Source organism: Lathamus discolor, chromosome Z (genome assembly GCF_037157495.1).
Source record: "Lathamus discolor isolate bLatDis1 chromosome Z, bLatDis1.hap1, whole genome shotgun sequence".
Taxonomy (NCBI): Eukaryota; Metazoa; Chordata; class Aves; order Psittaciformes; family Psittacidae; genus Lathamus; species Lathamus discolor.
This window is the reverse complement of record NC_088909.1, coordinates 50,506,454-50,575,405: the sequence shown is the minus strand read 5'-3', so window position 1 is coordinate 50,575,405 and position 68,952 is coordinate 50,506,454. Positions and strand designations below refer to the sequence as shown.

At 44.6% G+C, this 68,952-nt stretch overlaps 2 protein-coding genes and 1 long non-coding RNA gene across 5 annotated transcripts; 2 read left to right on the top strand and 1 right to left on the bottom strand.

Moving 5' to 3' along the window:
• Positions 1-46,772: 46,772 nt before the first annotated feature.
• On the top strand, positions 46,773-49,314 carry LOC136005308 (cyclin-dependent kinase 4 inhibitor B-like). Its single transcript, XM_065662675.1, has 2 exons — positions 46,773-47,232; positions 48,737-49,314. The coding sequence occupies exons 1-2, from the start codon at positions 47,104-47,106 to the stop codon at positions 48,998-49,000; spliced, it is 393 nt and encodes a 130-aa protein (XP_065518747.1). The 5' UTR covers positions 46,773-47,103; the 3' UTR covers positions 49,001-49,314.
• LOC136005306 (cyclin-dependent kinase 4 inhibitor B-like) lies at positions 47,145-63,199 on the top strand. Of its 3 annotated transcripts, none has more exons than XM_065662673.1 (3): positions 47,145-47,232; positions 51,394-51,511; positions 61,770-63,199. In XM_065662673.1, exons 2-3 carry the CDS (start codon positions 51,410-51,412, stop codon positions 62,076-62,078), a joined length of 411 nt encoding a protein of 136 aa, XP_065518745.1. In that variant the 5' UTR covers positions 47,145-47,232; positions 51,394-51,409; the 3' UTR covers positions 62,079-63,199. The 3 variants fall into 3 exon arrangements, with proteins under 3 accessions (XP_065518745.1, XP_065518746.1, XP_065518744.1); XM_065662674.1 differs by lacking the exon at positions 47,145-47,232 and adding an exon at positions 50,211-50,291; XM_065662672.1 differs by lacking the exons at positions 47,145-47,232; positions 51,394-51,511 and adding an exon at positions 59,234-59,600.
• LOC136005309 (uncharacterized) lies at positions 47,420-51,338 on the bottom strand. Its single transcript, XR_010608747.1, has 4 exons — positions 51,184-51,338; positions 50,161-50,261; positions 49,551-49,641; positions 47,420-48,679 (listed from the first exon to the last, which is right to left on the bottom strand). It is a non-coding gene; the product is annotated as an uncharacterized LOC136005309 (long non-coding RNA).
• Positions 63,200-68,952: the final 5,753 nt, after the last annotated feature.

Sequence of the window (68,952 nt, the reverse complement as noted above, 5' to 3'; positions counted from 1 at the left end):
TTATGTTGCAAATACAGTGATGGCATCTAAGACATGAGAAATATCTGTAAAGCAAACTCCATTGACAAATACGACTGTTCCTTCCACACATAGTAACTGTTCGCATGTACAAATACAGAAGTTAGTGTGCTGGCAGCTGTTTGCGTCATTTATTTCTACTGCTCTAAGACGTGAATATGGCCCTGTCAAGGACAAGGAAGGTGGAAGTGTATTTTTCTGCATGTATGCTTCCTGGTTGGTAGATGAAGTTGCATTTACTCGGCTTAGGTCCTATAAACAATGTGCAACTTTGTAAAAATTCTGAGAATTGTCTGCCGTAGCCACACACATAACCACAATGTCAAATACACCCTAGGCCCCTAGCTATTATCTCCTTTTCCTTGAATTGTGACAACTAATATAGACAAGCAGGTTAACAGAACTAAAGCTGTTTAGTCACCAGTGGAAAATATCCTTTTGTCCACATAAAACAATCACCATTTCTTTGGGATATTTAAACAATTTTACATACGTAATACTTCAACAGGAGCCACAAGTTTTGGGGAAAAGCAAACCACTACCTTTCAAAATGCAGGCCTTGATTTTTAAAGAAATGTTTTGAAAAATAGAAGAAACTTTAAAATGTCCTTACTTAGTTACAAAATCACCCAGTTAGGAGCACCAGAGCTAAGGGTTATTTTCCGCTTACACATCTCCTTCCCCGAGACTTTTAGATCAAAGCAGCTCTGATAAAGTAGTAACATATAAAAGTCCCTCATGAAAGTCCTGATTTGGGATGAGGACCATGAGGCCAAGTTAGCTGCAAATGCAACAACACAGATAAAGTACAGCTTCCGAAGCTGGGGACTGATTCAGCTGTGCCACTGGTAATCCAGCACTGCTCCCATGGAAGCAGTGCAATTTGCAACCAACCATGCTGTTGCTGGGGATTGAAGGAAGGATCTTGGGGAAGAACAACTTTGTTAAATATTTGGCCATGTTGCCTGCATCTGGTTTTCATCAGAGCCTTGCAACTGCAGCTGTAAGAAAAAGATGAGTCAGACATCATAGAATCACAGAATCATAAAATGGTTTGGGTTGGAAGAGACCTTAAAGCTCATCCAGTTCCAACCCCCTGCCATGGGCAGGGACACCTTCCACTAGAGCAGCTTGCTCAAAGCCCCATCCAACCTGGTCTTGAACATGGGCAGCAGCATTCAATGGGGCAGCCACAGTTTCTCTGGGCACCCTGTGACAGTGTCTCAATACCCTCACAGAGAGGCACTTCTTCCTTATATCTAATCTAAATCTCTCCTCTGTCAGCTTAAAGCCATTCCCCTTGTCGGGTCACTACATGCCCTTGTATGAAGTCCATCTTCAAATTTCTTGCAGGCCTCTTTAGGTACCAGAAGACTGCTCCAGCCCTCTGATCATCTTCATGGCCCTCCTCTGGATGTGCTTCAACACAATCCATGTTCTTCTTGTGTTGCGGGCCCCAGAGCTGGAGGCAGACTAGGGTGTCATGAGAGCAGAGCAGGGGAGCAGAATCACCCCCTTTGACCTGCTGGTCACACTATTTTTGATGCAGCCTAGCATACGGTTGGCTTTCTGGGCTGCAAGCACACACCAGCAGCTCATACTGAGCATTTTGTCAGCCAACAACCTCAAGCTCTTCTCCTCAAGCCTGCTCTCAATCCAGTCCCCTGGTGCTATGTGATAGGACAGTCTAGTTGTGGAAAGAGGAACCAGTTTTTGGAAAGCTGAATTACTTCACCTGAAAGAGTGAGTGCAAGCTATATTTCAGAGCAATCCCAGGCTGAACACAAAAGGGCAAAAATAAATCTTGTGAGTCGTTGGTTGTGTCTTCTAGGTAAATGGAAATAAAGAGGCAGAGCAGAGAGATGCTTAGAGTAGGTGACAGGCAGCAACGGTGAGAAGCATGACTTCTCTCCTTTCAGAGAAAGTATGGAAGAAAGTACATTGAGAAAAGTCAAGACACCTGTTGAAGACACAGTCCACAAAAAAGTCAAAGTCTTACCTAACTAGATAATGTCTGGTTTTAGTTATTTTTTAATTATGGTAGTTGTACTTCTTCCACTATTTTGCACTCTATTGTTGTGCTTCATGGTGTAATAAACCTATGAAATCTGAAACTTCTCAAAATTGCTTTCTGGTCTACCTTACTCAAGAAGTCTTCCCAACAGTTTGCTATGACTTTCCTCTGGGAATGCTTGACTTCTGGATTTGTATCCTAGTTTGTGATACAGGAAGTATTTTTGCATTGTTTTTTCTAGATGTCATATATTTAAGTCACTCCCTCCTGGACAACAAAACACTTTACTGCATGACTTGTTCTTTACAAAAAATAAAAGATACTTTTTTCTGTCTAGAGATGTACAATAAGCAAAGTTTCTCAGAACTAATTTTGTGTTGATATAGAAAGTTCGTATATCTTTCTTTTTTTGCTTTCATATCAGCACTCCCTCTTATTCTGATACATGGCTAATGGTCCTAAATACTAACACAATGAAAATGTCATGGTTTACTATCATACTTTAACTTAAGTGAAAATTTTTCACTGTATTTAACAACATAAAATTGTAACAACGTATGTACAACAGTACAATAGTAATAATGGCCTTCCAATATTTTTATATACATGTATAACTTAGAAAACTTGCCAAAATGGGATGGTAACATTTGTATTTTTAAAAGCACATAAAGAACATACAAATTTGCTTACAGAAACCTAGGTAGCTAATTATTTAGTTTTAAAATGCAGCCACCTTTTCTTTCAAATTATTTTAATGAAATCTTAGAAACATCCAGAATGGAATTCATCTAAGTCACTGTTTGAAGCAGGTCCAGTTAGACGAGGCTGCGCCGAGATTTGTCAAGTCAAATTATAATTTCTCCAAGGACAGAGATTCCACATCTTCTCTGGGCCCTTTTCCAATGCCTGACCACTGTTCTAGTTTTACTTGTTATCTAATGGGAATTTCCCATGCTTCAGATCATGCTCATTGCAGCTCATCCTGTTGCTATTTACCACTGGAAATAGCTTGGCTTCATTTTCCCTGCTACCTCCCACCATGCAGTTGCAGAGAGCAGGGAAATCCTCTTTTTCCCTCTTCTTCCATAAGCTGAACCAGCCCAGCATCCCCCAACTGCCCTACACTCCAACCTAGAACATCACAGACAACGTTCTCTGAACCAGTCCTGCCATGTAGCACACTGGTTACTCCCCTCAGTTCGGTATTGTTGCCACCTTTTCAAGACTGCCATTCCTGCCATCATCTGGGCTGTCAATAGACACATTAAACAGTACTGCGATGCTTCCTCCTTGCCTGTGTCCCAGATTTTCGTTTGGTTGTTGCAGGTGTACTGATGAAAAGAAAGCCTGCCCGCTGCTGACAGAGGGCATGAGCTTCCAGTCGTTCGCATCACAAGTGTCTTCAAATGCTCTTTGTCCACCCATGGCCTCTAACTTTCACTTTACTCTGCACTGTGTAGCTTGGATTTTTGCCTCTACAAGATGTCCAAAAAGACCCTGTGGAGATCCTGTACCTCCTTCCCGATGCTGCACAGTCTGTTCATCTCCCACTACCACTCTTGAAAAGACTTCTTCAAACACTGAATCTGCAGTTGAGATTCAAATGAGATGTATCTTCCTCATCACCTTCACCAATGTGAAACTGAATCAGTGGACTTTAGAAAACAACAAATATCTTTTGGTAGTTTGACATTACCATGAAATGATACCTGGTCCAGGTCTGAGCATTTTAACACCTCCATTTGTCTTCAGGTGCCTGTGTATGGCACCCAATCTTGTAGGTGCCTTCTGAAGAGAGAGGCATATCCCTGAATTCACAGCGAGTTTCACAATAGGCATTTAAAATAAGGACTAATATTCACACCACAAATATTTCTACAGCAGGTCTGCCCTGAAGTTCATATGAAGACACCAACATTTTGTTCTCCACACAATGTTAGAGGGTTTTGCTCAGTGCAAATAGTCTTAAGAGTAGCTTCTCATCTTAGACAAAAAGCAATGACTCAGGAAACAGCTCATTGTAGGTGTAAACCCAATGACTTCTCAATGTCATTTTGAAATGCAAACATCTCCTTGCTGCAGGTGTAGTTGTAACTCACTATTTAGATATTAATGATCAGGCCATGTTTAGCTGATTCTAGGAAGGAGCTCAAACTAAAGGGCTGTTCCTACACTGCCTGGCAGAGGTACCAGCAGCATTATCCACTGTGGCTTGACAGATGGAGGTCCACTGTTAAGACACTCGAATGCAAGAGTACTCCTAAACATTATGCTTATATGCAGAAATGAACATCGTCCAGCTTGTAACTCAGGGGAAGGTGAAAGGTTCAAACTAGTCAATAAAAGCTTATTCAGTGCAATGAAGCAAAAGTTCACAGTTCAAACTCCTTCCTGATGCTCACTATCTCCTCAGCCTGCAATCAGCTGACAAACAAAGAGAAAGTAATTGTAATTCCGTTTATTGAACCAAGAAATGTTTTATCAGATAATAACCCAGATAGGAATTTTAATTCCAGCGCATATCTTTATAACAGGTATACTGACTGACTGCAATAAATTGTAAATATGTATCTGAGGAAAGGTCTTTAGAGTGATTACTGTAAGGAAGACTATACTCCTGTATAGAACCTGTAAACCTGACAGTCCAGCTGTATTTCCCCACAATTCAAATAGGGTATTTTTAAAGAATAATTCCTCTCCCTTCAGTTTCACTCGGAGTGAAACAGAGAAGGACTCTGCTGTCACTGAGTGCCAGTTTCCAGAGACATTGTTCATTGAGAATTTCTAGCTCCAGGCCCAGTCTCTGGCCATCCCAGTCCAAACTTCCCCATGCCTCAAGTGAAGGCTGTAACCACTGGATGATCACCTGCAGTATCTCCTGCCAAAGCACACAGAAAAACTAAGGGACCTATAGCTGTGAAAACAGAAACATCTGGCAAGAATGTCTCTTTCTCGTTTTGATGAGAAATTTCCAAACATTCCCACCAAAATCTTCCCTTTCAAAAGATTAACATTTCATCTTCTGCCCCATAGCAAATAACCAAGATAAATGTCTAATTTTAACATTACCCACCCACCTCTAGCCATTATATGAGCTGCTTTGTACAGCTATTTCACTGCCTGTGGTTCTCTGTGCCTGTAAAGAGCTTTATTTCTCCTCTTTGAACAAAAAGCAGCAGGCAAAGATGGCATCTTTAACCAGATCTGTGACGAACAAGGCAAAGACACTGGAGTCCTGGGACACTGCTGTTCACATACACTGGGAGAAGAGCTCAGGGAGGGGTGACCCGAAATGATCACTTGCTTATACAGAGAACATCATTCTTAGCTTTGTAGAAGCTGATCCCTTCATATGCTATTTCCAGGACACTGAGTGAACATGTTCAAATGGCAATTCGGGGTATGGTTGCTTCTGCAGCCATTGGGTCACTGCTTGGAAGAATTGTATAGCACTGCAGATAATTTTCATGGGGCTTTTTTCATATGCAATAATATTAAGAGGCAAGGGTGATAAATTGTGTGGTTTCTGTGGGCTGCATTACAAAATCCAGGAGTTAATAGGCTTGAGGAAGTGATCTGAAAATGCCATATCAGCAACCTGTTAGACTTTCTTTTTCACTCCCCACCCATAGTCACCTGCTTTTTCAAACAGGCAGACAGTGGTACAGGCTAGTTCAAGTTTCATACAGGTATGTCATTAAGAGCAACAAGAAAATCCTTCCTTGATTAGTTAACTGCAATTCTCAGGATTAAGTCTATTAATTGCCAGAACAGGTATAATGACTCATCCACTATATTAAGTAAGAGCCAACAACATGGTACAGTACTGAATTTCTCCCAGCCCTGACACAAGAAAATTTGTCACAAGTTAATCACCTGCAGACTTTAACTAAGGTGTTCACCTCTGGTGTTCCTATCACCAAGATTCTTATTTAGCTGCCTTCAGAGATTACCAAAATTTCCCAAAGCTGTACATTACCAGCACCAATTGACAGGAGTTTTTTGTCCTGGTCTCCTGCCTTGACCACTCAAAAATACTGGTTTTGTGGTACAAATCAGGCTGAAATTTAACTGGCATTCCAGTGGCTCATGATAACATTGCAACAGTATTGCCCTGGGCACCTTGCATTTGGGGGAACACTACTGTTCTTCCCATCCCCAACTGAGAGTCAGTGTTTAATTAGGGAGATTCTTTGTTCCATAAACAGTGGAGCAATAAGTTTCCCTACACACTACTTCCAGACCACAGAAAGAGGCATGTGATTTACATTCAGCCAGAATAGGCAGACTGGACGACAACTACTTATGATCCTATATTAAGAAAATTACAGGATATGAACTGTTTTCTGTGGTTTTGGTGGGTTGGGTTTTTTTTTATTTTTCCCCAGTACATTTCTAGTTTAAAATTCCAATGACTCCTGAAAAGCACCAAGTGTACAGTTATCTTTTTTTTTTTTTGGCCAGTCTCAAATATTTTAAGCCTGATAAAGCTATAAATTCTCAAGTTTTTTTATTGTTGTTTTGTTTTTCTAAACACTCTGGTCCTTTCAGATCATCTTTAATGCACCCACATATTGTACTTATTACCACCTACTTTCATATGCTATCTTCCCTTAATAGAATAAAGTAGGATTTTGCCAGTAGTAGCAAACTCCATTTACTTTTCCCATCATCTTTGCCAAATGGCCATTAAAGTCTACCTGGTAAATGGCCAATGAATGCTGGTGGTCTATAACCACGATTTCCCAAACAATACAGAAAGAAATCTGTGATCTGCCAGCAAACAAAGCATTTGTTCACTGGGATGAAATAATAGGCATTCTTCAAATCATGAATACAAACTTTTTGAAGAGAAAGAAAAGATTTCCTCTATTCTGTGCAGTGGGACCACATATGCATCCCAAAATCTGGTAGTATTTTTAGATCTACTGAGCATTGCTAGCTGTATTTTAGTCTCTGTAATGAAATGAATATGTTGTATGCAGGAGATAGGCTCCTATGGCTAATGAGTTATCACTCTACACATCCCAAACTTGATGTTACTGCAAGCAGCACAACCCAGCAGCACTGCTGCTTTGTAGCCAAGTGGTCAGGTGTATCACCCTGTAATTGTAAGCTGTGGCTCTATCCCATATATCCTGCTTACACAAGAGGTGACCTTCCTCTCTCTTCTCTGATAACACAAAGTTAACCAGGAAGCTCCAAATGGCACTAATGGTATCGTTTGCTTTCACTGACTTGAAATTTGCTTTCAGACCTAGCCTATATAATTTTTTTTTCCCTTTGTTGCCTTCTTTGTGAAAAATGTCTCAAATACCACCACTAAATGTAAAAAAAAAAAAAAAAATAACCCACAGGCTTCTGCAACATGAGTTACTGATGACCACATCTCTCACCTTTCAGGTGGGATTTAGAGACCTGGGCAAGAATTTGCACATGCACTTCCCTGTTTCATTCAGGTCCATCAGCCTTGCAGGGAGAACTCCCAGAGGCTTTCAAAGAGGAATAAGATCTTTACTGGGAGCTTCCTGACAAATCTGTCTCCAGCTTCTAATTTCTGGTTGGGTTTTTTTTAATGTAGCAGCTCCATAAACTCCAGCGGGTGTAAACTGAGCCCAGCTTTCATTACAGTTCACCTTAAGACCCATTAGGGAAAGAAACTCCATATCTGGCATGCCAGCATAAAGCACAGGGGCACATTTCCAGAGATTTCAACATTTGTGCTTTCTTCCAGATACCCATCTAGCTGGCTGTAGCACACCTGCATGTGTTCTTGCCCTGGAGCAATAACCGCCTTTGAGGAGCTGCAGGGATGCACCTCTGCCAAAAGCCCATTAAGACTTATCTGCAGAATGACTGAGTGAAGACTCTCAGACCTTGTGGCACTGGAAAGTGCAGGCCTGTGTGAAACCATGAGAGATCTGGGTGAGCAAGAAGGGTCTGTGTAGACTGCAAGAGGAGACGGTTGTTACAAAACAGCTATCAAGAGGTTAACAGCACAACCCAGAAATGCTTTGGGATAATGCCATGCGCCAAACCTCCTTTCCTTCCTGTTCTTTCAGCAGGAGTCGTCCCTGCACATTATTAGGATGCAGCTGAAATAAAAATAGCTTGTTCCCTGCAATTCTCTAGACAGGCTTCAGATGGGCAGGGTTTTTGGTGCAGGAAGGGGGATGGAGCAGAAAGGGAGGAGAAGGATTAAAGCCCTTTGTAAGTCTTGTCACCTCAGGCAAAGACTGCTGCTTTGGTATCTGTGCTAATGTCTGGGTGCTCTCTGCTCTAGAACCTGAATGCTTCACCAGCTTCCACAAGAGTCTAAATTTCTCTTGCTTGCACACCAGTTCCCTGTCGCATTCCAGAGCTGTGGAATGCTTAGTGATAATCCTTTTTTCACTGGTGATAGAGAAACACCACCATTAGACATAAAGCTATGATCCTGTTCAAATCACACAGCACAGTACAGTTCTTTGGAATTTTTCTCTCCTTCAGGAATTAAAAATCAGGAAGTAAGGCTACCAGAACTGTTTAGGGTTCCTCTGCACTCAGAGGCAGTCAGTTTCAGGAGGCAGCTGATCCCTGTCTTGTATGCTCACTTTAGGGTGATTCTTATTTTTCCCTAAGAACATATTAATAAGCTCCCCAGTAACTGGCGCTTCCCATGTGTAAGTCCCATCCAACTGAAAACAGGTATTTGAGACCTTCCTAAGAACTTGACACACACAACTCATAAAGTTATAGTCACAATAAAATGGTGGTGCCAACTCTTACTAATAAAAGCATATCTGAAATGCCACAGAGCCTAAGTCTCACTAGAAGTCAGTGAGATTTGTTAACAAGGGTTAGGGCTGTATGTTGCTTTTGCAAATATTACAGCAGTTGCAGATCGACCCTTAGTCCTGATGTCTTCACTTCAGAATATATTCTGGCAAAAAAAACCCTCAAGAACAATCCTCTCTTGAAAATCTTCCTTGTATAAGAGATATTTGAGAAATTTCATTGATTAATGCAATAAAAACTTAAACAGTGATTTGGTGACAACCTGCCAGTACAAACCTACATCTGGGGGACATTTCCAATACCATATGCTTCTTTCAATCAAGCATCAAATTTATCAAAAGACATGATGTCATTCGATATCTGGAAGCTAAAACTGAACAGAATCAGGCCTATAATAAAAATGTATATTTTTTTTAAAGGAAGATGATTGACCACTAGGGTGGTGATTGATTCGCTGCCAGTGAAAGCATTTTGTAGGCAATGAAAGCACTAAGACTGATCTTTCCACAGGCATACTGAAGCACAGCTGTGAGGTTGATACAGAAATTGCTATGCGAGCTTGATAGTCCATGCTGTTTGGAAATGGTAGCAGTCACCCACTTTTCTCCTCAGATGTATGACAGTCTCTTTGCCTCTGTCTTTAAGGCTTTATTCAAGAGTTGTTTGTGCTTCCCAAAAGATGGAAAGGAAGATAAAAGAACATAGGGAAGGCATTATAGAATATTTGAGATAGTGATAGGAAACCAATGAATGAGTAATTCTCAAATGGTGGTTGGAACTAGATGATCTTTAAGGTCTTTTCAAACCTAACTATTCTATGATTCTATGATAAAAATATTTGAGGGAGAAAACAACAGGGTGCTTGACGCAAACCAGAAGAGATGGTCTACCTGTTTGACGTGACAATGGCTAGAAAAGTTACATATTTGCAACCATTATGACACTGCAATATCTTTTTTTTTCCCCTACTTATAAAATCCATAGTCAATAAGAGATCAGACCTTAAAAAATAGATCTTTTTTGGCATCTCAAGAACTATGCCAGCCAGCAGTAAAATAGAAGCTAGAAACCATTCTAGACTTCAAACCACAGGGAAGATACAAAAAAATACTTTTTATCCCCTTTATCCCCTTTCTCTGAATTTCCGGGTTTTCCTACCAGCTAAGGAATGGAGAACTGTATTTGGACTGTCCAAAAAAGGAGCATGCCTGGTGCATTGTTCCCACCATCACGCTTCGTACTGGGGCAGGGCTCTGGTGCTTCAGGTGTAAACAAGACCATGCAGGGTCAGGAGCCAAAAAAAAAAGACACTCCTGCGCCAATCCAGTAAAAGTACAGCTAGTAAAGCTTCACCAGGAGACACACACCTACCTATGTAGCCTAGAAAACCTGCAAGTGTCGAACAGCGTTACAGTGAAGGAAAACAGGTGGAGATTTATCCACGGGCTTTTTGCAGTGTTCCCAAAATTCCCTGGTAAAAGCAGGGGCTTAGTTATAACGAGTCTGCTGGCAGAAACAGCACGTTTTCCTCCATGCAAGCGATTGGATGATCAGGCTCGTATGATTGCTTTTGTGTGCTGACTCACCAGAGGGCAGCAGCTTTCCAGATGTGATGTCAGCCTGTAAAAACGCAAGTCCCTCTTGCTCTCGCCGCTGCTCTCCAGGTCAGACTATCCCTCTTCTTACTGTACCCTGATGTTAGTAATCCCATTTTGCATGCTTGGCTGGCAAGCTAAACATAGCAATGATTTAGAATAACAGCAAGTTAAGTCAGGTATCTGATACATGGTTAATTCACAGTTCAATGTCGGTGTGTCTGCAGTATCACAACAATCTCACGCAATTAGTCTGCAATGAGTAGCACACCTAGGATGATCCGTTGTCTCATAGAGACAGGTTTTTCTGTCACTTGCCATGGCAAATTGAAAAAGAACCTTTACTTTAGAGGGTAGATGTGCTGGCAGCAAGACACCTCTTCTTCACTGCGGTTTTCTACTTTTAACTGAAGGATGGAGAAAATTACATTTATCTTCTATTAAGACAAACGAATACTCTGTCTTCCATGAACATCCCCTGGCAGGGAGAAAGGCAGATATCTGTGTATGGTGATGAATGTGTCTGCAGCTACCCTTTGTTATTAGCTCCTCTACCTTTCCTATCCCCTCATTTCCCATGCCAAAATCACGGTAATATTTCCCTCCTGGTGGTGGAGGTGGGGAGAGTTTCTGGGAGGCACAAGAAGCAGTGGCATTTCTGTTCTCACTGCCTGGCTTCTGGGTGGCCTGGTGTAAAACCAGTGCCTCAAATCTTACCGCACAGGCTTGGTTAATGTCGTTCATTACTAAACTGAAGATAAACTAACTGCAGAGAGCGAAGGACCAAGTCCATTTCTCTTTCAGCTGAATGAGAACAGTGCCACTGTTCACAGCAGGGCCTGCACTTTGCCACCAGCAGTGTGGAGAAAATGCCTCTGACGTTCATTCCAAAGGGAGCCCACTGGGAGAGCACATTGGATGTACACCCCCTGAGCAGCCACCAAGGTTCTGCACAAGTACAAGGTGCAGTCATAGCATAGTTAGAGAAAAACAAAACCCACTGTCGGTTGTCTCAAGTATCTCTGCCTAGTCGAGTGCTCCTGGGGAGGTGAGAGGGATTGGAACAAACATTACAGGAATGCAAAGTCTTATCAAAAATTCCCTAAAGAGAGACTGTAAGAATTTGTCAAGTACTAGGGAAGCGTGCCATACATGTGCAAGACTGCAGGCTGAAGCACAGTAGGTTCATAGCAACATGTTCAAAAAGATAAACCCTTTTCACACACCCTATGCACTTCAGACCAAACTTCTCAAAGATCCTTAAGTGTTTGGTTTTATGTGGAAACAATAACACAGAACAGAAATTAAGATTTCTCAATAACAGAGGGGACTTCCTCCTTGCATCAGCAGATACCACTTAGAGATTAATTACTTAGATCTTAAACATGTATTTTGGGTGCTACTTGAACTGAAGTAGTCGACCTAGATGAAATCACAAGTCTAGTATGCTAGTCACTGTACACATACACGCTGCCAAGAAAAGACAGGCCCTGCCCTAAGCCATTCACTGTCTAAATAGCCTGGGGAAAGGATGGGAAAAAAGAGACATGGAGAGGTGAAAGGGCTTAGCCAGGGTCCTACAGCAGCAGAACAGAAAGGGTGGCACAGAAGACATGGAATTTAAAGACCAGGAGGGCCCAAGACTGCTGGTTGATATTCAAGGATCACCTGCTACAAGCTCAGGAATGTTAGATCCCAGCTAGAAGGAAATAGGGCAAGAAGGCCAGGAGGCCTCCATGGATGGGTAAGGAACTGCTGAGAAAACTTTGAGGGGAAAAAAGGAGCTTATAAAAGGCGGAAGCAGGACAGGCAGCCTGGGAAGAATAAAGGGACACTGTCTGGGTAGCTAGGGACCAGGTCAGGAAAGCTAAGGCCCGGTTAGATTTGAGTCTGGCCAGGGATGTGAAAGGTAATAGGAGGCGCTTCTAGAAGTATGTCACTAACAGAAGACAAACTAGGGATAAAGTGGGCCTCTTCGGAAGCTATCAGGAGCACTGGCTACCCTGGATTTGGAGAAGGCTGAGGTTCTGAATGACTTCTTTGCCTCAGTCTTCACCAGCAAATGCTCTGACTGCACCACCCAAGTCTTGGAAGGCAGACACAGGGCCTGTGAGAATGAAGACCTTGGGCCCACTGTAGGAGAGGATCTGATTTGAGACCATCTTAAGAACCTGAACATGCACAAGTCCATGGGACCTGATGAAATCCATCAGTGGGTCCTGAAGGAGCTGGCAAATGAAGTTGCTAAGCCACTGGCCATCATATTTGGAAAATCATGGCAGTCAGGTGAAGTTCCCGATGACTGGAAAAAAGGAAATATAACCCCCATTTTCAAGAAAGGGAAAATGGAAGATGCGGGGAGTTACAGACCAGTCAGTCTCAACTCTGTGCCTGGTAAAATCTTGGAGCACATTCTCCTGGAAGGCATGCTAAGGCACATGAAAAACAAGGAGGTGGTTGGTGACAGCCAGCATGGCTTCACTAAGGGGAAATCCTGCCTGACCAATTTGGTGGCCTTCTGTGATGGGGCTACAGAACTGATGGACAGGGGTAGAGCAGCTGATGTCATCTACCTGGACTTGTGCAAAGCATTTGACACTGCCCCACACAACATCCTTGTCTCTAAATTGGAGAGATATCAATTTGATAAGTGGAGCACTCAGTGAATAAAGAACTGGCTGGATGGCCGCATGCAAAGAGTTGTGGTCAATGGCTCAGTGTCCAACTGGAGACTGGTGATGAGTGATGTCTCTCAGGGATCAGTGTTGGGACCGGTCTTGTTCAACATCTTTCTCGGTGACATGGACAGTGGGACTGAGTGCATCCTCAGCAAGTTTGCTGATGACACCAAGCTGTGTGGTTCGATTGGTACGCTGGAGGGAAGGGATGCCATCCAGAGGGAGCTTGACATGCTTGTAAGGTGGGCTGATGCCAACCTTATGAAGGTCAACCACGACAAGTGCAAGGTCCTACACCTGAGTCGGAGCAATCCCAGGCACAGCTACAGATTGGGCAGAGAAGAGATTCGGAGCAGCCCTGCGGAGAAGGACATGGGGGTGTTGGCTGATAAGAAACTGAACATGAGCTGGCTTCAGTGTGCTCTCGCAGCCCGGAAAGCCAACCGTATCCTGGGCTGCATCAAAAGGAGCGTGACCAGCAGGTCGAAGGAGGTGATCCTGCCCCTCTACTCTGCTCTTGTGAGACCTCACCTGGAGTATTGTGTGCAGTTCTGGTGTCCTCAACATAAAAAGGACATGGAACTGTTGGAACAAGTCCAGAGGAGGGCCACGAGGATGATCAGGGGACTGGAGCACCTCCCGTATGAAGACAGGCTGAGAAAGTTGGGGCTGTTCAGCCTGGAGAAGAGAAGGCTGCGTGGAGACCTCATAGCAGCCTTCCAGTATCTGAAGGGGGCCTATAAGGATGCTGGGGAGGGACTCTTCATTAGGGACTGTAGTGGTAGGAAAGCAGTAACAGGTTAAAACTTAAACAGGGAAAGTTCAGGTTAGATATAAGGAAGAAGTTCTTTACTGTAACATCGATGAGGCACTGGAAGAGGTTTCCAGAGAAGTGGTAAATGCCCCATCCCTGGCAGTGTTCGAGACCAGGCTGGAACGAGTCTTGAGCGATCTGGTTTAGTGTGAGGTGTCCCTGCCCATGGCAGGGGGGTTGGAACTCGATGGTCTTAAGGTCCTTTCCAACCCAAACCATTCTGTGATTCTGTGACTTAACAAGAGCAAGGGTAAGCAGTCAGGAAGCAGCCACATGAATTATTTGTACAAGCTGCAAATGAATTAGTAGTGCAGGAGAAAAGACACTCTTTCAGATCTTACAGCAATCAAAAGGCACCCTGCAGCATGAGCCAGGCTGCACCCAGAAAAGTGATAATGTAACATGTAGGAGGACATGGGTTTAAAGAAGAGCAGCTGGGAGCTGCTGACACCCATTTGAAGGAGAGTGGAAGTTCCCCAGCTCATGCTTTGGAATGAGCTCCCCCTCCATGGTGGCATAACAGCACTGCAGGTGCTCACCTTGGAGAGTACAAAACAGCCTCACTGTTGCATGGGCTCATTCCACAGATGTGGGCATTGTTTTCTGGTATAGCTGCTGGGTGGCTTCAGAGGAAGGCACTGCCTGCTGAGCAAGTGTGGCTTTCTAAGAAACAGGAAGAGTTCTCAGATACCCACCCTCTCATAACCACAGTTCCTTTAATGGATGATAATTTTATCACCGATGACTAAAATTGAGCATTTGCAAGCCTGCAACTGTGTTTTTGTTACCAAGACTTAAAACCTCAGTCCCTCGAGTCACCAGGAGTTCAGGCACAGTGGTTACACCCCAGGTTTCCTCTGAGACAGCGCTCCTTCTCCCAGGACACCTCCAGAAGCCCCCATCCTCATCCGCACTTTCCTTCGCTTCCCATCACCACAGCACCCCAACTCCCTCTGAGCTGGGGACAGCTCATGCTCCACAGTGGATGTGTTGGCTCTTCATCCCCCTTGTCTCAGGCTAGTTAGAGCACTGCTCTTTCTGCTTTTCACTTTGCTGCAGTATAGGAGGTGAAGTGTGTAAGCAGCCATAGAGGCTACCAAAGAGGACCTACTTTGCCATTTTTTTTCTGTCATTTGCGTGACCCCTCTTTGATAAAGTTTGTACAGCATTGTCCTCTGCCGCTCAGTAAAAAAATAGTCTCCACAACCAAGTCAGTAGAAGAAAAATTATTTAACAACAACAACAACATAATCTAAGGTTCAAGGAGCCCTTTCCCAGAAGTAACTCTCATTATACAGGCTTAGGTTTCTACACATTATACTGATTTTCAGAGACTTGATAGCTTCCTAAGGGAAAAAATGTAATTTAGATCATGCAGTGTACGAATAGCTGGTAGGTGATGATAGCAAGCAAAATATAATAGCAAATGTTTACTTTCTAATAGATAAGCAAGAGTCTTGTGTCTTCCTGGAGCCTGACTGGAATTCAGATATTGTTTGACTTTTTCTCTCCCACAACACACATTTGATCTTCTAATACTTTTGAAACCTTGAGCAAATAGAATGCTGCAAGTTAAACATTACATGAGTCAAATGTACCCATTACCATGACTTCAAAACAACTGCTCAGAGGAATCTGTAAGCAAATATTTTAAAGAGAAATTAAGAGTGACCAGTATTTATTGCAGCTCACTTTCCTAATAATTCACCTGCCAGCTCTATGAAGATCTCTGAATAGAACACCAACCCTAGCCATTCCTACAGCTTCTTTTTGTTGGGGGGTAGTTGGTTTTTTTCCCCATCGGAGAAGCCCAGAGCGTTTGACATCTGTTCATTATTTACCCAGTGCAATGCACTTGGCAAGCGCAGCCAGTTCTGGTCATTTCATCACAAGAGTAAACCAAGGCACAGCAAGGCAGAACCTCAGTGCCAGTGTTAATGGCTTACATGGCACTATGACAATTTATACCAGGTAATGATATATCCAAGGATGTTAAATTGGTTGCCAGGGCTATGAAACAAGTCAGGGTGCAGCTGATAGCAGAGGGAGACTGTTCTGGTCACCTTGCTGACAGCAGAGCACCTGCACATTGAACCACTGCCAGCCCCTGTGAAAATACTGTAAGAAGGGAAGGGTTTTTAGGAGTCTTGAGAGTACTTATTTTCATTACTTAAAAGTTGAAAAATAACACATTAGTCCACTTAAATACATATATCTGAGACGCATTTAATAAAAATATCTCAAAAATTCTAATACGAAAGTGCAATATTTATTTTCAATATTATAGTTATTCATCCCCTCTAAACTGAATTTCCTCTGAGCAAACACAGCACAATGGCGTTTAAATTCAAGTATTTCAAAACCAGTGATAGAACTACCAGTTATCTCAGTGGAGTCAAGATTTCACCCAAAATAATACGTGAGCTCGTGCAGGTAACATCTGAGGGCAAGCATCCTGAAAATGACACCTTTCCTTTCTTTCAAGGGTTTGGGATGAGAGGCAGGTACTTTTTTAAGCTGAACATAGCCTACAACATGCCATCTTTGATCTCTATAGCTTTCTTGGTGTCACATTAAAGCAGTCCAACAATCATCCTTGTTAAAGAAAGAATGGCTTGCATAAGGCAAAAGTTGGTCTAAGCATGCTATTAGAAACAACAGTGTTGATGATACAAATAGCCTGAAGTAATACCTACACTTTTTATTAAGAAAAATTACTGGATTATTTTATTTCACACAGACTGATATTGCTGTACCATCTCTAACCTTTATGCTTGGGAGTATATTTTCTATTTTAAACATTATTCTTCCTCCTTTGCTGTCCTCAAAGCTATCTCTTAAGACAGTGCAACATTAGTTTTCCAGCAACAAATTGGTTTGGTGACCAAAAATTGTATTTTGATTTCCATATCAAATGCAGGGCAATTATATTTACTTCAGTAATTTTCTGAGGGCTTTAATAAGGCAAAGCAGCTTCGTTTATTCACAGGTTTTTTGAGTGCTTGTTATTGTTGTGCCTAAGTGCCAGAAGAAAGAGGAAGTGACAAATAGTAATTATCAGGATTTTATTTTTTAGTTGCGTAACTCTGCAGCAGACTAATAAGGAGTTCTACCAATAGAAGTGCTTTAAGAGAATAGTCCATGTACCATGTGAAATGGAAAGGTGCTTTAATGTCCTTTACTGCTGCTAACTCCAGAAACTGTAGGGTTTAATTGCCCTTTTTTTGTTGGTTTTTTTTTTTTTTGAGCAAACATGTATTTTCAATAACATTGATTCAGATCCCACAAGCTTTGAGACTATGTGGACCACCAAAACCATTAACAGATTCTTTGTTTATTTTAACAGACAAACGAATGCAAGCTCCACCCTGGCCTTGGAGCCAGGAGAGAGTGGGTGTAAATCAGTTCATTTGCTTGCTTTCTGAAAAGGAGGTTTCTGAGTAGCATGAACTTTACATTCGTCTTAGAATACCCATACCACTTCAGCTCGTGCATTGAGACATAATCATGTAGCATATAACATTGTAGTGTTTCATCATGTTTTGCTTGGCTCCCATCTCACCCAAGCCACCCATCAAAAACTGTACAGAGAAGACCGTTAGAAAGGTAAAGTTATTTTAACAAAAAGCTGGGTCCCCAGCACAGGCAGGTTCTGTGGCTGGTAACAGAACAGATACCTCTACTGAAAATCCTTTCCTGAACAGGTTTGCCTTAAATAGACACAAATACAGGAAAGTTAACTGACTTCAGCTCAACAACCCTAACCAATATTACAACAAAATAATTTTTTAGCATCCAACAGAAGAACAGCTATGATTTAATGGTTATTTATTTTTAAAAAATTAAGGACTCCAGTACTGTAAGGGTTACTCCATCACCAGTATAAACCGAACATAGACTTTTTTGCATACATCTTGCCTTCTGGGTTTTACAGGCCCCTGGTTTGGGACCCTCAGTGCCTACAGAGCTACTCTCTTCCCACAGGCCTTTACTTTTTGGCGTTAAAAGTGAATATCTGTAATGTTTGCACTCTAATAAAAACCAGATGTGGCAAAAGATGTGGCAAGAATGAAAGCAGAGCCTTAATCTCACAAGCAAACTTTGGCCCCAAAAGGCTTCAGCTAAAGCTAGCTTTCTTCATCTGTCCCCTTCTGCCTGGATTTCTCCTTGTCTAGGCAAAGGTCTCCATGGACACCAACATTTCCAGGCCATCTTTCGCTGTTGGTGTATAGGATGTGTGTCTATGTCACCAACAAAGATATTGAACAGGATTGGTCCCAATAAAGACCACTGAGGGACACTACTTTTTGCCTGTCTCCAGCTGGAAATTGAGCTGTTGACCACAACTCTGTTGCAGACACTGAATGGGTGCAGCCATCGAGCCAATTCCTTACTCACCAAGTGGTCCATCCATCAAATTGATGTCTCTCCAGTTTAGAGACAATGATGTTCTGCGGAACAGTGTAGAACGCTTTGCACAAGTCCAGGTAGATGATGTCAACTGCGATGACATCAGCTGCTCTACCCCTGTCCATCAGTTCTGTAGCCCCATCATAGAAGGCCACCAAATTGGTCAGGCAGGATTTCCCCTCAGTGAAACCATGCTGGCTGTCACCAAGCACCTTGTTTTTCATGTGCCTTAGCATGCCTTCCAGGAGAATCTGCTCCAAGATTTTGCCAGGCACAGAGGTGAGACTGCCTGGTCTGTAACTCCCCGCATCTTCCATTTTCCCTTTCTTGAAAATGGGGGTTATATTTCCTTTTTTCCAGTCATCGGGAACTTCACCTGACTGCCATGATTTTCCAAATACGATGGCCAGTGGCTTAGCAACTTCATTTTCCAGCTCCTTCAGGACCCACTGATGGATTTCATCAGGTCCCATGGACTTGTGCATGTTCAGGTTCTTAAGATGGTCTCAAATCAGATCCTCTCCTACAGTGGGCCCAAGGTCTTCATTCTCACAGGCCCTGTGTCTGCCTTCCAAGACTTGGGTGGTGCAGTCAGAGCATTTGCTGGTGAAGACTGAGGCAAAGAAGTCATTCAGAACCTCAGCCTTCTCCAAATCCAGGGTAGCCAGTGCTCCTGATAGCTTCTGAAGAGGCCCACTTTATCCCTAGTTTGTCTTCTGTTAGTGACATACTTCTAGAAGCACCTCCTATTACCTTTCACATCCCTGGCCAGACTCAAATCTAACCGGGCCTTAGCTTTCCTGACCTGGTCCCTAGCTACCCAGACAGTGTCCCTTTATTCTTCCCAGGCTGCCTGTCCTGCTTCCGCCTTTTATAAGCTCCTTTTTTCCCTCAAAGTTTTCTCAGCAGTTCCTTACCCATCCATGGAGGCCTCCTGGCCTTCTTGCCCTATTTCCTTCTAGCTGGGATCTAACATTCCTGAGCTTGTAGCAGGTGATCCTTGAATATGAACCAGCAGTCTTAGGCCCCCTGACCTCCAGGGCTATATCCCATAGAACCTTACTGAGCAGGTTCTTGAAGAGGCCAAAGTCTGCTCTCTTGAAGTCCCGGGCAGTGAGCTTGCTACACGCTCTTCTCACTGTCCTGAGGATCTCAAACTCGGCCATCTCATGATCACTGCAGCCAAGGCTGCCTTGGAGCATCACATTCACCACCAGACCCTTCCTGTGCTAAGTATGAGGTCAAGTATTGCACCTCTCCTTGTTGGCTCTTCTATCATTTACACATTTCCTCTTGAAACAGAGTTCCATGAAACTAAGGTTCTTTGTCTCATCTGACCTTTGTGATACTGTAGGACCAGTATGCACTTATTTTTTTCATTATGTCCATTTTATAAAAGGGTAAAACAAACCACAGAGGTTAAATAACTCATCTACAAAGTCTTTGGACACAGATAGAAGCTCTTGGTGACTTGCATGTCCAACCACCAGATCTAAGAAAAAAGACCAGTGCCTCACAGCAAAGAGAGCCAGATACCAGACCATTTCAGAAGGAGGAGGAAGTTCTCCAACAAATGTGATGCCAGTGATTCCTTTTCATCCTTATAATTGAAGAGGAAGCTCTGCCACTAAGCCATACCCTTACTGGTTCGTATAAACCTCTCCAAGAACCAGTTTTACATAGCTGAATTTTGAGTCTTTTAGGCTAATGGGCTATATTCCTTCCAATCCCTTGTCATGAGAGGAACATTTTGTAATAAGCTGGGAGAGATGCTGCTGCTGGCTACCAGCTGGGAAAGAGCTGAGAGTTCTTGTAATCCCGGATATGTCACATGCATCTACCTGTGTCCTCAGACAGTCAGATGTCTTCCAGTTTTTCATGCTAACGACTAGAAATAATACCTTCAGTCTGTCAGTGCTCCATGGCTCATCTCATTCACTGAGCTCCATGACACATATTCAAGATTGCAGGCACTTCACATAGTGCTCCTTTTCCACCACAACATCAAAAATGAACAGGTCAGCCTTCAGTCAAACTTACCATTTCATACCTCCATCTTCCTGCTTTGAAGGAAGATTGCTAGCCTGTGAGTATCCCATTCTGTGATTATTTTGGAAATTAATTTGGTTAGGCTGGATCATAGCTGAAGGCTTCCTGAGAAAACCCAACAGGTTTTGCATATAAAAAATCTACTTTATGAGGCTCAGGACCATTCTATTCCATTTCCTTCATCTATGATCAAATTTGCTTCCAGTAGATAGTTTTGTTTTTCAGATTTAACCAGTACGAAGAATTTAAGCCAGCCAGATGGAAATACCTTCACAAAATTACTGAGAAATGTCATGTAGTAATACTGTGAATGAGTTCCAGGAATTACTGAAAGTCACTTGGTGTTTATTGCTTAGTAATATAGCGCTTGAGGTTTCCTGTCACTAGTTCAGTTGGGCCAAAGCTTGAAAAGCTACAATACAGCTTTGTATGTTTTGCAAATGCCTGCTTCTACCAGATCACTTTACAAAAAGAACTGACCTAGTATTCAAGCTCTCAGGGCTTTGTGACCAAACTGCTTGCAAAAAATCACCATGAGAGCACAGGCAAAAAAAACCCCACAGAATTAAAGTGCAGTAAGCATCATGCTCCCATGGTTTCAGGCAAGTAATTCTGTCACCCTTACCAAATAACTCAAGCACAGCATTTCATGTCTATTTCAACTTGCAGCTGCTGGTCCACATTAGATAGGCAGCCCCTCACTACCGCTAGAAGGGGTACTTCTAAGACCATCATTCTGAGACCACAGTGTGGCTTTCATTACTGCAGGGAACTGTTTTCCTCAGGAGGAACACACAGACACTCTCATTCCTGACTGAAGCACAGCAGAACATCTCGAGGTTCCCTGACTACACGACTGAGGATCACAGACCCACACAACCTATCAGGGACCTTGGGAGGACTCCAGTCCAACCTCCCAGAGCAGTCTTGGCCATGGGTTCGGACTAGGCACTGAGGGCTTCTATTATGATAGAAACATAGAATCATAGAATCATAGTACCATAGAATCATAGAACCATAGAATGGCTTGTGTTGGAAGGGGCTGTCAATGCTCCGAGGATGGAGATAGCACAACCTCCCTGGGCAGGTGCTGTGCTGTCTTTTCCTATCATTAGGCTGAGCATCTCCTGTTTCAGTCTATGACCATTGCCTCTCACCCTCCTGCTGTTTGCTGCTTTAGGAACAGTTGTCTGTTCTCAGTAACCTCCTCATAAATATTTTTGGACAGGAGAGCACGGGAAGAATGAGGCTGCTCCATGGTGGGCACAAACAAGGTACCCCCAGCAGAGACAGTGCTGCCACCACAGCAGTGTCAGGTTGGTAACAGTGACCAACTGCAGCCCTAAACAACGTGAGGTAACAAGTCCATCCTGGGATTCACCAAGGGAGCCCAGCCACAAACAGCAGGAGACAGGGCTGGGTGTCTTAACAGTGCAGCTCAGGACAGAATGGCCTGATGGGCCAATAGATTGGACTAGAGACTAGTTGGAAGGTCCGTTCCAGCTCCACAGCTCTCTGATGTACCATTTCAGTCTTCATGTTTGCATTCTGGTAAAGGAGTACTAAAAAGTAAAGTGTTTTACCCATACACTGGATGATTGCAGTCTGGTGGTCAGAGAAGGAACTCCAGACTCTGAATCCCATTTTGCAACAGTAGGTGCACAGTGAGCAGAATCGAAGGAATGGACTGTGTTTAATTAATTCCCTCATGAGGTTTCTAATACAGGTCAGACCTAAATTCCGTGACACAGAATCTCTTACTATGTTCCTCAGCCTTTTTCAGAAGCTGCTTTCAGTGTGTTCAGTGTAAACAGGAAAATTACTGTCATTACTGCATGCTGTGTCTATCTTTTTTTCTATGTCCCCTGATAAGCCTCAAACTCATGAATTTTCCAAGTTTAGCAGAAGCTGCAACATTTGCCAAATGAAGATAATCTTGCCAAGGACATAAACATATCCAGGCAAAAAAAATACCTGTAAAACCCGAGTCTGATCAAAACCAAGAGATGAAGACAACTGCAAAGGCTATGCGAAGCCTTTTTTGAGAACTGAAGCAGGGTGTACTGACCAAAAGGAGGAAACGTGGAGAACTTTCAAATATGTTTAGAGCAAAACAGTGGGCAGAACACATGTGTTGCTCTGGATGTATTTTAACTGCCTCAAGGGACACACCTTACACAGACAAAGCCACCCCATCCTGCCTCCCTCAGGAGTGAAAAGGCAGGCTTATCTGGTGACAGAAATAGCCCTATGTCTCAAGCTCAGACAGAGCTGGTGCTTCTGGTAAACTATTTCTGCTAGTCTCTGCATGTTTCCTTACAGTGACACTAGTTAGCTCATGTGCTCTTCCTTGGAGACTATCCAGATTTTAAGGGATTCATCTTTTGCCCCATAAAAAATCATGTCTGTACACCGGCACATCACTCTGATGTGGTTTTGCACCTATTTACACAAGTAATATCAACAGTGACATGGAGCTGTGAGGCAGTACCCTACAGTCTTTCGAGGATGTGTTCCAGTTCAGGTCTGCCAGAACAGCAAGCTCACCAGCACCCTCTCTGCAAGGACAGAATAAATAAGATAAAACAATAACTAGTGCAAAGAATATACTACCACTCCAGCGTAAATTTGGGTGTGCTGAGGATTTCCAAATAGAGGAGTAGTAGCCCAGAGCTCAGCAAATTTGGCTTCTGGAGACAGGTTGTGGGGACAGCCTTCTATTTTGCAACCCCAAGAAACAGACAGCAGGCAGGAGTTTAAAGGGCTTTGCTAAACTGGCAGAGATCTGGGGCTGAATAGCATGCTTGCTTTCAGACTGTATTTGATCATCAGAAAGAGCAGCCTCTCTGTCCCCACTATCTGTGCTCTCACCGTGGTTTCAAGCCTCTATTTCTCACATCCTCCCTTTCTACTCATAACTGCCCAGTTACTCCAAACGACGTGCGTGGTTACACAGCTCCTCAAATAGAAGTTGCAAAATCACAGTGTCTCCCTAAACTGATCGCCTGACTGGGAAGCTGGGCACATGCAACCATTCAATTACAAATACATCACCAGGACTGACAGATAGAAGGCAAGTGGTTATGGCGATAAGCAGTGATATCCTTACAGTTGTCTGCCAAGAGCAGCATGGACATTGTACTCAGTATGTTCTGCTTTGGAAAAGTATCCACATAAAAAGCTTGCTGAGGAAGGAGTAACAGCACTGCAGATTTGTTCCAGGTTGATGATGTTATGTGAGGGGCACAGGTCAGAAAGAGAAAGGAATGGCTGAAGTGTAAAAAAAAATGGTCATCTGTTTGCTGTCTGTGCAATGGGCATAGGTTATCTGAGATCTGGATGAGTAAAATAGACAATTCTCCAATTTAATACTTTAAAGAGCAAATCACTTCAAATAAATGCACCTCTGCAACTCCCCTTTGCATGCTTTGCTCTGCAGGAAGAGGGGTGGTAAATATATACATCTGCTATGAAATTTTAAATGCATTCATTTAACTGGCAGAAATCATGATTTTGCAAAGTTCACTAGAAGCAATGTATTATTCTTAAGTCTTGGAAATGACGGAGAAAGACAAACTGATCCAGTGACAGACATACCCAGAAAGCGAAAATATGAGAAATGTTTAATCTGTTTTTCTTACAGAACAAAGAAGACAAATAAAAAGACTAACTTAGTTAGTCTAACTAACTAACAGAGCGGTCCTCTCATTAGGCAGCACAGACCATTGCTGCAGGCTTACAGAATCCACGAGTTCTTGTTTCTGTTGCTGTTAAACTCTGCTGATCTACTCAAGTCATTTAGGCCAACATATTTTAGGGAAGCCACTGACTAGGGAATACTTCTGGGTTTAGAATTATGGTCATTAGTAAGTGCATAATATTTCCTCCTTTCTGACAGTCTGTTGTCAGCAAAGCTTTTGATTCTCATGTTTCCAAAACAGGGGACACAAAAAACAAGTTAGCTGAAATGAACCTTTGGATGCCATTGCGAAGTAAGTTGTGTGCTTCATATTCTTCAAGTTCCCTGAAGACTCAGAAGCATAATATTCAATGAGAGGGAGTAAGATAATTTTCTTGTGGTAGGCACACTTTATCACACATAATCAGGAATATTTCAAGAATTCCCTCTGACAGTCATACAACAGCTATTGCTGTGGCACTGGAGAAGGGAGGAAGTTTTATCTTATATCGAAGCCAGTGCTAAGCTTGCACAGAACACATGCAAACTGTACATATTTATACAAGAAAACAAAACTACAGGTTAAATAAAGATGTCAGACAATATTTATTATTGAAATACTAATTTCACAGCAGTGTTAAGGGAAGAGAAAAACAGAGAAACCAAGCAATGTTTTCCAGTTCTTCAACTTTTTTCTGGAGAAGCACAAATACGACACAGTATTGGAAGCAGAAATAGCACACGTCTGGTCAGGACAGCCTGAAGATTCTCCACATCTTGGACAGAGCAGAGGGCATTCAGCAGAAGATACTAACAAAAGACAAATACCTGACATCCTTCTGGTAGGGGGCTGTTTCAAAATTAAGTCAAAATCAGGTGAAGGAAGGGAGAGTTGAACCATGATCCTTCACACTTCTGGTGAGAATTTGGATGAAGGGGGAAAAGAGACAGAGTTAAGGAAGTATAACCCACCCCTGCTTCTTTGTCTAACTCCAGGAAAGTTAAGTAGTTACACAGTTGATGTCATCTACCTGGACTTGTGCAAAGCATTTGACACTGTCCCCCACGACATCCTTCTCTCTAAATTGGAGAGATATCAATTTGATGGATGGACCACTTGGTGGATAAAGAACTGGCTGGATGGCCGCATACAAAGAGTTGTGGTCAATGGCTCAATGTCTGGCTGGAGACCGGTAACGAGTGATGTCCCTCAGGGATCAGTGTTGGGACCGGTCTTGTTTAACATCTTCGTCGCTGACATGGACAGTGGGATTGAGTGCACCCTCAGCAAGTTTGCCGATGACACCAAGCTGTGTGGTCCGGTTGATACGCTGGAGGGAAGGGATGCCATCCAGAGGGACCTTGACATGCTTGTGAGGTGGGCTGATGCCAACCTTATGAAGTTCAACCATGCCAAGTGCAAGGTCCTACACCTGGGTCGGAGCAATCCCAGGCACAGCTACAGATTGGGCAAAGAAGAGATTCAGAGCAGCCCTGCGGAGAAGAACATGGGGGTCCTGGTCGATGAGAAAATGAACATGAGCCAGCAGTGTGCACTCGCAGCCCAGAAAGCCAACCGTATCCTGGGCTACATCAAAAGAGCGTGACCAGCAGGTCGAAGGAGGTGATCCTGCCCCTCTACTCTGCTCTTGTGAGACCTCACCTGGAGTATTGTGTGCAGTTCTGGTGTCCTCAACATAAAAAGGACATGGAACTGCTGGAACAAGTCCAGAGGAGGGCCACGAGGATGATCAGGGGACTGGAGCACCTCCCGTATGAAGACAGGCTGAGGAAGTTGGGGCTGTTCAGCCTGGAGAAGAGAAGGCTGTGTGGGGACCTAATAGCAGCCTTCCAGTACCTGAAGGGGGCCTGTAGGGATGCTGGGGAGGGTCTCTTCGTCAGGGACTGTAGTGACAGGACAAGGGGTAACGGGGTAAAACTTAAACAGGGGAAGTTTAAATTGGATATAAGGAGGAAATTATTTCCTGTTAGGGTGGTGAGGCACTGGAATCGGTTGCCCAGGGAGGTTGTGAGTGCTCCATCACTGGTGGTGTTCAAGGCCAGGTTGGATGAAGCCTTGTGTTGGATGGTTTAGTGAGGGGTGTCCCTGTCCATGGCAGGGGGGTTGGAACTAGATGATCTTGAGGTCCTTTCCAACCCTAACTATTCTGTGATTCTATGATTCTATGAAAAATCTGTGCCCATGAACCCTGAATAGTCGCACTTTTCTAGCTGGTTGGCACCTTTTAGGGTCTTCTATTTCATGAAGCCTCTTCCTCTCCCAAGAGTTTCCTAAGGGTGCCTTACCAGCTTGCTGGCTTTTGCGAATTGCCTCTGTCTGGCACCTAGCTCCACAAAGCTTTCACCAGGGAGTTATGTGTCTTTGAGATCCAGCAATGACTGAGAACAATTTTAGCAGTACTGGTCTAGCAATGATCGGTGATGATTAGGCTTACTTTGTGAAACAACTTTGATTTTGCTTTCATAATCATAGGAAGGCAAACACTCCAGCGACAGCATGTCTGACTCAGTGGAGGAGACCTGAAATGATGCAGTCTCCCAGCCTCAGTTGCTCTTTCTTTCTGTGGTGGGACCTCAGGCTCAACAGACCTTTGAGATGGACTTGCTGAGATTTTTCCCTCCTAATGAGCTCCCCAGAGAAATGAAAAAAAAAAAAGCTTTCAAACTCACAAAGAGAGTTTTATTTTAGAATTGGGAAAAGAAAATAAAGTATTAAGGTCAGCAGAAATATAAAGATATTTATAACTAATTGTTTCTTGGTATCATTATCTCTGGTTTTGTGCCTGACTTCAGCCACTCTCAGGGCTACCCACACTCCCTGGTCCCCTAGAGGTTTCTCTACCCGTCACCATAAGACCACCCTTTTGGACTTGTTAAATATGTTCTGCCCTCTTCAGCATCAATGCTGCAAGGTTCCTGCTAATTTCATCTGGGTTCTAAATAGGTATCAGAGCATCTCTCAGTGTCTGGGACCCTATCTCCTTAAGCACATTCAGTTACTTTTGAAGAAAGTGATACTCTTCTTTCCAGAGGTGTCCATCTGAAACAGTTTTTATAAATAAGCTTAATACAGGAGCCGAAAGCAAAAATTAATAAATGAATACTGTTCACAAGCCCATTAGATTTACAAGATGGAACAACAGAAAATTGCCTACATCACTCTGAAAGCAAGTCTTTGATTAATGCTGGGTTTTGCAATTCAGATATATTTTTGTCTAAATGGTTTGACCAATGGTTGAAACGATGCATCAGTTTCTTTAATTTTCATATCGGTCTTGTGTCATCCTCTTATTTTTTTCAAGTGCAAATCTTAGTCATTTTGACCCTGAGGCAAATTATGACTATATCAGCTAGCGTGAAACCCAGACTGAAGTTAGATAACATTGCAAAAAACCCTAAGAGGAAAGACTTCTGTCTTGAATGCATGTAAAATGCAACTATTGTCACCATCTTTCACTTTAAAATGTAAACAAAAATTTTTTGCACTTGAGCCTATTCCTCTGTAACTTGTAGAACTGTTTCAAGTCCTGCATCTACCACTCCAACTCACTGCTTCATCGCATTTTTAAATGAGTGTAAAATATGAGTGTAAGTAAGTGAACCAAATATGAAACCCTAATCCATCTCAGATTTGTATGGTTATTCCTCAACATATAGCTCAGCATTTTTGGATCTCAGCTGTATCTGCTAGCCATATGAGCAGGGGAAGCTCAGCACATGCTATGCTAGTTATTTCAGGTATGAAGACAGATGTGAGTGAAGCTGGGCTCCAAGGTAAGAAGGAGAAGCGGAGGTGTGATAGAGTGAAGTTCTCTGGAGTTAAAAATGGTGACCGGTGTATTTTTGCATCAGTATAAAAGAAAAAGCGGTGTTTGTTCTTCACATTGGTACATCCTAATCAATGATAGCTTCTGCTGAGATGTATTATGTTTCTGCATCTCTACAGTAGCACCATCTGTAAGGCACCCCTCTCACTTTCTTTCGTGGTTGCTGCAGGATATGAGTGAAGCACTGACAACGTATTTTGACTTTCCAGGTTTATCCTGCATACCGGGGCATGGCTCATCTGCCACAACACCTTCTCTGACAAGAGAAGAACAGAATAAAAACTCTCCCCATGCTGAATCCCTGGGTAGCAAGAGCTTTTAATACCTCAACTTTAAAGTCCTCTCAAGACTCTTGGAAAAGCTCTAAAAAAAACAGGATTGAGAATACACCGTATCAATGGACTCAGTCCTTTTGAACTCCACTGGTTACAGGGAAAAAGCACTCAACTCCACTTCTGAAAACATAAACACATCTCAGGGTCTTCTCATACCTCCTACCAGTCACACTGGTTTGGGAGACATGAAGTAAAACATAGAAGTTCTCCTCTTTCTCCCTTTCTCTCTTATTTGATGGCCCAAATAGAGGGAGATCCTGGAATACATGCCCCTGGATTTGGGTCACCCTAGTACCTGAAAGGATGATGCAGAAGGACTAAGCAGCCCTAAAACATCTTGCTTAGCATGACACCACTGCCAAGCCAAGCTAGTGTACCTAGGAGACTGCAGTAAAATTACCATCTAATATCCCACTGAATGCTGCTGTTTGCTGGAAAGGTGGTTATGTATCCATCCCTGAGCATTCATTACGTATGAGTATCTGATCTCATCAGGCGAGTTTGCCATAAGCTTTTCCAAATCTTCTGACAGAAACACATGAAGTCCTGTAACATAACAGACTATTTCTTAACTTGTAGTAAAAATTTTATAAGAAATTTCATAAGGAATGATGACCCAGCATGGTGACCAGCTGTGGTATGCAACAAACCAGAGTACTAATAAATCGGTGAACTGCAGGAACCTGGTCAGAAACTTCCAATGTTTTGGTTACTTCTCCGGTGGTATTTAAAGACTGCAATAGACCAGAAAACTAGGGAAGGCTGTGATTTCCTCCTGGCCAATGGAAGTCTACAGAAACAATGTCTTGAGATAGGACTCCTTTGTCTCTGACCAGATGTCTTTCAACACAGAGGAAGAAAGAGCAAAGATACTTATAAATTCCTTGTTTATCCTTCCAGTAACTCCTCTGAAATCAGAATAAGAACATGCAACAGAATAAACTCAGATTGAGAAAATTGTTCAAGGCCACACAATAAAGAATAACCAAAATAGAACTCGATCCTATCCCTTTAGCTATCCTTTCTATCTTCTTACCTGACACATACATACAGTTAAACTGACAGTTTATTTCATAGGAAATGCTGACCAAAATATCTCTATTACTTGAAGACAGTGAGAATCTAGTATCTGCCTGCACCATAATCCAGCAAATACTGTTGCAAAATGAAAACAGGAAGTCTACAGACTCTGTACTTTTTTGATGGATTCTTAAGCTTTTAATAGGCTGAAAAAGTCTCTCATTCTCTTTCAGTCCCTCTGTTTCTGCTGCATCAGAAACCCGTATTAACATTTCTTGTAAATTTAAGCATTTATTCTTTGGAATTCCTGTTAATATCCATTTCAAGTTTAACTTTATTGATTTTATGTTCTTTTCTGTTGTCCTAACCTGCATTAAATTTTCTTTTCTGGAGGAGAAATTTTTAGGCTCTAGGGGTATATGAGAAGCTGCCGTATGCTGAGCCTCATGCTGTTTATATCCCTACAATGGGACATCAGTGTCTTCTTTGCATCAAACGCCTTGTTGTTTCAGCTTACAAGTCATAAGCACAACTTTCAGCACATAAGACCCTTAAAACACGTAAAAAATGCAACATTCTCTTCACAAGTCAAAGCCATAGTTATTGGTGGAAGAGACTGAAACATTTCAATCTCTCCCACTGAAGCTGCTCCACTTTGTGAAGACAGGGTGGGATCCTAAGCACTTCTTCCTTTCCTAATGGTACTTTTCCTTTCAGAACCAGAGGTGTTAGCTCCATTGTCATTGAACCTGGGGACTGAGAGGGAGCTACTGGAGAATATGCCATTGCCAGCGGTCAGAGTACCCATCTGGGAAACAAGAGCGGTGCTCAAACCCACTGAAGAGAAGGGGGAGATGCAGGTTAATGAACAAAACATCTCCAACTGCATCACATCATGCTTTTCTGTGAAGTTACAACTTTAATAATAATGGTGTGATAACTCTTATCCAGACAAAGCAGCACAGAAATGCATAGCTTATTCTAGGAGGGTTCAGGTGCAGCTGACATTTGGCTCTGTCATGTGTTTTAAGATACGTATTGTTACAGTAATGTACCTGAAGAGCTTCAGAAATGAAAATGAAAAATAGAGGACCAAGGTCCTGTAACCAGTCACTAAACAAAGACCTCCAGAACATAAATTTGGCAGTTAAATAACCATGCCATCTTACTGTGGTCATTTCCAAATGACACCCAGATGGTGGGCAACACAGAAACAAGGACACTCTGGGATCTGTCAGAACAACCTACATCTCCCTCCAGCGTGTGTGTTCTTACTTAAGGAAGTCTCATAGTGTTTCCAGATTCACAGAACTGCAGTTTTCACCAGGTCGCAGAAGACTAATGACAAGCCTGCAAGAGCTGGACTTCAATCAGCAACTGATGGACTTTGTTTTATTATTACTTAGTTGCTATCTCCTCTTATGGCAAAATCAAGCAGAATGATGTAAGTAACAACGACCAAGCCCTACACTCTACGTTGTGTTTGAAAATTTATTTTTGTTCTATTCAAGCTACCTTTTCAGACACACAGAAATGTACCAATGGCATTTTAAAAACATAATACATAAAACAGACACAGAAATTGAAGTGTAGGCCCTGTGACACCCTGAGAATTATAGGTGGTTGTTAAAATCTTTAATTGGGAAACTGTAAGCTGGGCCTGTTATCTTAGGTCTGTGTTAGTCTCCACCACAATTCACAGCAACTGGAGGTCTATGCATTATTCTGCATGACACAGCCACTTCAGCTTTGTCCATGAGCACAGCCTTGGCATGATTAACTCACCATCATAAGTAATTTTTCTTGGCATGTATATACAGGCAAAGATTATCGTTCAGAACAAGATTGTCACAGTATTTACTCAGCTGTGATTGCAAGCCCAGCTGCCAACAGAGACAAGAAGAGGTACTAATTCCCATCTCTTTGATGTGGGTACAGGAGCCAGTAAGGGAGACAAAGCTGCAAAAAAAAGTAGTGTTTGTCTCTCCAGAGCAACCCAAAGGGAGAATAAGATGCTTCTAGCCCAATGTTGTCATCTGCTCACTGACTGATGCAGGTTCTGGCAATCCTGACTGCACTATAGGTGTATCTAAAATGGGTGGGAAAGATGGGGTTTAAGTTGGACTGGAAGATTGTCACAGTGGTGAACCAAAGTGGTTTCTCTGGAAAAAAGAGCCAAAGCTTCTTATTCCAGACCATCTTTTAGGGCTGATTTTATTATAATCTGGTTTCTAGTTTTTGAAGTTACTTTCCTTATAGCTGTACCACCAAATGTCCCCACCTTCTCAGTACTCACACAATCTGATTTTGAAGGAGGCCTGAGTGTATATACAGGTGAGCAAAGAATGAGGAAACACAGTAGGATACAGCCAGAGAGAAGACAACACCTCATGCTGTACGATCACTTGACAAAAAGGGAGCTCCCAAATCTAGAGGTGAAACCTCCCACACAGTTTTGTGGTGTATGGTATTTGACCTCAACATCTTGCACACTAAAGACATTTTTTATGAGAATATCAGCACATGTGATGGTAGCTCCAGGCACCCAGAAAAAAATTATCAAATTCAGCTCTCCCATGCCAAATCACATCACTGTTACTGCCCTAAATTAAAAAGGTGTTTGTTACGGGCGCCAGCTCCCCTGCTGTCAAATCCTTTGCTCCTCCTGCATCTGAATCCCACCAAGGGCTAAATCCAAGAATGACTGCTGAATAAAACCATTCTGTGCAGACATACAATGGCCATTTTGTTCAAGCCATGTAAGACATATTTTACAACAAATCTTTTCATTATCAGAAGCATTTTAAAAATCTTTCACCTTTAGTCACAATTTACAGATTCAGTGTGCACAGTATTAAGTTTGGTATTTGATGTACAACACATTCTTTTTCTTTTTTTTTTATGCTTAATCATTTTGAAATGACTCCATGTTGTTAGAGAGGCCAACCAGGGGTAAGTAAACTTTTTTGCCCATATCATTCTTTTCCATATTTAACCTTATTTCAGTATGCAAGTTTCTTTCTCAGAATAGAAAGTCAGGTGATAATACATATATGGATACAACTGCTTTATAACACTGGTTTCATTGTGTTTCCCTGTGAGGTTTTTAAAGGTCAATCATTGTGTACTCTAAAGTGAAACTGTGACATGCTCTTATAAATATTTTTCATTAATACATATTCAACTAAAATAATCTTGTATTTTTGACATGGGCACAGACCTATAGCTGATCATGGCACTGATCTTGCAAAAAGTATTTCCTGCACAGTGTTTTATTTTTCACAGCCATACAGTGTCCCGCTCATCCTGCAGAAGCAAGACTGACTTGCTGGAATCAACCATCTCTTAGACTTCAAAACAAGTGTAATGTCCGTTTACATCTCTGCTGAGCTTTGTCCCTCTTGCTATTGCAAATCACAATAAGAACAAACTGCAAACTCAGCTCCCAGTGGGCACCTCCTCTAGGCTGCAAAATTCTGTGATTCCCCCAGGAGTCTGTTTGGAACTAGTGAAATGGACTGACCCTTATCAAAACTATGTTGTCTTTAGGAAGATCTAGTATCAAAGTGACTCAATTCAAAACTCTGCCTGCTGATGCAAGACCCATGATGGGTTATTAGAAGAACCACATTTCCTTGTCTGGGAAGCCTTCTGTGTGCTAAAAAGAGAAAGGACACACACATGCACCCATCTGATTTTTCGTGTTAAATCTGACTCACGAAAGGCATCAGACCCAGCGATGCTAGGAACAAACAGAAGGCTACAGTCACCTCCACATCTGCTTATGACTCTTACTCATGTTTTACCCCTCATCCTCTAAGAAGCGAATTTATTTTCTGTTCACCTGTAAGAAGTGAATTTACCACCTTGTCACACTGGGGCAGGCTATATTTTTCTACTTCTCTTCAGTGGGAAGCTGAACATTACCTCTCTTCTACACACAACACAAAATGCTAATGAGTTTCATTACACAGCAAACTGTCCACTGCATAGAGGGAGGCAACAGGGAGGCACCACATGGGTGTGTGCATGCTCTCAGATCTGGTTTAAATGGTTCTTAGCTAATGTGAATACAGGAAATAACCAATACGCAGCAGCAAAACACTGACTACTTAACAACTGAAAGTACTTTTACCCTGACTTCAACAACCAGGCCAGGTAGCTCAGAGGTAGTGCAAGTATGCCTGTGTCTGTCCACCAATGCTGTGCAGAGATATCCTGAAATGTACAGTGTTGCCATGAGGTTTTGCAAGCACAACTGCCCAACAACCACTGTACAGCATCCCAGATACGGATCCTTTTGCACAGGTGATACTGATCAGCCATGGACCTGGCTAAGCTCAGTGGACAGCAACCTCAATAGCACAGAGTAAATGAGTGGCTGAGGTTGCCTGTTCCTCTTCCACACACGGGGAACCTTCAGTTAGACAGTATCATGGAGGAGACAAGCTGCAAGCTGTTACCTGAGCTGTGTTTGCACCTTCCTCAGCTTTTGCCAGGGAGCAGGTGCCTAAAGGGTAAAGTACTTCCACTCATGCTTGTTTGTTAGTTTGTCATTTGCAGTAAACACTGGGAGAATCCATGGTGTCTAACAGTTAATGGATGTTATAGAGTCTCCTTGTGAAGCCCTTGTGTGCAAGGCTGATGTCAGCAAATGAGGTCACCATAAAAAGCCAGTGGCCCTGGTCAGTCATCCCCTAATATTAGTCACTTCCAGAGAAGTCAAGAAAGGTTCCAAAATGTGGACAGACTGTGCTGTTTATCAACTGTTATTACAAATTATTTTGTAAGCAATACAACAATAACCATTGGGGAAAATTTTTTGTTCTTTGAAGCCACTGAGTAATTTATTGTGGAAGACGGATGCAGCTTAGTCTCCACCATGAGCAGCAGCTGGGACTTCATACAGATGGTTGGACAGAGGCCTTGGGAGAGAGAAAAATAAAGAAGAGAAAAGGAACCAGGAGAAAAGACAAGGAACTGGCTCTGAGCAAAAATGGAACGTGTAGACACCGTGCTTGCAATAATGTGATCACAAGACTAACATGAGATAAGCTTGTGCAAGGAACAAAGGATAACTTCATAATCTTGTGATTAATATTTTATATAGAAATAAGGCAAACGAAAACTGCTGTGCTACACTTTGCAGGGCTGGGGCAGGGGTTATGAAACTTGAGCTGTATCACAATAAAGGGTCTTCTCTTCACCTCATGAGAGGAGTCCGTGTCATCTGTCATCGCAATTTATAGCCTCTATATAGAAGTTTTCAAATGAGGCTTCAACATCTTTTATTACAATGAAATCAGGAGAAAGTTAGCAAATGTGACAGGTTGGTCTTAACATCACTGTCTGTACGTTTTGCAGCAGCAGCCATGAGGTACTTCACTGTGCTTCAGATTGCACGTGTCTCCAAGGAGCAAGTACTCTGCTGAGCTCTAATTAACAAGACTCATCTTTCCCTTCATTCAACTTGAATCTGTGGCCCAAGGAGAAGATAGTTTTGTTTAACCAGGTCAGTTCATGAAAATCCAGCTGACATGAGACGAAATGAGCTGAAACCAGGAAACTGACGTTGTGTCCTGGGTTCAGCAGTAGCAGTTATTTTTCTCCTTGGTAGCTAGTGCAGTGCTGTGTTTTGACTTTTCGGCCTGGGAACAGCGCTGATAACGCCGATGTTTTCAGTTGCTGCTCAAATGTTTGGTCTGGCCAAGGACTTTCTGAGCCTCATGCTCTGCCAGGGAGGAGGGGAAGCCGGGAGGAAGCAGAGACAGGGGAGTGGGGCGAGTTATTGGTCAGCTGGTGTTGAGGTGTTGTATTCTTTCCTCTTGTTATTTCCCTTATCACTATTATTATTGGTGGTAGCAGTAGAGATTTGTGTTATACCTTAGTTACTAAACTGTTCTTATCTCAACCCGTGGGAGTTGCATTCTTTTCGATTCTCCTCTCCGTCCCTCCAGGTGTAGGGGGAGGGCAAAAAGCGGGGGAGTGAGTGGACGGGCTGTGTGGTTTATGGCTGACTTTGTTTAAACCACGACACATTGCCAATGACTGGTGCGTTGAAAGCCTGCTTTGAGGTCCCAGCAGTGCTTGAAGGTTCATGCCTGCAAAGACTTGAGAGTATCTTACCCACAAGAAACTTTGTACACACGACTGCATAAAGAATCATCTCCTTGCAGGCATAGGTCATACTTGAACAAGTGGCGTGGGTTGTTCAGCCACACTTGAGGCTCTATATTTATGCAAAATAGAGTTTAGTCATCCCTCAAAATCTCAGTACTGGAACTACAGTGAATGGAAAGGATCCAAGTCTGGGAAGCAGATTTTCCGCTGCATTGCAAGATCTGGAGAACAGAGAATGAGGTTTTGAGGCTCTAACTCTTGCTCCCAAACTGCTAACACTCTCACAACCAAGTATGACTTCGAATTAGACAGCTTTAGCAGGTGTTCCTGCATTCCCAACTTCACAAATGAACAGGCGTGGTAGAAATGAGCATTGCAAACCAACATTGGAGAGAACACATTAGATGTGCTCACTGAAATCAGTCCTGTTCAGAGGTCAGTTTTTTGTGAACAAGCTCTGTTATGCAAGCCAGGATTTATGTAAAAGGAGATCATCTGGATGCCTGTGATCCTGTTCCAGCAGTTGTTTTCTGTCTCAACAAAATAAGACGCAGTATAAGGAGCTACATGAACAACAGCCATCGTATCTGCTGTACTTCAAAGGACCAGTGGTGCCACAGGAATAAAAGTCAACCATACCTGCCTTGTGAATGTCTTCGATTTCACTGCCCTTTTTCTAGCATTTGCTGGTTTGTATGTATAATTCCCATTCTTCCCTTTTCATTCTGTTTTCTCTTCTCTTCCACTATCTTATATTTCCCATTCCTCACAGCAAGTACTCTCATTTCCATGTGCTCCTCCATGTGTGGCCTCATTCTGACCAGAAGATTTCCTGAATTTTCCATCAGCTGATCTAAAGCTGATACATGCCAGAAGCATCAGATCATACAAGGTTCAAAAACCAAAGAGACACAAAAGTGAAAGTTCTAGCAAGAGGGAAGGTTGAATTCTGGTTTTGCCAGGTCAGAGTGGTTTCTTTCTGCCTCTTAGGAGCTAGACAGCTCTAACAAATATCAGGAGTACTAAAATATGCAAAGGTATTATCTCTTTTACTGGAATAGAAAAGAGTACAGCACTCTTAGCCTCTTTTCCAGGGATATACAAAAGCTTTGCAAACACTAGCGGACAGCACGCCATTTACTGGTATTTCCTAAGTGAATTCAGTTATTGTTGGGTGTTGGGGTTTTTTTGCAGATCCCCCATAGGCATCAAACTTCAGGCCAACATTTCAGGTTGCTCTGTGTGTGTGTCTGCCTGCATCTGTAGATCCAAACGGCAGCGCTTCCTCTAGGTGGCACACATACCTCTGCTAAAATTCCCTCTGAGGCAGACGCTCGCCTCCTACACAGCATTTGGCAGCTGTGTAGGGCTATCTTCTATGGGCTATCGCAATTCAAATTTAAACACACACAGAGAAATAGCGAAAGGCCAGTAGTGCCCCTGCAGGGAGTGGGGCTGCTGGCGGCAGGTGGGAGATGGGGCATTGTGTTTGCTGTCCCCCATGAAAGCGATGAAGACAAAGAGGAAAGGTCATCATCAAGCAGAACGCTCTTGAAAAAATGCTGTTGGCTTTGAACCCTGTGGTACCGCATGGAAACTGTGGGAACTGTGAAATAAATGAAGTCAGACTTACAAAAGGTGGGTATTTGAGAGAATATAGCAACTCTGTGGAGAGTACAGAAAAGCCTAACTCTGCCCCAGAGCAGCCTACCATCTCCCACAGACACGGAGGGGTGTACCATCAACCCTGAAAGCAGGAGTTGTGTCTGCTGGGCTGGAGTGTACCAAACACCTTCATGTATGCTGCCCCTGACTGGTCTGTTTCATGCAGTGCATTCAGTCAGGGATTACATCTGTCACAGGTATAACCCCAATCCATCTGCTACTCATATTGAAAATATCATCTCATTGCTTGCAGGCATTCCTCACAAATGAATGTCATATTCGGTACCCATCCAATTTCTCCACTACAGTGAGCTGCTGTCTAGCAGTAGTCTTGTTAACCTCTTCCTCTGTTTTTGGAGGTCCTGGCTCTTACTCCTGACACATGAATACAGGCTGTTAAAAATATTATTTTTGTGGGAAGGGAAAAACAAATAAGCAAAACAAACGTATTTGTTGTTAAGGGCCTTATTCATACAACGGTCACAGTAGTGATGCTCTGCTTTGCTGTCACCTGTAAGCAACACCACAAATTAAATAAATAACATATAAACCTAGGATGGCCACAGGTCATGACCCAACATGCCATGCAGATATGCACACAAGCAGAAAATACAAAAGGGCAAAGTTAAGATGATGAAGAGCAATTCTACAAGATTCCTCAGTTTCTAAGTGCTGATCATTTAGCAACCTTTTTCTGACCTTCTAAAATTCGCTTTCAAAAACTACATAAAATTTTGCTAGGCAAAAGCCCTCCCCATTCAATTAAATAGAGGGAGAAGCTACATCCAGCACATGTGGATGAAATCACATGCTTGGCACACACTGTAGACATGTGAAAATGTCACCAGCCAACACTAACCTGCTCTTCAGAAGCCAGCACTCACCCAGCTGCAACAGCTGGCACATCCCTGTACCCAGGGCTTTTTGCCTCTTTCTTCGGTACAGCTGCTGCTTTGGAGTCCAGCCAGGAGGGCTACTGCAAACCTGACAAAAGAAGACATGAGAAGCAGGCATAAGTTGTGATGTTAATGGGCTGCTTCTGCAAAACAGGCTGTGCTGCCTGACACTTCTCAGTGAGATACACTCACTGAGCCACAGTCACCCTGCCACACTCAGTCAGACAGGGACCTACACCTCACATAACAAAATGTCACTGTGGGAATAACAGAACAGGGCCCCCAAGCTGTATAATGTTACACTTTGGAGGGGGCAGCCAGCACGTGAGGAATGATCAAGCTAATTGGCTACATTAATATATTAAGGATCACAAGTTATGTGATTTGGTTGATACACTGGGGGAAAGGATAGGATTCAGAGGGAAGGGATGGGATTCAGAGGGACCTTGACACACTTGAGAGGCGGCCAACGCCAGCCTCATGAAGTTCAACCACGCCAAGTGCAAGGTCCTACACCTGGGTCGGAGCAATCCCAGGCACACCTACAGGTTCGGAGAGACGAGATTCAGAGCAGCCCTGTGGAGAAGGACCTGGGGGTGCTGGTCGATGAGAAAATGAACATGAGCCAGCTTCAGTGTGCGCTCGCAGCCCAGAAAGCCAACCGTATTCTGGGCTGCATCAAAAGGAGCGTGACCAGCAGGTTGAAGGAGGTGATCCTGCCCCTCTACTCTGCTCTTGTGAGACCTCACCTGGAGTATTGTGTGCAGTTCTGGTGTCCTCAACATAAAAAGGACATGGAACTGTTGGAACAAGTCCAGAGGAGGGCCACGAGGATGATCAGGGCACTGGAGCACCTCCCGTATGAAGACAGGCTGAGGAAGTTGGGGCTGTTCAGCCTGGAGAAGAGAAGGCTGCGTGGAGACCTCATAGCAGCCTTCCAGTACCTGAAGGGGCCTACAGGGGTGCTGGAGAAGGGACTCTTCATCAGGGACTGCAGTGACAGGACAAGGGGTAATGGGTTTAAACTTAAACAAGGGAAGCTCAGGTTAGATACAGGGAAGAAGTTCTTTCCTGTAAGGGTGGTGAGGCACTGGAAGAGGTTTCCCAGAGAAGTGGTAAATGCTCCATCCCTGTCAGCGTTCGAGGCCAGGCTGGGCGGAGTCTTGGGTAACATAGTCTAGTGTGAGGTGTCCCTGCCCATAGCAGGGAGGTTGGAACTAGATGATCTTAAGGTCCTTTCCAACCCTAACTATTCTGTGATTCTACAATTAATTGCAAGATTGCACACAGTAGTCTGAGAGACGTGTTGAGCACAGCAGCAATCAATAACTGAAGTAAAAAAAAAAAAAAAAAAGGAAAAAGAAAGGAAAAAAGCAACTCAGCTTTCTCTTATTGTAAATAAAGTTTGTGGGGTGGGTTTTTTTTTCAGTAGAAGCAAGTATTTCCAATCACATTCCACTCCTAAATAAAACCTGGATATAAATACATACAGCTTTATAGAGGACTGCATAGTGGTTACAGGTACCTGAGACTACAGGAATGTTACCTAGTGCTCATGTGCGCTATGACACATGGGCATGATGCCATTCCAGAGGCAACAGAAAGCGGGACACCTGTGTTTCCTAGAAAATCGCCTCGTTTGTGAATATGTAACTTGAAAACAAACACAGGTCCAAATGTGCTTGATAGCAGCCATCATAGGCTGCCCACAAAAAAGGAAAAAACAAACCAAAACAGAACAGTGTATGATAAAGTGCCGCAGCACAGGCGGCAGAGTGCACTGCAGCATCAGCAGGCACAGCAAAAGCAGCCGTTAGCTGTATCCTCCCACCATGCCTGGCAGCTGCTTCTGTGGACTACTCAACCCCTGGAGGAAAACAATGGGGGAATCAGAAGCTACCCCTGCCCTGAAACAAGAAGCCACTGATCAGTTATTTGGCATCACAGATCATCCTGAGCTGCCTTTCTTCACAGAAAAAAGCATGCACACCCATGAGGAGCACCAACCCTACTTTTTTTTTTTTCCCACTTCAAGCACCCTCTGTGGCTGGTTTTGTTTTGGCAGGATTAACTTCACAAAAAGCAGCAGTCCTATAGAGTAATGTACCTAACCAAGCTAAATGGAAATATGAAGAGGCATATTGTAATACAGCAGCATGAAAAACAAGGCTAGTCAGACAACTCTATTTTTAAGAGAGTATCTTAAGGTGGCAATCAGTGAGGAATCTGCTATCATCCTGAAGATAGGATCTCCAATCTCAGTGCCTCTTCCACCATGACAAGACTATACTTGTTGATAAAGATATCTCAACCGATGTTTATAAACAGGATTGTTCTTTTTCAAGTAGCCTTACCAAAGCTTTTTTAGAAACACTGTATACGTAAGAAGTTTAAAATGTGATGTGACACAAGTTTAACATGCTTTACCACACAGGGGCTGGAGCAACTTGGCCTAGTGGAAGGTGTCTCTGACCATGGCAGGGGGTTGGAACTGGATGAGCTTTAAGGTCTCTTCCAACCCAAACCATTCTGTGATTCTGAGAAAAGAAAAAAAAAAAAAAGAAGAAAAAAAGGATAAACCAGATAGCAGAGAAAAGAGTTTCATTTTAAATCACACCATAACATGTTCTCTTTATTGCTTAAAAACACTTAATAGCTTACATATATTACAAAATATCCCATTCTATTTGATGAGATCACATACACATTATTTACACCACAAGAATGCCAGCATCACCAAATTATAAATTTTAAGTTATTTCAAAATATTTTGTGTCAAGATAGTGATTTCACTGAGCTTACCTTAAAATACTTGATACTAAAACACATGCAGTGTTCCATCTACTCACATTTGACTGACACTTTGACAAATTATAATGCAAATCTCTTTCATTATTCTATTTACAGAAAGCACCTGTGCTCACATGTTAAACAGAAACCTGCCGCATCTTAAGTCCAAGGTCATGGGCTTTTAGAAACAGAGTATGAAGGCAGGCCTTCCCTGAGCTTATGGTGTCTCCTTGATTATCAGTAATTATGACATCCAAGAACAACGAAAGTGGTTTAATAACTGATTTTGGATTTAAAGATTCTTACGCAGAAAACTTTGTCACTGAGGATTAAAATATTTGTGTACATGCAACACAGCATTTAACTGTGTCCAAAACTGTAGAAGGGGTATACTTCAGGTCCCCAGACATGAGTCAGAAACATGAGTAAACCCAAAGTGGATCACGGAAAGAGACTAAATCACATCTTAGAGATGTAGGGAAGACTTAACAATACCTGATACACCCAGCATAAGCATTTCAGCAGCAAGTGTGAACTCTACAAAGCACATGTGGCATGGACAGATGCTGCACATGTAATGAATTCTCAACATTTTACTGAAGCGTATTTTAATTGTGTAAACACTTGTGTAAACACAAGTTAACTCTATAACGGGTCTAGCCAGACGTGTTACTGTATGTAAAAACTGCACGATAGTAAAAGAATCTGAACACCAAGGACCATCTCATCCCTGCACAAAAAGCATATTCTTCTGGCTGCCTGAAGTGGGGTTTGACCAAAGCTTCAGATATCATCTACATCTCCATGTTTCTGCCATACAGCCATTGCATAAGGGCTTTGAATGATAAATAGCAAAAGACAAAGCCAGGGGCAGACTTATTTCTGGTGTTTAAAAGACGCCAGGTAAAGCTGGAAACAAAGTTACTTCCCAAGGAGTTTTCAAAGCACATATCTACTTCAGTTTGGAAGGCTGTATGAAGCCTGCAGAATGGGTTAAATCATGACATGCAAAGAAGCAAGGAAATGAAAGTTCAACATCTAGAAAGAGAATGTGTGAGCAATTGAAAATGCTACTCTATTTTCAGCTAAACATTTCTAGCATTTAATGAATGCTCTAGAAAAAAGATGCTGTAGCTGATGAATTTTTAAGTGCTTTGGTGTGGCCAGTCTGGGGAGTGACATTATCCTGTTTCCTGCTTTTTTAATAGTCCCAGCTTATGTGATTAGGTAAAATTTTAGCCTTTTGCAGTAGAATTGAAAATACAACCCTAGGAACTGGTATTATTAATAGGTGAGCAAAAGATCACCAAAATATTTGAGGTTTATAGTGTGATAATTTAGTGGGTTACATGGTGACCCATGGCTTGGGATTTGCAATAGCTGAACCAACAGTATACAGACTCCTTGTATCCTCAGTGGTCTGCCAGCCAGCTTGGGAAGGTATTGGTATTCCTAACAAATAATTTTGAAGATGATATACAGAGAAAAGTGAGCTAGAGGGAAAGAAAACTCTTAATGATTTTATTTTTCTTAAAACCTCATGGGTTTTATAAAAGCAAGACAAAAAGTAATTAATACCATTATTTGCAGATCAGCTTTCAGAAACTGTCTTGACTTCCTCCCTGTGTTCTGTATTCGAAGGTAGGACAGGCACAGCTGCCAAGTAAAAAACTCAGAAATATTCACTTAACTCTTTCTAGTGGAACAAAAGTAAATCTCAAATAACAAAATCAGGGGTAGCTTCCAGAGTCTGCTAGCACCTGCTTGTGTTTTGGTATCTTGCAGCCAAAACAGCTTTCTGACATAATAAAGTAATTGAATTTGTTAATCGTTTTGTTTGTTTGAGTGATTTCTCTGCCACTGATTCAGATATTTTGGGAGAATGCTTTATCAAAGAGCCCCAGTGAAGCAAACATAATCTTCAACATGGTAACCAAGCCTGGAACCAAGTTTCAAGGTCTCTCTCACTGAACCTGTAATGCTTACACCTTCAATAAGAGAAACAGTGCACAGAGATCTCATTGTAAACACAGCTATGCAAATAGCCATAAAACTGCCAGATGTGTGTCTGTGCAGTGTTTTGTAGTGCTTTTGTCTACACTGTTTGAAAGAATACATGAAGAACAACCAGGCAAAATAAGAGAAAATCTACTTCAAAAATAGTTTCAATACTGTTAAAAATAGAGACAACTAAATTGGAGCTAGTGCTGACACTTCCACTTGAAAGAAATCCAAAATCATCATATTTTTCTGTTCTGATTAATTTGCATATTTATTTTGATCTGGACAGGGAAAGCTAAGTCAACAGTGCTGTCTATCTTCCTCCCTCCCAAAGAAAAAGACTTAGCTGTGGGAATAACAGAACCTCTTACTTCAAACATAACTCCTTGATAGGTGTTAGATGGAAGAAAATGTGCCTGTGACAAACCTGACAATAGCATTTTTATCTGCCCATTGGCAACTAGCCCAATTTCTTGACAGACCAAACAGAAGAAATCAAGGAAGAAACAGACTTTTTCACAAAGCCAGATTCTCCCCTGCTAAGGTTAAGTCTCCCTGATAAAGGCAATTAGGATTGGAATAGAACACTAAATGGTCACCTTACCAGTAAGTAGACTGCCAGAGCCAGCATGTGACTATACCAGGAGGTGCAGTCAGTAGGAATGGCCTGTGAACAGCTGGTGTTTCTGGACACTGGAAGCCTGCTGCTCTTGCAGTCATATCATCACCCAGCTTGAGGATTTTAAAACCTTTCTGACTGTTTTGTTTATTTTGCATGATTTTATTTTCTTCTCAAATCCTTACCACTGTATCTCCATATATTCCTGTTATCCTATGATACCCCATTCTTCTTGGCAGACATCCCTGGGGATTTCCTAAAGGAGTCAATTACATCTATTCTCCCCAGTAAAAGCAGTAACATAACTAATGATGGGGGTTTCTACAAACAGCTGCACCTACTTTAACAGAGCATGGTACATTAAGATTATTCTGCAGAAAGAAATAAATATTGACAGGTTTTTCAAAATCCAAAGCTCATTAATGTACACTAAATTACATTTCATTGTGATACTGAGTTATTTGTTCTAATTGTAAAATAATGGTCTGGAAGAACTTCAGTTTCTCTAGAGTGAAAACAGTGAAAACTGAGAAAATCTGCTGTAAGTAATATTTCCCTTTGTGGTAAGGAGCTTTTGAGTAATACTGAGCTGATTACATATTATGCGTACTAACAGTTGTCTTCCTGAATCTCTCAACATTTCTCTTTTTTCCTTTTGACTGTAGAAATCAGTATCATTGCAGTGCTTTCCAGGTCTACCTACTTGCTGAGGGGGTTTATTAATTTGGCATTTTGTCAATGACCATATCCATATTTAATATACCTGCAGCACACATTTTTTAATACAATTACAAAAGCATGATGCTGCCCTAAATTATTAAGTTTATGATTGTAAACTCACCCTTCCATGATTAACTTTTGAAACTGGAAGAAGTCACTTTCAGCCACCATCACTGGACAGTGAAAATGTCCTTCTACCAGCAACTGCATACCCAGGGCAAAAGGAAAACACTGCCTAAGATTACAGCTCCAAAACAAGCAGTTTTCAACTAAAAAATTATTTTCTCCAATGGATGAATTTCAGTTCATGGACAGGAGAAAAAGCAACGGATTTGAAAAACCAGCCTTTTCGAGGACAGCCTTCTTTTCCCTTCTTTATCTCCTCACAGTGTGTGGTATATGAACTGCAAGAAGGACTCTTTCCCTTGTCAGTCATGTGTCTGACTGTGTTACATCTTGAGGTTTGTAAGAAATGCCAGCCTCTTCTGAAAGCAATGTGAAGGAATATTTTGGTGTTTGATTATCTTTTTTACCTCACAGCCCGGTAGTAATAAGAGAATCAGACAAAGTTAGTAGAAAGTCTGTTTTCCTTTAGACATGGTTTTCATGCTTTTTGTGTGTTAAAATAACATGTCCTGCTTAAACTTTCACACAATTCCAGTAGACATGACCTCTTTGTTTGTTTTTACTTTATGGATATATCATTAGCACCAAAGCCCTGTCAGAATTGTTTTTCTACCACTAATGCATGGCTGTCCTGTAGTTGAGAATAAGGCTCAATCTAGTATCTATACTGAACTGATTCTGCAATATCATTAATCACTCCAGCTGCTGTCAAAATTAGCTTGCAGTCCTTTTAAGGCTTAAGTATAGCATCCATTGCTTGGGTATTTCTGCTGTACAGTGCACATATCAGCATATATAGATTTAACTCTTCCTTTTGTTTCTTTTTATTTTTTAATTATAGAGGTCAGAAGTATCTTTATTTTCTCATTTTTATGGCACTCAGTGCTTGAATAACAAATTCATTAATAAAGAAAGAGAAAAGAAAACAAATAAAATAAAATAAAAAGTCCCAGAACTCTAGGAAATTACCTCACTGTATATAAATGCTCAATTATTTAAATCAAGAAGCTCTTTACTATGACTGAAAGTGCACTCATGTCTATTTATCTGAGCATAGAAATCGTAGCCAGTGTGAGTGAAAAAGAGTAATTTGGCAGTAGGGTGGCTGATTCAATTACAGGAATATGCCATGTGTTGCAAATAAAATGACAAGCTTAACCTTTTCTTAGACAATCTTCCCTGGCCAAGCCAGTTAGCTGTCTTCTGTTAGCTGCTGGTGGAAATTGCCTGCACTGTTCAGTACTGAAAACAGAGAGCTTTCTTGGTAGTATGGCTGAATCATTCTAAAGTGTTAGACCAAGAAAGTAATTTCATTGTTTTGATAATATGTACAAATTGTTTCAGATGAGATGTGGGTAAACAAGTGGGCAGCATGATTGTCAAGGAATTGGAAAGTAGACAATGGTAATATGGCGTGGAATTATGGTTACTAACTTCCCAGGAGACTGATCTTAGAGATAGCGTATATCTGGCCAAGGTACTTGCTCTAAGATGAGGAAATAGGTCGCTTTCGTGATACTTCACAGTGAAAGACCCAAGGGCACTTACAAAACTCAACGAGAAACATTGTGAAACACACCTGAATGAAGTGAGGAGCTCTTACTTCCTCAGAGTCTTTGCACAAGATCGCGCACACTAACAACCCGGGGAAGTTTTTGTACCTTCCATCGCAACACAAGCACTCAGCTTATTGATAGTAAACAGTGAGATTCGCAAAGAAATGGGTATTTTTTGGTCAGCCCGAGGCAGGCTGTGCGGAGCGGGAGCTGTCCGTGGTGCTGCCGCCGCCCCTCGCACACTGCCTAGCCCCGCCCCGCCGCATCCTGCCCCTCCTCGCTCCAACCTGCCCCGCTGCTCTCCGTCGTATCCCGCTGCTTCTAGCCGCTTGCCCAGGGCTAGGTCCCTGCCGGGCGACGTGCGCGGAGCCGGGCAAACACGGTGCCGCGCCGAAGAAGCGTTTGCCGATCCCTTGTGGCGTTTGTTTGGAGGAAGGGTTCAAAGTCTCGACCTGCTGCATTTCATTGTAATAATGATAATAATAATAATAATAATAGTAATATAATAATAATAAAAATTTAAACAGCTGGAGAACGGAGACGTTGCAGCTGTGGCTTGTATCCCCTTGCAGACTCTGCCCTGCTGCCCATTACTAGTATCTGTACCAACCAAGAATCCCCGGAAGAGCCCGTAGTTCACCCTCCGAGAAGGGGAAAGGAGGGTTACGGCCGCCCCCTGCGCTTCGGTACTGGCAGGCGTCCGGAGAGGTCGGGAGGGGGCAGCAGCCCCAGGGCGAGAGCTCCCGCCTGCCTCTCCCGGCCTTAAACCCCACTCTCGCTAAGTAAAGCCTTTTGCTCCCTTGCTTCTTTTTCTGCTACGCTTTCCCCGGCCTCTTCCCCTCTCGGGGCAGCCTGGCACGGAATCAGACGCTGCTGCCCCCAGGAGAAGGAAGGGGGAAATTAAAAATAAATAAACAAAATAAATAAATAAATAAAAGAACAAAGAAAATGGAGAGGCTCCGCGCCACCGGAGCCCGGCCCTCAGAGGGCCGCGCCGGGTGCTCCGCCCCGCAGGGGCGAGGCCGGGGCCAGCGACTGCCGTTGCGCTCCGCCGTGGTGACGGTGACACCGGCGATCGGGCGAGGCGGGGCCGGTCCGGGCAGGAGCAGAGCGGCACCAGCTGGGCGCAGAAAACAAGCGGCGGGCGGCTCCGCCGAGTCCTCGCAGGTGGAGACCACTCCGGCGACGGCGCTGAGTAGACGTCTCTGGGCAGGGGCCGGGCCGCGCTACCCGGGCTGCCGCGGGCCCCCGGCGGGGCGGAGCGGGGCGGTGGGTCCGGGCCTTTCCATGGGCAGGGCGCCCTCCGCGGGCCGGGATCACCGTCGGGCAGCAGGAAGCGGGCAGCGCTGAGCGGCCGGAGCATAGAGCGGCGAATGGACAGCACGACGGCGGACGAGTTGGCCAACGCCGCCGCCCGCGGCGACCTGCAGCGCCTACGGGAGCTGCTGGACGGCGCGGCAGACCCCAACGCCGTCAACTCCTACGGCCGGACCCCCATCCAGGTAGGGAGGCCGGAAAACACGGGGCTTGCGGGAGGCGGGCCGGGAACAGCGGCCCCTAAGTGCCCGAGCGGCGGACCTGAGTAGCCTCCGGGTTTGGCCGCCCCCTGACACCTGTATTTGGCTGCTGTCGAAGCGTCGCAGCTGTTCCCTTCGCCTTTGTGGAAAGGCGAAAGTCTGTGACGGCCGCAACAGAGAGGTTTTAATCTTAGCAATCCTCGACTTTATTTTAACCAACTGAGATAGGATGACTCAAAACCGAGAACTTCAATGCTCATCTCGCAATACACGTGCAATAAAAAGTAATGAGTCAGCTTTCCAGAAAGAATTACCCTTTCGTCATACCTACTCTTCTGCTTTAAACATCTATTAGTACTTTTATCTCCTCTCTCGTGAAAAAAAAAAGGTATATTAACTGACTCTCACTAGATATTCACTGACCCTTACAAGCAGAATTATCCGGGTGTGATAGTCTTGCCCCGCAGACACCGCAGGTAAACAGCCAGCACTCCCTCCTTGTGGGGGACTGCCAGCATTTTACATTCGCGTCAACGTGTAGATAGGTGTAGTGCTAGGAGGCGAAGTACACACTAGATTCGTGAAGCTGAGTTGATTTCCGATCTAGTTCTTCTACCCAGCTTCTTCTTGAATTTTCAAAATACAACGAAACTGGTATAACCTGCGCAGCTATATTTAAGTTTTACGGCCAGTGCTTGCGAAACTCCCTGCTGCAAAATGTCGGTGCAGCACATCACTCGAAACACATACCTGATGCCGTCCTCTGGCATGTTTTTTTCTGCAGCTATGCGCAGCAGGGGTTTAGCTCCTGCGCTAAACTCTCTCCCAGGTGCGCTGGGGGTGACTCAGTTTTAGAGAACGGCGAGCCCCGGGGAGAGGGCTCCAGGTCATTTTGATGCAGCACTGGGCGGGAGGCTCAGGCTAAGGCTGCGGTCTGGGGTTCTCTTGAGGGTGAGGGCAGCGCGGGCGCAGCCCCTCAAAGGGGGCAGGTTCCCCGCACACCCGTGTCCCCTTGCCGAATACCTCCTGGAATAGCGTCCCGGGCGAGGGCGGGACGGCGGCAACCCCCGGGAGCCTCTCCACAGGGGCGGTTCCGCGGCCGCCCTTGCAGAGGAGCTCGGGACTCGCCCTCGGTACCCGCGGGGGCCGCCGGCAGAAGGACGGTCCCTCTGCCCCACGCCTGCCGCTCCCCTCGCAGGCGCTTGTCGCAGAGCAGGCCCGGTACGGGCCCTCACGCCCCGGCCTCGATGGGGCTCCCGCGTAGCTCTGCCTCACCTGTGCCCCGGCTAGGGGAAGGAGTGTTTCCCCCGACTGCGCAAAGCTCCCTCCCGGTCCGTGCTCAGCGCCGTCCGCGGCTCCTCCGGAGCTGATCTGTAGGCCTCATCTGCGGATTTCCCACTCCTGTCCGTGGGCGATCCCGGCTCCTGCGGGGCTGAAGGAGAGAGCGTGAGCGGGGCTGAGCGGACGCTGACGCCGTCTCTCCCCGCAGGTGATGATGCTGGGCAGCCCGCGGGTGGCGGAGCTGCTGCTGCAGCGCGGCGCCGACCCCAACCGCCCGGACCCGCGCACCGGCTGCCTCCCGGCTCACGACGCGGCCCGCGCCGGCTTCCTGGAGACGCTGGCGGCGCTGCACCGCGCCGGGGCGCGCCTCGACCTGCCCGATGGCAGCGGCCGCCTCCCCCTCGACGTGGCGGCGGGGGGCCCGCACGGACCCGTGGCCCGGTTCCTCCTCCACCCGCCGCCGCGCGCCTAGCCGCCTCCTTTGCCGCCCCCTGCCCTAATTTATTGCTCGTGTCCGCCTCCGGAGATACAAAGTCTTGTAGCACCCACTTGCTGTAAATAACCCCCGCATCGCACTTCCCCACGCATGAAGGACCGGCGGGACATATCTTGTTTTGTACACTACGTTTTGCACTTGTCTGTAATGTTATCCTGCACTTGAAACTCCACTGCCCCTCTTTTCTCACACTAGAGTCCCAACACTGTGAAAAGAACTAAATATGAAGGAACCCCACCACACAGAGGTGTCAGAATAAACCCTTCAACTCTTCCTGTTTTGACAGGACCGCGTTTGGTCTTTCTGTTTACCCTCCTTCCCCGGGGTTCCCCGCTTTCACGACCCAGCCCTCCGTTTGAAGGGGATAGGAGAGGCTCCGGGCCTAAGACAGCTCCCGTTTGATTTCAGCCTTCAGTTATATCGGACTCAAGGGGCGCTGAAGCCAATCCCTGCCTCTCCCTAGCAGAACCGGCCGGGACAGTGGGGAATTAAGACTTCCTGGCGCGATTGAGGCTTTGGCAAATACCTTCTTTAAACCACGTAAGATGCTCTGCATGTCTGTACATGGGCCCGTGGTGCATCCATGGCTTTTCCCATGAAGGTTATAAACATCTGACCTGGAAGGAGAAAATTGAATAGTGTCTCTGCAAGCTCGATGCCGCCCTCGCTCGAATAAATAAGTTTTTTATCAACTTGCAGGTGATTTTCCCCGAGATACTGTAAGTTTCACAGTATTTTGAAGAATCACAATGATTGCAAAACGAAAGCAGTGTGGAACAAAAAACTAAAACCCGTACGTCCGAGCTCGGCCTCAGGGTTTCCCAAGTTGCTCGAAGGTGGCACGTTTGGTAACGAAACAAAAACCCCGTTGTTAACAAGAAGTGGTCCCGCTGGAGGAGGAAGGGGTGCTGCGGCAAGAACTGACTTCTATCTTACTGACTGTCCCGGCACGGGGAAGTTGGACTTGGGCACCCCACGGCACAGCAGCTGCGCAGCCCAGCCTCTGCCACACGGACACCCGCTCCGCTGAGGCGGGTCCCAACCCCACCGCTGTGCTGCAGTAAGAACCCCGGCAGCAGTGGGCACGGCTGGGAGACCCTGCCAGCCCGACGGGGCGCTCCCGGGGCTGCGCTTACCCGTCCTGCGCTTCAGGGGCTGAGCGGCGGAGGAAGCAATGCGGGGCAGAGGGACAGCTCCGCTCTCGTTCTCCAGCGCAAATCCCGGGCACTTTGCAGAGCTACGTGCAGAGAGTTGAATGAAGTTAAAAGTAATATATACACTTTTTATAATGTATTAGAACGTGTTATTTATTACAGCAGTTTCACACTTGTTTTATGTTTAGTTTATGTAGTGCTTCAGAATTGCTTTATAATTACTTCGTATAAGTTAGCACACTATTTATACGTATGTCATTTATCTATGTAATATGTCTATGTAATACCTATGTAAAAATACACATAATATACAACACACTTTATTATTATGTATCGAGCTTAAGTATTTGCCTATAATTTTTTTTTCTATGTAATACGTTTATGTTTAATTATATGCATATAAAATATCGGAAAAAATCCCATTATGTTTAGTCCCTATTAATTCTTTTTTATTATAAGTATGCTTAGGATATGTATTTCATACATATATTTAAATAGAATATATATAAAGTTACACTGTGAGACGATAACACCTTATTAAATTGTACCATATTCTTAGTACATGGCATAGCTATAAGTGAGCCAAGGACAACATTAGGGATGCATCCCGTGCCTGAGGGAACCAGGATGGAGCTGGGACCAGACACGGAGATGGGGCAAAGCTAGAATCTGATCACCTTTTTTACAGAACAGGAAAGGGTCTAATGAACTGCGTTTCATTCTTCAATTAGACCAGTATTCCTGTTGTAAAGGTTCGTTTTCTCGAAGAACCAGAATCTATTTAAAATTTTTACTATTTCCATTACAATTTATGAAACAATAGTCATACTAAGGATGCATAATATTTTGAAGGGAAATAACAGACTTGCCTACGCTGACTGCACCAAATGAGCAGAATATGCCCTCAAAACCTAGCAGGCCTAAATGCCTAGTTGTTATAAATCCGGTTTACACCATAGCACCAGAGGCCCTGCCAGGGCCAAGTCCTCACTGGGGGCTACTCACCCCATGGGAGGACGGGGGTCCCCGACGCTGTCCTGCTTTCTATAAGTACCTTTTCTTCTGGCAGCAGCATCAGCTTGGAGTCCTCCCTGAAAAGTATAACAGTAATTGTTAGCAATTGTTAAACAGCAGCAACATACATTTCGGAAAAACCCTAAAAGCGCTGCGTTTAAAGTGGCAAATAACTGGCGCTTTTCATTTCTAATATCGCAGGTGTAATTGAGCACGTATGTGCGCAAACACGCAACACACACAACCCTCTGCAGCAGCGTGTCAACCTATGGTCGACGAGATGTTCCTCTGGCCCGGCTCTGCCATGCATTCAGCGTTGGTGGGTATTTTGGTTTCTACTACCAAATCTGTCAGTTCGTCCTCCCACGGCCACTCCACCACCTGCATCATGCAGCCAAGCAGGCATTAATTTATCTCCATTTGCCTCCCTCTGTCGGGGAGGAGTCGCTACGGGAAGGGAAAAGGGAAAAAAAACCCAAACCTCTCGTAGATCAGCTTTAATTTCGAAATGGCTGTTTACATTGACCCATCTCCCAGGCTGGAAATAGGACTCGGTCCAGGAGCAACTATTACAGGCTCTTCTTTTATTAGCATTGTTGTTAGGGTTACTGCGCTCCCAGGCCAGAAGAAGGAAACTTCTGTTGACATCTGTGCTGTTGGCGTTTGTCCAGCCGGGAGAAGGTGCTTGTTGTTGGCGGGGGGGGGCGGGGGGGGGGTCGGGTAGGGTGTCGCATACGCCTATACCCGCCAGCCCTCCCGGGGACCGCCGCGCTGCCTGCCCTCACCGCAGCCCACTTCCCCGGTCCCCCGCAGTCCCTCCGCACCCCCGGCTTAGAGCCGAGCCGCGTCCAGTTGTGCCAGGCTTGCCGGGCAGTGCCGGGCCCCTCCTCACCCGCGGAGATGGAAGATGCCCCCGCAGGACCTACCCCCGCCTGCCCATCGCCCTTACCCACTCTTCTCATGGAAGTACCCGCACCCAGGGAGGTGGATGCGGAGGCGGGCGGCTGCCCAGGAGGAGGGCGAGACTGGGGTAGCGGACCTCGCTCAGCTCCTGGGCTGCGGCGAGGGTCAGCATCGTCTGCGGAGTGCGGGAGGGAGGGCTCAGCGGCAGCGCCTGGAGCGAGCCGGGAGGGGAGCTCCGGCAGGTTGCTCGGGTCTTTTGAGCTCTCTTCCTCTGCTTCTCCCGGCCCGCTCCAAACTCTCACTCCTCTCACTCTTCAAACCGAAAACAAAGCGGTCCGGCAGCGAGGGGCAGGGCCGGGGAGAAGGTGAGGGGAGAGGAAACAGTTAATTACCCGTTTCGGTTACCGGCCGGGGGGCAGACGAGATCCGCTTTTTTTTTTTTGCTTTTTTTGCTTTCCTTTTTTTTTTTCTTTTCGCTCCTCTACGCAACGGCCCCGCGTCGCGTTCAAATGACCATGTGACAAGGAAATAGCTGCTCGCCCGGGCCAATACTGGCCTGCGCTTTTAAAGCTGCAGGGATCCGCTAGCCGCCTCTCCGGGTCTCCAGCGCTGCCTCCGGGGGGACGGGCGAGGGTCGGGGTGAGCGCGGCCGCCGCAGTGCCCGGCAGCGGAGTCCAAACCCAATCAAACAACAAGGAAAAAAACCCAAAATATTTCCCCCCGCCTCCCCCCCTCCCCTTCCCTGAGCGGAGCGGGAGGCGGCCTGTTTGGAGTGGACTGACTCGGGGGGAGGGCTAGGACATGTCGTCAAGGCTTTATTTGAAAGCGGGGGAGCGCCCTGCGATTGGCCGTCCCCCACGCCCGTTCGGTGCTGGTGCTCCTCGGGGAGGGAAGAGGAGCCAGCGGCCTCCCCCCCTTCCCCATCCCCTGCCGCCGGTCCTCTTTCGCCGGCTTTCGAAGAGGGAGCCATCATCATGGGAGGTGTTTAAGCTCATAGGAGGAGGAGCTGGGGGAGGAAGGGCGGAGGTAAGGAGATTCTGCGAGTCGAAATTAGTCAAACAGAAAAAAAGAGGGGGAAAAAAAAAAAAAAAGAAAAAAAAACAGAAAAGAAAGAAAATCTTCTCCAATGAATCTCCGATTCACCGGCGGGGCCCCGCCGCCGAGGTATTTAGAGCGCAGCCCGCCGGGGGCTCCCCCGCTACCATGACCCGCCGGATAAGGTGCACTGTCCGCTTTCGGCTCTCCCGCAGCCACCGCCGGGCCCAGGCGCTGTGCTGCCGCATCCTCCGCCGCCGCGGAGGGGCTGCGGAGCGGCGCTGGCTGGCGCGGAGGGTGGCCCGGTTGCTGGCGCGGGGGCTGGCCCGGTTGCTGGCCCAGTGGAGGCGGTGCCGTGGGAGCCTCAGACAAGGTAGGGCCCCGACGACCGGAGCTGAGCAGAGAGCTGGGGGGGGCGGGGGGGGGAGGCGGGGGCCCCGATGGTCGCTGGCTGCTCGAAGGGGCGGAGAGAGCGGGAGGCGGTGGAGGCCTAGCCGGGGTAAACGATGCCCTGCCCGGAGTCCCCTGCGCCCCACATGCCCAAGCTGCACAGGGAACAATTGAGGTGCTGCATAGGCATGGGGATTATTCTTTTTTTTCCTCCTTTATTTTCCTGTCACTATTTTGTTTTGTTGTTTTGGTTTTTTGGTTGTTTTTTTTTTTTTTTTTTTTAACGCAATAGAAACCGGAAGGTTCTTGAAAAGTTTCTGCAACTTATTTCTGCCCCCCCCCCCCCCCCCCCCCCACCTCCGAGAAGGTGTTTTTTTTTTCTTTTTGTTTTCTCTGTGGCGAAGTTAGAAAAAATAAAACCCACCACCCCTTACCAACATTTGCAGACGGCTCCTTCTAAACAAGGAGCACAACTACCGCTTTTAAGACAGAAAATGGCCACTGTTTTCTTAGTATGTAACTCTATACACTGTTGTAAATAACAGTGAAATACAGTGGCCTGCTTTGCCGTCGCCTGCTGTTATATAAACATGCGCAGTAAGGTCAGAGTCAGAAAAAGTAATTAAAATATCCACGTATAAAAGACAGTCATAAACACCCCCTTTTAAAACGACTCCGAAAATTTTTAGGGACTTTTTTCCTGACTGCAGGAGGCAAAATGGGGTTGTTGAGGATCAACATGGCGCAGTTTAGGCCTCATTCGTTACGTATGATTTAATGCATAATGAAAATGTAAATATAATATTAATTTTTATGAGTATTTGAGGATTGTTCTGCAAAATCCTCTGAGGGGGTCTTTAGAGGAGTCCTCTCCTAACCCAGAGCACAGACTGAAGAGGAACAGACATAGAGAAGGAATGCAGAAATATTTGCCTAAAAATAACTACAAAACTAGAATATATAATTTTATATCTGTAAAAATGAAGCCCTTCAAGCCATAGGACTTGGGGTCTGGAGATTAAGCAATTCACAGTTTGCTTGCTTCAGTTTCTGGTTAGATCACTTTCAGCACTTATTGAATATCAAGTGTGGGGAGACACACTTGCACACACACACGTCTGTGTGTGTATATGTATATATAAAATCAGAAATAACATCGGGTTTTCCTTGTTGCCTTCAAGTCCCTCGTTTCTTGCACTTTTTTTTTTTTTTTTTTTTTTTTTTTTTAGTAGGCCTAGTTTCTTCATGTTACACTAAATGGGGGAAAAAGAAACCATAAACTCCGGCTGACCTGAAATGCATGAATCTCGAATATGAAACATAAATATGAAGGTGCTGAGTATTTCCAAGTAAATTCGCTGTAGCAAGGAGAAAACCCTCTCACGGATCAGGCATTGTGGCAATTTTTTTCTACTATTTCCACACTTGCCACTTGCTGTAAATACTGCTTTTTTTTTTTTAATTTTGTTTTTCCTTTCTTTTTCCACAGTTTTTTTGTTTGGTTTTTTTTTTTTTTTCTCTTTTTTTCCCTAACTTTTCATCGGGTGCTCTGATTTCTTCTAAAATGCCAGTTAGGTCTAAAATAGTCACTGAAATGTGCTGAAAATCTGATTCTGAAGAGGCTGGGGTGGGTAAGACAACAGTGTGTTTAATCTAAACAAAGATGAGATTTTTGCCTAAATACTCCTTCCTACTAATAGGCTGCAACAGCATTAGGGTCACAAAAGTGATTCATAAATGTTTTTGCAGCTCGGAGACAGTGAACCCCGAATTTTCAGTATTTCGGGCCACAGTTTACAGGAAGAGGGAGGTTTCATATTGGGATTAGGTGTAAATCTATTTCAGGGGGAAAAAAATACGTTTGAAAATAAAGAGAAAACTGGTCTTTTGGCCCTTATTTTCTGTTTAGGGAGATGGGTCCTACTCTCAAGCTTTGTCCGAAATTATATTATTTAATTAAATAGATGGAACAAATAAGATTTTAACACTCCTCGAGCTGCGTGTGAGAGAGAAATTCTTTAAATCAGGGTCCACGAAGCTGCCTCTGAACCACGAGCGGGTCCGAGGCAGGCACCGACAGTCAAAAACTGGCTGATAGAGGCAATCCTACAGCCGCTCACCCTGGCAGAGCACCGGCCACGTCGTGTTTTCTTGCTCTTGCAACATCTAAAGCTGTTTAGCTCTTAGGGTGATGTGAGAAAGCTTATTTGTTTTGCCTTTTGTGTGTTTGTTACTTGTCTTTGCTTTGCTATTTGGTTTAGGTTTGTTGTTTGTTCTGTTCTTTTCCTTTTTCAAGAAGGGAATATTTTGCCCGGCAAATGCCTACCTTTTGTAAACTTTTATGTGATTATCCAGAGCTACTATGTCGTTTTACTTCCCGACAACTCCATAGTCAAAAACGAGGGACCGGGATAATACACATCTGGAATTTTCTAAAGGGTTTGTTCCAAAAATGGAAAAATATCGAGGGCTATATTACAGATGGTTTTAGGGCAGCATATTACATTCAGGAAAGCACTCTGTTGAAGTTTGTATCACACGACTCTGGAAACATAGACCGACATTAATTTTTCTTCATTGTTGTAAGTCGTTGATTTATTTTTTAATCTTTTTTTTTTTTTTTTGGGGGGGGTGTTATTTTTTTCTTTTACTTTCTTTTTATATTTATTTATTTATTTATTTATTCTTTTCTCTCTCTCTCTCACCTCCCTTCCCCCTGCATTTTTATGTTCAAAAGAAACATTTATGGCACAATTTCCAAAGGTCTAAAATTAAGGTGCTAGATTTTTCTGCGCTTACCCAATATGTGTAAGCAGGATAATTATTTTTCCAATACATACTGACATTTTAAGCTGAAGAGTAGAAGGATACCGTTGAACTATTTCTAATCTTTTTTACTTCATTTTTAGAGTAACTCCTATCAACTGTCCCTCTCCTTAACTGTAAATCAGCTTACTTGCATCGAACCCCTCCATAGCACCCCCCACCCATGCCACTCGTGAGCCTTTTTTGTTTATTTAGAGGCGAGAGAATGCCAATATTATGTTCGCTATAGTTTGTCTCTTTGTAGTACTTAATGAACCCCTAAAAGTTTTACCAAAAATACTTGTTAGGTGATATAATAACTCAGATAATGTATTTTTTTAAACACCTTTTTGTGGTTGGTTTTTTTTTTTGTGTCCTCCTCCATTTAGAGGCTGGTACTTCCTAAATCTTAAAGAGGACAGAAGATGGACGCTTCTGGTAGCTGAAAATTACCTTTTCCGTCCTGTATACTATAATCAAAACATCTCAGAACATTTGCAAGATTAAAATGTATCTGTCAAAGTGACTTTAATAGTAAGTAAGAAAAGAAATTTGGGATAGGGACTGCTTAACTAGGCTCGAGATTTTTTATTTTCTCTTTCTTCCCCCCCCCCCCCCTTTTTTCTGGTGGGGGGGAGGAAGGGGGGAGAAATATGTGCTGTGGAGAGAAGGTGGTTTCTCCTCCTCACCCCTAAGATACAAGTGTAATACAAGGGTCATTTTCAAAATGCATTTGCACAGGCTGTGTTTTTACTTACTTAACTTCAGATATGACCGTGTGTTGTTGTGTTTCGATTATTTGAGGTTCTTTGTTGGTACTAGAATTGTGCAAAACCGGACTTGCTTTTTTTTTTTTTTTTTTTTTTTTTTTGGAGGAGGAGGAGGGGGAGGCTGGGGAGGGGAGAGGAGAGGAATTCGTATGGCTTCAATAATAGAAGCTAGAATTGCGTCTTTTTAATGGTTCAGGAGCTTGACGATGTGATTTGGAGGGTCAGTAAACGCCTAACACAGGACCGTATTTGGGTTTTAGTGCCATTCTGCAATTTCGTAGCTTTTTATAGACTTTAGCAGGGATGGAGATATAGACAGGCCTTCTGACACCTCATTAGTATCGTCTTCACTTACAAATATATTGACCTATGAGTATATATTTTTTATACCAATACACTCACAGAAAAATACGAATGCATATCTTTATGTACACACACACAGACGAATAAAATCCGTTATCAATACCATTTAACAGAGAGCAGGATCAGCCAGCAATAACATGCAACCCTGCCTCACCACACTATCGATCTGAAATTTGAAGACACCTGACAGACATAACCGGGAGGCTTTCTCCTTGGTTTTATCTCCACATGGCTATCATTAATAGCAGAGAGCTCATGACAGACTGAATGACATTTCGCCTCTTGGGTGGAGGATCCCTCAGTTTCTCAGACTTTACGGGCTTTTTCAAAATCCACTTTTAAACATTATTTATGGAATTTATATATATATATGTAGATATATATATAAAATTATATGTACATTTATATAATGTGTATATATATTACAAATAAATGCAGATAGCCCACTAGCCCTGGGGTGAGCATTGCACCAAGTGCTGCCCCAGAACTACGACCTATTGGATCCCACCGCAGGTCCCTGCAAAGGCCCCAGCCCCTTTCAAGTGTCTCGCTCTGCTCTTGCAACGCTACTCTGCCCAGAAACTTCGCAAGGGAGGCTCAGAAGTTTCAGCAGAGCTCTGACTTGTCCACACTGGGATAAATTTGTGTTTATTTCTCCTCATGCGTCTGCCTCTTGACCACTGCTACATATAGATATAAAATCGACGGTTTTCCCCTTTTCTCCAGGCAGGGCTGTTTTTGTGCCCGAGGCTAGCGCCGAAGGGAACAAAGTTGCGTTTGAACGGCAGGCACGGCATCTGTGGTAATGCCACCAGTTCCTGCAATTAGGAAGGGACATTAGGGAAGTGACATTGGGAAGAAAAAAAAAAGGTGTGGGGGGGGGGGGGAAGGAACAGGTGGAAAAAAAAAAATAAGAGAGAGAGAGATAGAAAACAAACCCCAAACCTGAAAAACTTCCTTCATGTATTTTCTGTATTCGCCCATTCCACTGCCCCGGGTCAGTGGGGAGGGAGGATGTCCCCGCTACCTTCGACGGGGTGGAGAGGCTGTGGAGGGGACGGAGGGGCGTCCCTGGGGCCCGCAGAGCGGAGCCGTTTTGTCCAGCAGGTATGACTGGAAGGGCGGAAACCAGGGGGAGGAGTAAGGTGCGTGTTTTTGGGGGACCTTCCCAGTGGCAAGGCGAGGCTCTGCCCAGCCTCTGGCTGCCGGGCTGGAGCTGTACCTTACCCCTGCCGGGTCTCGCAGAGGTTTTCTGCCCCGCGAGAGGCTCCCGCAGAGCCGGGACGAGGCGATCCTCTTCTGCGGGGTGCCGTTAGGTGGATCGCAGACTTCCTGCGGGCACGGCTCTCTTCCTTATCCGGGCCGCCTGCTCCCGGCCGGCTGTGGGACCGAGAGACGGACCCCAGGCCCACCGCTCGGAGGGGCTCGGGGCAGGTCAGGGGGAGGAAGAAACCATAACACAAGTGTGGCTCTTTGCCCCAAAGAAAGCTCTGATCCCGTGTCCTCCCCTCTTGTCCGCCCTACGCAAGGCAACCGCGAGGCGAGTCCCACCTGCCCGGGCCGGGGCAGCTGCGGCCAGCCCGGAGAAGTCGCTTGCCGGTGGGGGCTGTGCCCCCCGCCCCGTACCCCCCGGGGAGGGAGAGGTTGGGGCGCAGCCCCCATCTCCTGCTTCCTTCCCCGCTGACTGCGCCTCCTGGGGCGGGCAGCCCCCGCGAGAGCCGCCCCACGCTGTCGGGTTGGGGGGGGGGGGTGAGACCACAGTTCCCCTAACGGGTCCCGAGCTGCTGTCGGCTCTCAGCTTACGGAGCAGCCTGACGGCAACCGCGGTCCTCCGCCGTAGCGCCTGCCGGGAGCAGCCTGCGCCGGGGGGGGGTCGAGGGGCCTGAGGGGCCCCCTCTGGCGGTGGCTGCCGGGGAGGAGCATCTTGCCGGGAGGGCGAGGTCCCGGCCGGAGGAGACGGGAAGGCAGGAGCGGCCGTGCGGGTCGGGCCGACTGCACATGGAGGCGTCCCTCAGGGGCGACGGCTCCGGCGACCGGCTGTGCAGCGCCGCAGCCCGCGGGGACAGCGAGGAGGTGCGGAAGCTCCTGGACGCGGGCGCGGATCCCAACGCGACCAACTGCTTTGGAAGGACCCCGCTCCAGGTACGGAGCACCCCTGGGTGGGGGCTGTTCTCTGCCGCGTTGGGGGAGGGGAAGTGGTACTGGCGGTGTGTGTCAATTTCGGGTTTTGGATAAATTCTTATTGTTGTTATCGAATCGGACTCAGCGGCAGCTGCCTGAGTAATGTGGGCGCTTGCCTGAACCCTCGCCCTCCTGCAAGTACCGGATAGAGTTCAGAGTGGCACCTCTGGCAGCAAACGAATTACGCTAGTGGGTACTCAAAAGAAGAAGTGGAGCTGCAAAATCCGCTTCCAGATGGGTTCGGGGATCTAACTGTGTTTCTATAGACTGTTCTTGTTTGTTTGTTGTAAATATGGCCTTAATAGATCTTCCCCCCCCCCCCCCCGAGAAAATCGAAGTGGTTCTCTTTACTAGTATATTCATGTGAAAGAATGGCACAGAAGATGGCACAGAAATTGTCACTGAGTAGAAATTGTAATTCGAAAATAAAAAAAGATATATATGACTAGTCAGTATTATTAGTAGTATTTTTGATATTCATTATTCATCAGTAGTGGTAGTATTCACTAATAGATAGATATTCAATTCAAACTGGAGTTGCGCATTTCATTAAAAGGCTTTCTCGAGTTGTCATTTGAAGCGATGTATTTAATGATTCACCAGCTAAACTAACAGCTATTTTGGTCCTTGCACCTTATATGGGAAATGAAATGCTTTTCTAAAGTGAGTTACTGAGAAAGGTACTGAGAAAGTTGCTGGTTTTGTTTCTGTTCCAGATGAAAAGGAATTGTTGTTTCCAAACTCTTCTATTTGCAGATTTTTAATTTCCTCCCCTCATTTCAGAATAAGATTAAGTTCTGTTTCCCTTAGAAACACTTCACAAAATGGCTGCCACTATGACATGTAGGCTCTCTTTTCTGAAAAAAAACCCAAAAAACTTCTACAGGAATTTATAAATTATGAAATTTATAAACATTTTTGCTATTCTATTATATTAAAAAACCGAACAAATATTTGTAGTCCATAATCAAATTCTTTCTCTCTAAAAAAAAAAAAAAAACCAAAAACAAAAAACCAACCAAACAAACAAAAAAAAAGCAACCAAAAACCTATTATCTCAAGATATTTTCTACACTATTAAGATTCAATTTATGGGGGTTAAAATTCCATTAAAATGAGTAGGAGAATGCTGGAGTAAAACCCCAACTATCTGTTCTTGTTGTTGCTGTTGTTGTTGTTGTTGCTATTATTTGCTTGCTTGCTCTTTTTGTCTGTTGATGTTCAATTGTGCATGATCAGACCTTGCTTTTGCTTCAGCTGCAAAGTGGCATCAGGGTTCAGTAGGAAAGTTTTGTGTATTGCCCATGGCCGCTCAACAGCTTTCCTTCCTCCTCCGAGCCACAGCACAAGTTTAGCCAGAGCTGAGCTAAGGACAAACGGCTCAAACTAGAACTCAGGAGAGAGCAAATCTACACCGAGCACCGAAAAGAGCCAAGGGCAGGTACTGCCAGTGGTTTACCCAGCCAGTTTTGCTGAGCAGTTCACTGGTAAAATCAGAGACACATCTCAGGTGGCAGGAGGTTTAACACAAGGCACCTCAGGGCTGCCACAGAGTGCATAGTGTGCATACATATATATGTATAGCGTGTGTATACATAAATATATACATGTACACACGCGCTATTTATGGTATAATAAATGGTACTTTGTATAAATGGCGTATATATTGTGTGTATATATATGTATACACATAACATATGTATACACACAATATACCTATTGTGCACTTACATGTACACAAACATTCCTGTGTATATATGTGCGTACATACATATATGTGTCTATATATACATACACGCCACAAACACCATGACATAATAAACGTATAATAGCATATACCATGGCATAATAAACGTTCTAAAGTGCGGCACAGAGCATGCACGTATGCAGTACCTAGTCTGGAAACCACAGCCATTGCAGCTAATTTAAATTATCATAGACTAACACATTATCTCACGTTGAAAGGGGCCCACGGGGATCACCACGTACAGCCGTGTGAATCTGTGCAGGTCGCGGCTGCCGGCAGCACGCACAGGAGATTCTCGCTCAGAAGACCCCTCCCGCCTCCGCCCCGCTCTCTGCGGCTCTCCGCGGGGCTGAGCGGGACGCTGACGCCGTCTCTCCCCGCAGGTGATGATGCTGGGCAGCCCGCGGGTGGCGGAGCTGCTGCTGCAGCGCGGCGCCGACCCCAACCGCCCGGACCCGCGCACCGGCTGCCTCCCGGCTCACGACGCGGCCCGCGCCGGCTTCCTGGAGACGCTGGCGGCGCTGCACCGCGCCGGGGCGCGCCTCGACCTGCCCGATGACAGCGGCCGCCTCCCCCTCGACGTGGCGGCGGGGGGCCCGCACGGACCCGTGGCCCGGTTCCTCCTCCACCCGCCTCCGCTTCTCGCCGCCGGCCAGGCAGCCGGGCTGGCCGCGGAAGAGGCTAAGCGCTGACCCGACCCCCGCGTCCCCGCCGCAACGCCTGGCAGCATTCCCTGCCTCTCTCCCCTCGATCGCAGAGAGCCTCTCCGCTTCCCCGCCTCCGCGGCAGGTCCCCTCGTCCCCCCGTCTTGGCCCGCAGCGAGCGCCCACGGTGCTCGCGGTAGCCCGGCCGCTGGGGAAGGTGTTTCACTGCCCCTCTGCCCCAGAGCTCCCCCGTCTCACCCCCGGGCACTCCGTGTCCCGCTTCTGCGAGCGACGCATGCTGAAGCATTTTCTAAGAAAAAGCTGAAAGAACCAAATCTCTTCTACGGGGAGCGCGCGTTGTCTTCCCCGTCCCCTCGGGCTCTCCGGCGGGCAGAGGACAAGCAGCGAATTGTTCTCCCGTGCTCCAAGGGTAAAAAAAAAGGTTACATCGCCTCCTTCCTCCACTTAATGATTAAACTGATGCGGTTTAGAGAAGTGAGAACGCTCTTTTCCTCAGCGACTCGCTCAGCGCCCTGCAAGCCTGATTTGATTTCCGTTTGATACTTGTCTTATTCACGTCGGTACTGACCTTATTCAGTGCCGCACAGTCCTTCCTCATGAGAATTCTTCCTCATAGCCTTCCACAAAAGTGAACACCGTAGCCATCCCGTTTATAAATTCAATTAATCTTAAAATCTTCTCCCCTCGTCACCCCGCTCAACTTAGAAAGTTTTAAAACATCTAACAATGATCGAAATTACAATTTGGGAACTACTACAGATATTTGTTACAGACGTATTCAGGGAAGGCTACCCATGTAAAAAAAAATACAAACAATTGTTAATTTTTCAGTTACTGTGTAGTTTTAACATTCGGAGACACCCCATTGATTCAGAAGATACGCGCAACGAGCTCGGTATTTTTGAAGAGGCTTTCTGGGTCTCTACACCAGATATTTGGAAACAAATGGCCGAGCTTAGTTATAAGTTTGAATCTCTTCACACCCATTGCTTCTGTTTTTCCTAAGCGATTTCCATCGTCTACTCAATGTTTGTACCACTTCTTGCGTGATAAAATGCCCGTTACTCTTCAACAGCAAAATATGAAAGGTCTTGCCTTAAAAATCCCAAATCTTTGTGTTTAACTATTAAACGGTTCTGTACGCAGCACTACTCAGTGTGGGGCAGTGTTACTTGTTTCGACTTTGCTCGTCTCCAGCATTTTTTGTGTCTGTGCATAAGCATACATATACAAGAGCTTCGCGCGGGACGAATGCTTATACGCGGGTGTGTATTATTTGCACACAAACGCAATCAAGCTAAAACCATCCATGAAACTCGTCAATTTACTTATTTAAAACAGCTCTTACAGATCAACAGGAAAGCTCAACTGCGCTTCGCTCCTTTGCATGACTTTACCATCTCTTTCAAAAGCGAAACGTATTTTTCCTGCTAATAAAAACGATGGCAAACCCATGTTGTAGAATAAGGCACCACGGGCGCATATCGTGCCTCCCCCCAGGGCATTTTTTTCCCCCGATTCGCGCAGATACACTGGTATTTTTGTCGTCCGTGCTCAGAAGCCTGCGCTTTGCTCAGGGCACACATCAGGAGGACGGCAGAAGCGATGAGCAGCGTTTCGCTTCTAGTTTACCAAGGATCGTCTTTCTGCCGCTCTTTTATTTAAAGGGGCGGGGGGGGGGGGGGGACGGGGGGGGGACGGAGGGAGGGGGAATCGCTCTCTTCTCCCCACCAAAAATGGTTATTTCCTAGCTCTTCGGGGGCAAAGTCGACAGAGATCCTGCACCAGACGGCGGGAAAGGGGTCAGCAAATCGGTTTGGGAAGGGGGGCAGAGCAACGGAGGGTGGTTTTCTTTTTCTTCCCCTCTCCTCCCTCGGCCGAGGAGCCCCGCTCAGCTTGGCAATACTTGAGCCCGAGGGCAGGGATGGAAGGTCCCATCCGCCCGAGCTGGCGGCGCGGCTCCCTGCTCCTCCCGGCCCCGCAGGCTGCCGGCCGAAGGAGCCCGTTACCAGGGGAGTCCCTTCGTGGCACAAGGCAGGTGAAGGCTAGGGGTGCCCGCGGGGTTTCCACGCAGCCTCCCTGCCTCTCGCGGTGAAGCTCTGCCGGAAAATCGTGACCTTCCCTGGAGCTTTTGCCTCGAAGCTGTCTAAGACCCAAACTTCCTCGAGAGGTCATCTGGAGAGAAGAGAATGAAGAGGTTTTGGGACGGCATTACGGATGGTGACTTTGGTGTTGGTGTAAGTGCAGTAAGAGCCTGAACGGATGGACGAGGCACTCACCGGGCTGAGCAATTCTGCTTTAACCGCTGCCCCCGCGCACAGGGAAGGAAACGAAAAATTCACACTCCTTTAGGAAAGTACAGAGCAAGGTTTTCCCTCCAAGTGCCCAACCCAATCTCTGTGAAAAGATACCCGTGATTTTGGTTTTTGTCTCTAAAAAGTCTTTTAAAAGGTGGGTTCATCGCCATCACATTGACGTAGCAGCTTTATGCGGCTTTCTGGTCTGACATTAATGTTCCTTCTTTGGACAAGGAGCCGGCAGCACTACGTGTTACAAAGCACACTTGTGTGTGAACGCCAGCATCTAAATAATTTGTCTAGGAATTTTCCACTGTGGTGTCCTCCGTCACGTTTTTATATTTAAGAAAAACACCTTCAGGTGTAATGACACTTAGGAAAATGAAGTGTTTTCTACGACAGGAAAATAAAGTGTTTTCTACGACACATTCTGGAAATTTACTCTTTGAGATCATGACTCTTAAGTTTTACAACAGGTATCATCCCCTTTAAATTCGCCTAATTTTATTGTGTTTAAGGGTCTATAGGCTTTACACAGTGTGTTCACAGTCTTCGAAGGCTTCACAAAAGTGAAAAACAGAAAGCATTCTAAAAAAGAAAGTCATCACCCGATCTTGCCTCACCCAAAGGTGTGGAAATACATAAACCTCACTGCCTCACTGCCGTATAAAATAAATCTCAAGCAATTGTGAGCCTCAGGAGGAAAATGGGAGTGCTGAGAGCCCTCATAGAAGAAAGTGAGGAGTTTGAAGATGGAATAGGTAAGCCAGAGGACCTGGTGCTGGACACAGGACCTCTGGAGGCATTCATACCTTACAGGAGATCTGGTGGGGCAATCACTCCCAGCAGTAGAGATGAGGGATCTTATACTTAGTGGCTCTAGATTATTATTAATATTTTTTAATCAGGTCTCAATCAATCCCAATCTGACACTCACTGAAATAATTCACCATTTCCCCCCCCTCTTTCCTTTTCTCCCTCGTTCAAAAGCTGCTTCCCATAAAGCACTAATTCATAAACCACAGATTCTAAGGTCAAATTAAGAGATTTCCATGAGATCAAATGTCTTCGTCGTGTTAGAAGAACCCTGCTGTAGGAAAACAAACAGCTGGACAGACTTCATGTGTCCTGTAAGATACATTTCTCTTACAACAGGCTTTATTCTTGATTCCATATGTTGCTAAATCTGGGGATCTAACATCATGCCCAAACACCTTGTTTTTTTTTTCTTTTGTTCCCCCGCTGTTTTCAAGGTGTACATAGAAACCACTCTTTTAACTCACAGTATTCCCTGAAGCAATGCTCTACAACACTGTGGACATCAAGATACTCTACAGATTTGTATCATCTATATATTTTCTACAGCTCTATAAAAACACAAAAACTATTACGATTTACGAATGCACTTCGTTTGCATAAGTGCTCCTTCCGTGGTTGTTTTCAGGGAATGTTTAAGCAGTTCTGATCACTGGTAGTAAGGCAAACTGCTTCACCACACGTCAAGATACATAATTTCATGCTTAATAATGTGCAGAAAAAAGAAAACCCTGATTCCAAGAAGAATGCCTGCCCTAAGGCAGGACATTTGAAAGTACCTAGTGGTGTATGCATCCAAAAAAAAAAAACCATCCTGCAAGCAGACTAGTTCAGCGAGCTGGTTCACAAAAGTCAGATGCAGAACTTTCATGTCACATTTTCACATTTCACATTTCATGTCAGTCAACGACAGTTTCTAGAAAATCGCAGTCTACATGGCCATGGGAAAAATAGATTATGTCAATTAAAAAAAATGGAGGTATTTCTGGGTCACACTCAGATTTATTCCACATGAATTTGAAACATGCTGTGTTCCGGTATTGCTACTGAGACCATAAGGCATTTATCTTGCTCTCTAGAAGACTGAGTCAGGAGGTTCACAGTGTCAGTCGTACCTGCCTAAGGTTTCTGGAATCACGTTATATATTCAGTGTTAGTAACAAAGCAATTATGCTATTTCTTACAGCTTAATTCAATGAAAATAGAATTGAAAGGCATAAGAAAAATCAGATACAGAGTTAGGTGTGGACCTTCTTGTCTGCACAGAATCTTTTTACTCTCTTCCAATAAAACCATCAAATTAGTGTTATTTTCTCCCATACAGTTTAAAAAGATCAAGAGATACAGACAGCCAGCTGTATGCCAGGAACTAGGGTTGAACAATTACTTCATTGTTTATTTACAGAATCGGCAGATACAGGCAATCCAAAGTTTGATTTCTTTTAGCATCAAGGTTTTCTGATAGAAATAGGGTACATTCCATAATCAGATGGAGACTGAAGAAAACTAAATTGCTTTTCTTTTCGAGTGCAGTTCAGGGCAGCTAGCAGACTTTGTTTTTCACAGAAATCTCTGTAATCTCCTAAATTCTGCAGCTGGGCCTCCTCTATTACGTTCTGGTATTCAAATAGAAAACGCATTTCCAAGTATGCTTAATGACGCATGGCTTTGCACCACAAATTGCCTGAGGCAATTTAGTGCAAAAAGAGTGGAGAACTTGACAATTATCTAAATAAACAATTGCAAAGTTTCCCAAACGAGTGATTAAATGCTAATTTCAATGCTTTTGCCCGCTTCAGTCAGTACTGCAATGACAGTGTGGAGAGGAAGTAGTCGTTAGAGCAGTTAAGCCAGAGTTTCCATTTTAGAGAGCTGATCCTGCCCAGTGCTGAGCACCTCCTGAAGTAATTTCTCCCTTTGCTGATACTCAGCTGGTTTCAATAAATAAAATACTCTTACTGGTTACAGTTCTGGGGACCCCAACTTTTTTCAGGTCTGTTTTGAATGCTAATGTAAAGACTAAGTTCTGGTGTCACATGCCACCTGTGCTGATGCTGGAAGATGCTTTAGATGTTGTTTGTATGTGTGAAGTGTTAACTAAGTGAAAATGAGATACAAGTGGTCAATTTCAGGTTAGCAAGATAGATGTGAACTTTCATGTCACAGTGGTAGGCTGCACAGAGTGATTTAGAGGAAATCGAAAAGGGAGAAAAAAGATAAACATAGTGGCTTGCCTCATGGTTTAACTTGTGCCATATCTGAACCTGCAATATTGCATTGGCATCAGTACATTATGCTGTTAACATGCACACCGGAGGATGCTTTGAGCAAAACAGAGATCTCAAAGAGAAAAGGACTTTTAAAGCCTTGGATAGCTGGGTAAGCAAAATACAACACCCAAACAGTCAGTGAGAAGCAGGGTAGGACACTGCAACTCCCGAGTCAGAGAAATCACACACTCATGGTACAAGCATGGGGTACCAGCTTGCAATTTGGGCTGTTTGGGCCTGAATTGCTATTGAGTCCAGATACAGAAGTCTCTATAGTCAGTGTGGAAGGAGATCTGTTGCCTGTGACTCATCCACCAAGAGGAAGCAGAACTCCTAATGAATGCCACCAGAGGTACAGTTGGACAAAAGCTCCTGCAAGTGGGTGTATGTCTTCCTCTTGCATTCATTATTTGTGTGTTGAGCGTACCCTGCAGTGACACTTCCGCCTGCGGTCTGTGTGGATCTCTACATTTCGTGCAGTTCCAAGCTCTGGCATTTTCTTTGGAGCCCAGTTGAAAATTTTACAAGGAGTCAGTTTGCTACCAATTCTGTATCTCCCAGTGCTTGGCTAATACTGTCATGCCTCCTGTTTTGTGCACCTGTGCTATTTACAATCACTCGCTTCCATTCAGTAACCCCTCTGTTCACACAGGGAAGAAAATAAGGTTTTCAGCATTTATTTTAAAAAACCTCACTGTTTCCCAGCTACGTTTTTCTATTCCCCCAAGGCAAATCCTGCATAGAAGCATGTCACACTGACCTGTTTTTCAGCAGCTCTTGCTGGCTCTAAGGGTGATCCCTTCCCTCAAACACCTTGAAAGCATTTAGGCCATAAAATAATCAATGAGTTGTTAGTTTAGAACAATTCCACTGGAAAATGAAAACTAGGCTTGAAGAATGTAAAGTTAAATTTCATTAGTTAGTATTATGCCAGGCTTCCCACACTTCTAATCCACCCTGCATGAGGCATGCAAAATACAGAGAAGCTGCTTAATTTTCTCCAGAGGTCACTGTTTAGCTACTTGTATTGAAGTAGTCAGTGTTTAAATGAGGCTTTAAAACATCAAGGTTTGGGAAACACACATACAAACCAGTCAGGTTCTGAAAGGTCCTACTGAAAGCTTTGTTAATTTTGGTAAGAGTCAATATTTGGTGTAAAAGATATCAGTGTAAAACTGTAGCAGTAAGTGTGCAACAGATTGTGTTTAACCCAGAAGACACAAACGTTCTGTAAGAGAAGCAGTGACAACAGTCAACTTTGAGAGGCATTCGCTTCAGAGCCTGAGGTATTTGAAAACTAAGTAACAGTATAGCACCCTGTATGCCCTTAAGCGGTATACTAGGCCAAGATGTGATTTTCCAAGAACCTCCAGCTACTATGTGTTAGCATTGATTCTGATGTCAAAATATAGGAGCAGTGTCAATACTCTGCACTAGAAGGTGACACTCCAAATCCATAGAGAGAATGGGCTGAATAATGGTTGTAAAAAACCAGAATTGTCATGGAGGGACAGTCAA

What these genes read in the sequence shown, in the direction of transcription:
- LOC136005308 (XM_065662675.1), top strand. Translation starts at nt 47,104, where the DNA reads ATGGACAGCACGACGGCGGACGAGTTGGCCAACGCCGCCGCCCGCGGC. An exon ending in ACGGCCGGACCCCCATCCAG is followed by an intron (nt 47,233 to 48,736) that starts GTAGGGAGGCCG and finishes CTCTCCCCGCAG; the next exon opens with GTGATGATGCTGGGCAGCCC.
- LOC136005306 (XM_065662672.1), top strand. Translation starts at nt 59,457, where the DNA reads ATGGAGGCGTCCCTCAGGGGCGACGGCTCCGGCGACCGGCTGTGCAGC. An exon ending in TTGGAAGGACCCCGCTCCAG is followed by an intron (nt 59,601 to 61,769) that starts GTACGGAGCACC and finishes CTCTCCCCGCAG; the next exon opens with GTGATGATGCTGGGCAGCCC.